Source organism: Salvia miltiorrhiza, chromosome 5 (genome assembly GCF_028751815.1).
Source record: "Salvia miltiorrhiza cultivar Shanhuang (shh) chromosome 5, IMPLAD_Smil_shh, whole genome shotgun sequence".
In the NCBI taxonomy this organism is placed as follows: Eukaryota; Viridiplantae; Streptophyta; class Magnoliopsida; order Lamiales; family Lamiaceae; genus Salvia; species Salvia miltiorrhiza.
This window is the reverse complement of record NC_080391.1, coordinates 14,391,738-14,463,548: the sequence shown is the minus strand read 5'-3', so window position 1 is coordinate 14,463,548 and position 71,811 is coordinate 14,391,738. Positions and strand designations below refer to the sequence as shown.

At 37.6% G+C, this 71,811-nt stretch overlaps 5 protein-coding genes and 1 long non-coding RNA gene across 8 annotated transcripts; 3 read left to right on the top strand and 3 right to left on the bottom strand.

Moving 5' to 3' along the window:
- The first annotated feature begins 2,596 nt into the window (after nt 1–2,596).
- LOC130986261 (GDP-L-galactose phosphorylase 2-like) lies at nt 2,597–5,497 on the top strand. Its single transcript, XM_057909615.1, has 6 exons — nt 2,597–3,551; nt 3,644–3,765; nt 3,881–3,940; nt 4,101–4,343; nt 4,438–4,872; nt 4,968–5,497. The coding sequence occupies exons 1-6, from the start codon at nt 3,443–3,445 to the stop codon at nt 5,307–5,309; spliced, it is 1,311 nt and encodes a 436-aa protein (XP_057765598.1). The 5' UTR covers nt 2,597–3,442; the 3' UTR covers nt 5,310–5,497.
- Nucleotides 5,498–19,172: 13,675 nt separating this feature from the next.
- On the bottom strand, nt 19,173–22,647 carry LOC130986260 (endoglucanase 11-like). The gene is made up of 5 exons (XM_057909614.1): nt 22,341–22,647; nt 22,051–22,263; nt 21,484–21,684; nt 20,625–20,879; nt 19,173–19,938 (listed from the first exon to the last, which is right to left on the bottom strand). Exons 1-5 carry the CDS (start codon nt 22,542–22,544, stop codon nt 19,306–19,308), a joined length of 1,506 nt encoding a protein of 501 aa, XP_057765597.1. The 5' UTR covers nt 22,545–22,647; the 3' UTR covers nt 19,173–19,305.
- Nucleotides 22,648–29,264: 6,617 nt separating this feature from the next.
- On the bottom strand, nt 29,265–30,756 carry LOC130986259 (small ubiquitin-related modifier 1-like). 2 transcript variants are annotated; one of them, XM_057909612.1, is made up of 3 exons: nt 30,428–30,756; nt 29,600–29,749; nt 29,265–29,486 (listed from the first exon to the last, which is right to left on the bottom strand). In XM_057909612.1, exons 1-3 carry the CDS (start codon nt 30,506–30,508, stop codon nt 29,421–29,423), a joined length of 297 nt encoding a protein of 98 aa, XP_057765595.1. In that variant the 5' UTR covers nt 30,509–30,756; the 3' UTR covers nt 29,265–29,420. The 2 variants fall into 2 exon arrangements, with proteins under 2 accessions (XP_057765595.1, XP_057765594.1); XM_057909611.1 differs by having other exon boundaries at nt 29,265–29,749; nt 30,428–30,688.
- A 24,020-nt stretch (nt 30,757–54,776) lies between these two features.
- On the bottom strand, nt 54,777–56,204 carry LOC130986258 (uncharacterized). 2 transcript variants are annotated; one of them, XR_009089220.1, is made up of 3 exons: nt 55,917–56,200; nt 55,096–55,239; nt 54,777–54,975 (listed from the first exon to the last, which is right to left on the bottom strand). It is a non-coding gene; the product is annotated as an uncharacterized LOC130986258 (long non-coding RNA). The 2 variants fall into 2 exon arrangements; XR_009089221.1 differs by having other exon boundaries at nt 55,096–56,204.
- Nucleotides 56,205–57,728: 1,524 nt separating this feature from the next.
- On the top strand, nt 57,729–58,406 carry LOC131025551 (uncharacterized). Its single transcript, XM_057955346.1, has one exon. It carries the CDS (start codon nt 57,729–57,731, stop codon nt 58,404–58,406), a length of 678 nt encoding a protein of 225 aa, XP_057811329.1.
- A 2,039-nt stretch (nt 58,407–60,445) lies between these two features.
- LOC131025550 (uncharacterized) lies at nt 60,446–61,318 on the top strand. The gene has a single exon (XM_057955345.1). It carries the CDS (start codon nt 60,446–60,448, stop codon nt 61,316–61,318), a length of 873 nt encoding a protein of 290 aa, XP_057811328.1.
- Nucleotides 61,319–71,811: the final 10,493 nt, after the last annotated feature.

Genomic DNA, 71,811 nt, shown 5'->3' with positions numbered 1-71,811 from the left:
CATTGATTTTAGCAACTTGTGCACCTAAAGCTAATTTCTTATGCATCTTTTCATTGGAAAATAAAATAAAATATTAGTACAAAACAAAAGTTGGTGAAGAATTTTCCAATGGGGTTGGAACTTGGCCATCGCGTGTCTGCGTTTAATTGGAATCTTCATGGACCCGTACGCATAAAAAGCTTAAAATATAGTATTATCTTAACATTTTTTAATGAAATTTCATAAGCCTTCTTGATCTAGAGTTTATATTAATATATTTTGAATTTAAAAAGATACCTATTTGTTATTTTCTAATAATTAGATTCAGATATATCTAAAAAAAATCAGATATTCTGATTATTTGATGGATAAGATGTACTGTATAGCCAAATAATGGGAAATGGCCAGTTTTATTTAGTGAAAACAAAAACAAATAATCACAAACATAATACTCCCATTCTAAAAAAACAAACAAACATAATACTCCCTTTGTATCCTAAAAATATGTGGTACTTTTTAATGGAGTAGTAAATTGCGCATATTTTCATGGATGTGTGAGTAATACACAAAAACCAATCATTTTTTGATTGATGAGACAATTTTACTTTTTCACTGATTTTTACCATTTACTTATATTTTTAAATTCATAATTTGGTAGAAAATAAATATATTACATATTTGTATATAGCAATCACGTCGTCTTCTTCTTCTAATTTGTTTAGATTGATTGAAATAGGTAATGTTCAATATATGGATAGGTGCAAATTATGAGTGTCTAATTCAATCCGAAAATTCATTATTTTTTTAAATTTTTTTAATTAAATTCGAACCATATTATCCGAAAATTCGAATCCAAAAAATTGAATTCGAAAATTCAAAAAGATTTCGAATAAATCCAATTCAAACAAAAAAAAATTGAAATGTTAAAAAATTCGAAATACTTATTAACCTTACTAATTAGATAATTACGATTGAAAATAAATCAATCATTTTAATCGACCAAGATCAAAGTGAGAGTGTAAGGTTATAATTTAAAAATATTTGACTACTACTACTGCTATTGCTACTGCTAATAATAATAATAATAATAATAATAATAATAATAATGATAATAATAATAATAATTCGAATTTCATTTTTTTTTTAAATTTTAAAAGAATCGATTTGATTCGATTCAAAAATCTAAAATTTGCGTAAAATTCAATCCGATTCGAATATATGAAAAATCTGAACCAAATTTTAAATTTTGGTTTGGTTTGGTTCGAATCATATATTTGACCTATGCCTTGAATGTTTATATTTAGTGCAAAAATACCCTTAAAGTAATTTCTGGTGCATAAATGTATAAATTTTCAAATAAATGGGAACGCATATGAATTCGCTGTGTAAATATCTGAATTGCGAAAAATATAATTTTTGCTACCTATAAAATTCGAACTTAGAAAATTTGATAGTTTTTGAAACAAACTATAAGGGCATTATTTGCACCCTTTATTTGGGAATTTGTATATTTATGCGCCATAAGTTACTTTAAGGGTATGTTTGCACTAAATTTTAAACATTAAGGTCATATTTACACTTGAAATAGTATATTCGCATGGCCATTTTGAAAAATGAAATACAATATTTTACCAATAATTAAAAAAAAACACAAAATTTGGTATTTTTTTTACATTTTAGGACTGTTTTGCCCTTAATTACGGCGGACTAGATTCGAGTTTGCGCGCGGGTTAAGCACACATGACACTATTAGTATCATATACTCAATGCTGCACGTATGTCGTATGGTACTTATGGCATATTAGTGTTATTAGTGTCATACGAATGTTACTTATGGTCATATTGGTGCCATTACGCCATATACATGTGTGCTGATATTACTTAGATGTGTACAATTATATAACCATTTTGAACATTTTCTCGTAGGATTTAGATTCCCTATTTAGGGTTTATATTCTCCATTTAGTGTGATGTACGAATGGTACTTATGACCATATTAGTGTCATTAGTGTCATATACTCTCTTATGTAGTATTGCACGGATGGTACTTATGGCCATATTAGTGCCATATACTTAATTCTTTTTTTCGGTTGGCATATATGACACTATTAGTGTCATATGTGCCTAACCCGTGCGCAAACCCAAATTCGACCCGAATTCGGTCCGCCCTAATTAAGGGAAAGCAGTTTTTACACCTAATAAATGGTTAGATTTTTTTTTTCAATTAGTGACCAAATATTATGTTTCCTTCTTCAAAATGACTATTTCAAAAACACTCTCTTTACACTTTATCCTTTTCAAAATATAATAATTTCAATCTTTACTAATTGATTTTGTTATTATTTTGGACGAGTAGGGCTGAATATCAAAATTTATCTTAATGCTTATACTTGCACGAATATATCTATTATTAATATTGTTGTAAATAAATTAAGTTGCTCGTGTATAACACAAAACTTGATTTAAAAGTATTTGTTTAAAAATTCGTGAATGAAGCCTAATTCAAATGAGAAAAATAAGACATTCAAAGATTCTCCTTTACGAAAGGTCGTGGGCATATACCTCTTATTATTAAAAAAAAAAAGGTTTATTCAAAACTCAATTTTTAAACAAACAAGTCGAGTCCAAGCTACAAATTGAGCAGAATAATTTTTGAAGCTAAGCTCGAGCATATGGTGCTCTAACTCCGTCGCTTCAGTTTCATTCTTTATTTACCGAACTGAGAATTGAAATTCTAGAATATGAAAATTATTGTTTTCATTTGTATTTGTTTGTGATTCTTGATTCTATTGCTGTTTGGGTAGTATTGTGGATTGGAGGAGCGAAGCAAACCCGTTAAATGCCATATAACCCGAAATAGCATCCAGAATCCAGATTCCGAATCAAACAAATCCATACCACACCAATTATTAGGCGTAACCACAACCACGTCTTTCTTATCACTCTCTCGCTCTATAAATATCATCTCACCACCCACAATTTGCTACTCAATCTTCTTAAAATTCCTAAAATCTTGTTGGAAGCAGCGCAGCAACCCTGGATTTCAAGTAAGAAGGCGGTGGGATCTCTCGTTCGCGTCGTTCAGAGTGGAAAGGAGGGGTAAAACCCGGGGGTAACAAGTTGTCGACAATCACGGCTTTACTAAGAGGAAACCGCCCCGTCATACATGTCCGGGCAGTACGACGCAAGGGCTGTGTGACCGAGACCAACCCTTCGCCACACGGCGGCCGCGGCGCTCTGCCCTCCGAAGGCGGCAGCCCCTCTGACCTCCTCTTCCTCGCCGGCGGCGGTTACTAGCTCCGCCCCCCCTCTATACCTACTAGATTATTTCTGTTTCTTCTGAATTTGCTGTCTATCTATTCTTATTCTTCTCTTATTATTCTTCCATCGACAATCTGCCTTCCCTTCGATAACTAGAAAGTAAAATATTAAAGATTGTGTTTTCAACAAAGATAATATAAAGATGATGCTAAGAATTAAGAGGGTCCCTACCGTTGTTTCTAACTACCAAAAGGAAGAGGCGGAGGAGGGCGGCTGTGGCCGGAACTGCCTCAGGAGTTGCTGCCTTCCTGGTAATTGCTGATCATTGCACCTTTTGATTTTTCAACTTTTTTTTTTCTTTTATTATTGATTGTGGAATTTACCTTGATCTTGGCCTGGTTAGGGGCAAAGCTGCCGTTGTATGCTTTTAAGACGGCGAGTAAAGCTGTATCTGAGCAGAGTCCTGTTGACTCTGTCAACAACGAGCTTGAAGTCGAGTTCTTGGACTCCCTTGTTCTTGGGGAGGTAAATTCTAATTTACTCCGTAAAGTTTACTCAAAAGGGTAACTTTTATTTTGTTACTGAAGTTCTGTTAAGTGGTCGTTATCTAAATTTTTTTGGTGTTTGGTGATGATGATAGTGGGAGGACCGTATGCAGAGGGGACTCTTCCGCTATGATGTCACTGCTTGCGAAACCAAGGTTTGTCTTTTGTTCTTGACAATCTTCTCTTGTACCAGAGTATGCCATCTGCCTTTGAAATCATTAATTAAAATGTTGGGGAAGTAGTGGAATCCCTCTGTAGCAATATTTCGAATTATATGTTGTCTCTGAGTTAATTATGAGTGATAATGGTTTTTAGGTAATTCCTGGGAAGTATGGGTTTATTGCACAGCTGAATGAGGGGAGGCATCTCAAGAAGAGGCCGACCGAGTTTCGTGTTGATAAGGTTCTGCAGCCCTTCGATGAGAGCAAGTTCAACTTCACCAAGGTCGGCCAAGAAGAGGTGCTCTTTCAATTTGGGGCCAGTGAGGACAATGATGTCCATTTCTTCCCATATGCACCCATCGATGTTGATAATTCGCCAAGCGTCGTTGCCATCAATGTATGTTCTCAATTGTTTGTATGTGTAGGTGGTGTTTAGTTTGAAGCATACCTATAGTTACTTATTTTGTTGAGTGTGCGTGGTGTAACAACAGGTTAGCCCAATTGAATATGGACATGTGCTGCTAATCCCTCGAATCTTCGAGTGCTTGCCTCAGAGGATTGACCGTGAGAGCTTCTTGCTCGCTCTCCACATGGCCGTGGAAGCGGGGAATCCCTACTTCCGTCTGGGTTACAACAGCTTGGGGGCGTTTGCGACCATCAATCACCTCCATTTCCAAGCCTACTACTTGGCAACACCCTTCCCCATTGAAAGGGCTCCCTCAAAGAAGATAACCACCACTAGTGGTGGAGTGAAAATCTCGCATATACTGAACTATCCCGTGAGAGGACTAGTCTTTGAAGGTGGGGATAGCCTCAAAGATCTATCTGATGTCGTCTCAGACGCCTGCATCTGCTTGCAAGAGAACAACATTCCTTACAATGTGCTCATAGCTGACTCTGGAAAACGTGTATTCCTCTTCCCTCAGGTTAGGACTCTCTTATCAATCTCTTACAGATGAGCTGTTGTCTGTTTTTGTTAATGAGGACTGCATTTAACTGATGTCTATGTGAATAAAAACAGTGCTATGCGGAGAAGCAGGCTCTCGGGGAAGTGAGTTCCGAGCTCCTCGACACTCAAGTTAATCCAGCAGTGTGGGAGATTAGTGGACATATGGTGCTGAAAAGAAAGGAGGACTACGAGGGAGCATCTGAAGAGAACGCGTGGAGGCTCCTCGCTGAGGTTTCCCTCTCGGAGGAGAGACTTGAGGAAGTGAAGGAGCTCATATTTGAAGCCATCAGCAGCTGCTGTGTGGGTGAAGTTGTTGCAATGGCTCCGGCTGAGGAGTCGGTTTCCACCGACCCTGCTCATGAAGACTCCGACGACTCCATTAAAGGTTCCCACCCTGCAATGGTGCCTGCCTAGCAGAATCCATTAAGTGAAAACGTGGAGTATTCCACTGCAGATATCCCTAAATAAATGCGAACTATGTTTGGTGTGTTGTGTTGGACTTATTTTATTATGTATGTAAGGTTTGTGTGGTTTGCTTGTCCATTTCAGCGTGTTTTAATGGATCGTTTATGATTCAGTGAAATATATTATCTTGATTGAAAGATTGATGTTCGTTTTAGACGTTACTGCTTGATAGTAATGTTGAAAGCCACCGATACAAAATCATCTGCTGGTCGACATTTTTGTTTTGCTAGAAGATTTCTGTTTTCGACGGCAGCTGCTTCATTCTGACTGTTTCACGCAAAAAGAATGTGTTTTTCTTACTTTTGGGCTGGAGTTTGTTGACTTGATGGTGTGGCCGTCATCGCCCGACCATGAAGAATCTAATAGATTCTATCGTGAATATTCTTATATGGATGGAGGAAATTAGAGGCGACGAAAGACGAGATCATAAGAATTGAAAGGGGGTGTAGTCAAATTGGAAGATGATATTTTAGGTGGAGCTTTGTATGAGTAATTACTGTGAAATTTTGGTTGGGCCGCCTTTTGTATTCCACTTGTGTGGTCCGTTTGTGTGATATGGAGACGGCTTGTTGACTAATTGGACAATTTTTAGTTTTGTGCTTCTTATATTTTCCGACAAGGTAATGCAACGCGGTTGCAGGTGGGCTCACGAAATTCTTAGTATTTTTCTCGCTTTGTTTTTTCTTTTGAAGCGAAAAGGGAACTCATATTAAGATGAATCAAAACGAGCAATATCAAGAAGCCAAGAAGGGAATTTCAACTTTCAAATTATCATTACATCAGAAAAGGAAAAAAGCAGAATGAGCCAACAAATGGGCCGCGCTATTAGCTTCACGTCTAGCGTGAAAGAACTCCAACACCACATTCTCACGGGCATGACGGAAAACATCCCATAGCTCATCACAAAGAATCGGCGCCATGCGAAGAATCTTGTAAAACATGAGTAGCCAATAAAGAATCCGTGTAAAGAACCAGTTGACCATAATCATTCTCCAAGCAAAATCCAATGGCCTCCATGGCTCCATCATTGCATGTAATTCGCCGAGCAACACTGTAGCTGTGTAACCAATCTGCTTGCAAGCTGCCGCAATGATCTTGCCCTCCGAATCCTGTAAGATAAAGCCAACACCGAGCTTCTGGCCAGCCTCCAGAAAAGCCACATCAACGTCAAGCATGAGGACCTTTGGAGGCGGGGTGTACCAGTTGCTCGCCCCCTCCTTCGGCAGCAACCCTTGAGGGATACCCGTGGTCTTTCGAGCTTTTTGAAAAGAGTCCATCCATAAAGCGCAATCAAGCAGTACCACCTTTGAATCAGCCGACATTTCCCCATGCTTTATATCACAAAAAGTTTTCCACACAGCCCATAACATGAAAAACCAAAGCTCCAGAGCCTCAAAATCCCGTTTCTCCACCACCAGCATGCTCAACTCACTCAAGGAGAGATGTAGAGAGGAGCCAATAACAGGCAAAAAATCTATGTCTTGAAGAATCCACCTTTGAAGTACCAATGCTTGAGAATCCGTCCCAAAAGAGAATCAGGTTTTTTGACAGTCACCGAACTTGTTTGACGAGGAGTGCTTGATTGAAAGAGACCAATTTCCGGAAGCCCACCCCGCCCTTAGATTTCGGTTGACACAACCTATCCCAAGAGGCCCAATGTAATCTCTTCCCGTGATCTGTTTACCCCCACCAGAAGTCGCTGCAAGCTCAATATCCCAGCAAATCCCAACGGGGATGCGGAAACATGACATTACATATGTAGGGATGGATTGAAGGACAGATTTGATCAGGACCTCCCTCTCACTTGCCGAGAAAAACTTGTGATCCTATCCTTGAAATTTTTTGAATGTCTTGTCCCGAAGATATTCAAATTGAATCTTTTTTTGTCTCAAGATAAAAGTTGGCAAACCAAGATACATGGCATGCCCGTAGTCTCCTTGACAACCAAAATTTCCGTAACTAAATCAATAGCAGCGTGCTTAGTATTCAAACTAAAAGAAATAGTAGACTTCTCAAAATTGATAACTTGGCCAAACGCATTTTCATACGTGATGAGTACCTCCTTTAAGCCCGTAGCAACATGTTCATTAGCCTTGAAGAAGATTAGGCTATCATCTGCGAAGAAGAGATTAGTAATCGATGGGCAATGGCGAGCAATGGTAATACCGTTAAAAAGACATTGGTTTTCATAGTTTCTGAGAAGAGATGAGAAACCTTGAGTGCAAATTACAAAAAGAAATGGGGAAAGAGGACACCCCTACTGGAGTCCCCGTGAAGGAATCAAAGAACCATAGACCTTGCAGTTCACCACGAAGGAGAATTCCACCATTGAAATGCATTGCATAACCAAGTGGAGGGGAAACCGCAAAATACCCATCATAGCACGGAGAAATCGCCACTCGACTCTATCATATACCTTGGTCATATCAAGTTTCACCGCAGCGAACCCTTCTTTGCCATGTATTTTGCCGCGAAGCCAGTGCATACACTCATAGCCCAAGAGAATATTGTCCGAAATAAGCCTCCCCAGAATAAACGCACTCTGGGAATCGTCAATGACAAAATCCAGATGAGCTCGCACAGGATTTGCCAATACCTACGCCACCATTTTGTAAGTTGTGTTACACAAACTGATAGGGCGAAAGTCCTTCACTTCTTTAGGCTTGTTAATCTTTGGAATAAGGACAATCAACGTCTTGTTCCATTCACGAACATTGGCTCGCCCGTTAAGCACATTAAGAACCTCCTGTGTAACCGCCCCTCCGATTTCGCCCCAGAATTTCTGAAAGAATAGCGAGGGGTAACCATCCGGCCCCAGAGCTTTATGTGGGTGCATCTGGAATATAGCCTTCCTCACTTCCTCAACCGTAAATGGAGCACTCAGATGATCTTTGGTGTTGTACTACTTGGCTTATTTGGAAAATGCGTAATGAGAGTAGATTTGAGAACAAAATATGGGAGAGTGCAAACTTGTTTGGAGAAATCAAAGCTAGAGTGTGGAGTTGGGGTAGAATTTTTGGTTTTGTTAATGATGGAGTTGGGATTCATAGGTGGATGTCGAATGAGGAATCACCGATGATTTTGTAATCTTCTTGGTACTACTGGTGCCTTTTCGTTCTTTAATATTTACTTTCCTTCTCAAAAAAAAAAAAAAACCCTTGAAATAAGATCAACATTAGGCGAGCTGGTTTGAAAAGGTTCAGCAAAGTAATCCCAGATAATGGCTGCCATCTCAGCTTCCTTTTTAACCTCTACTCCATCATTCCCTTTCAAACACACAATAGAGTTTTACCGTTTCCGTTCGCTAGCAAAAGCATGGAAGAATTTTGTGTTTCGATCCCCAAGACCGAGCCAATTCGCACGGGAATGTTGTTTCCAATGTATTTCCTCCGCCTCAATCATCTTCTCAATCTCCTTGTTGAGTCGAGTCAGCTCTTTTCGAAAACCCTTAGTTTGGGATCAAAATTTGATGAGTTCCGGCCTATTCTTCCTTAAAACAACCAAAGTTTTTTCAGGCGCCTCATACTTCTCCTTCAAGAAATCTTGGCTGGCAATAAATCTCTCATGGAACAGTTGAAAGCCCCATTTAGTCCAGTGCACGAGGAAATCTGTGGGAAATCTTTTGTAATCATTTCCCCTCTCAACCTCCATATCACGTCTAGTAAAATCCAACTGTAGCGGCGTGTGGTCCGATCGAAAAGTATCGAGGCCTCTAACCACTTTAAGCTCAAAGAAATCATCTGCAATCTGTTGCAAAGGAATCTATCCAGCCTCAACCAGCGCGCGTCCTCTCATTTTTGTTGATTGTACCACGTAAATTCCATATCGTTTGGGAGAGTCGTCAAACCACAATATTTAATAGCGCGGTCGAAGCTTTCCATTTGGCTCCATGGACGACGGCTTCTAGAGTAGCTCTCAGCCCTACAAGGAAGCTCATTAAAATCACCGCCCATAATCCATGGAAGGTCATCCAATCCAGTACACAATAACCTTCTCAAAAGTTCCCACGAGTGAATCCTCTGTTGGACGTCGGGATTACCATAAAAACTTGTAAAACGCCATTTCAAATCACTAGAAAAGATCACATAGTCATGTAGCAAGAGGAAAATTTATTGTAAAAATAAATTACAAGTGATGCATTGGTGTAGTGAAAACACCGTTCAAATTAGTATATGTGATTCTAGGTTTGAAACCCACTTTAAGCATTTTTCGTTTTATCAGTTTTTTCTTCGGCATTTTTTTCATCTCAAGAGTTTTATTTATAATTTGTTTTCTTGCGTTTTTTATACTATGTTTTTTTTCTATGTTTCATTATATTTTGACATAATTTATCTTTTCTCTTTATAAAGAAAAAATTTAAGTTCAACTCCTAGTTCAGGTGTTTTTAAATATATTTTTTATTTTTTCATAAAAACTTGTGATATATTTCATAAAATTAAATAAAACTTTGCTAAAACGTAAATAAGATATTTCATATAATCAAATAGAACTTTTATTTAGAGAAAATAAGTCTTTAAGACATTTTATTTGTAAATAAGATTGTTTGTAAAATCAAATACTTTTTTTATATAAATTTTCAATATTAAATATAGAAATTAAAAGGTTGCGCTACAGGGACTCGAACCCAAGACCTTTGGCCTTAGGCATTAACCCCTTACCGCTTGGCCAACACACGTACACAAATCAAATACTTTTCAATCACATGCATGTTGTGCATAACATTTAATGAAGATCCCACTATATTTTGTGAAAGGACAACTCAGGTACAAGGATTTCACAAAAAATCAGAACCTGCTTCGTACGGACCTGCAAAAAGTTGACATTTCCTTGGGTCAAACGAAAAGAATACAAAGCCAAAAACAACTGGTGATTCGAAGAAATTCTCCAAAAATATCCAATGAATAGACTACCAACAATGTTGCGCATTTGAATTCACAAGCACTCATGCTCTTATTATTACTATGCAAGAACTCAACATATATATTTTTGAAGAAGTAAATCATACAAGTGTTTAAGAGTTTCTTGTGGGATTTCAAGATCTGATTTTCCAGAGATTACCTACAACCATTCCCTTAGTATCACTCCACCTTCTAAATTCAAAACTGCACATCAGCCTACGTTCTCAATCATAAATACACTACAATCCCTTTCTCACATAAATATGTACAGTTTTTCAAAACTCATGCACCCACAACTTGACGTCCTAAACAAAATTGAACGTCGGGCTACATTCTCAATCATAATTACACTACAATCCCTCTCTCACATAAATACGAAGAGAAACACGGAAGTTGAACACACACTTTCAAAACTCTACAAATTTTTCAAAATCCTTGTGAAGAACGTTTCAATTCTCGGCATTCTTAAAACATCATCCTTCACTTGTGATATCTTCTTATTCTCGCAGGTTAATATGTAATGAATATGCAAAGCATGATAACCTAAAATATATATCTGTCGATTTATTCTAATTAACATAATGAGAAAAATGTGAAATCTCAAGAAGCCTTAAGTCTAATTTTTCTTATGTTGTGATCCTTCATGATGATATTATACCTCTTGAAATGTCACTGTCACTTCTAAATTCAGGAAATAACTCATATATATGAAAATATGAAACTATCTCTGAACGTCTATATTTTGTTATTCCCGTGGGAATCATCATGTCATCAAACTAAGTGAACTTTGAGAACACATTCTATAAAATAACTTTGAGGCTGCAAAAGGTTTTCAATCACAGGCTTGTTGTGCATAACATTTAATGACGATCCCACTATATCTTGAGCAAGGACAACTCAGATACGAGGATTTCACAAAAAGTTTGAACTTGCTTCATACACACCTGCGAAAATCTGACAATACCTTTCCTTGGTCAAATGGGAAGAATTCAAAGCCAAAAACAACTGGTGATTTGAAGAAGTTCTCTCCAACGAATAGACTGCCAACAATGTAGCACATTTGAATTCAGAAGCACTCAAGCTCTCATTATAACTTCGCAAGAACTCAACATATTTCGAAGAAGGGAATCATACAAGTGTTTAAGAGTTTATAAATACCCAAAAGCATCCAACGAATAGACTACCAACAATGTCGCACATTTGAATTCACAAGCACTCAAGCTCTCATTATAACTCTGCAAGAACTCAACATATTTTTGAAGAAGGGAATCATACAAGTGTTTAAGAGTTTCTTATGGGATTTCAGGACCTGATCTTCCAGAGATTACCTACAACCATTTCCTTAGTATCTAGGTGATTTTAATTATATTAAGCCTAGATATGAACACATTAAACTCCTTTTAATTATTCATTTGGGCCTTTTATTTTCGGCTTGGCAGCCCATGTGTGGAGGTTGGCGGTATTGTTTTGATTAGGGATATAAGTCCCTTGTTTTGGAGACTCCTAATAGCCGACACATTAGAGAGAGATTAGGAGGGCATATATATATATATATATATATATATATATATATATATATAGGGGAGGGCTAAAATAAAAACACTCTTAAGTGTATAAAATATAAATGATTTTCAGCCCTTAGATCATCAAGATCTACGGTTGATTCGTAACCCTGTTGGATGAATTTGTGGTCCTGAGTTCGAATCCAAAAGGTAGCAAAAAATTATTTTTCACAATTCGTAACCATGTTTGATGAATTCGTAACCCTATTGGATAAAATTCGTACATTAAAAAACGTTTATATTTATATTTTAAGAAGTGTTTTTACCGTAGCCCTCCCCTATATATATATATATATATATATATATATATATATATATATATATATATATGGGTGTGGTTCTAGAGAGAATTACATTATTTGTGAGAACGGGAGAACCATCAAATCTAATGCATCCACTGTAAAAATTAATGCATTCGCTGTTAAAATTAATGCACTAAAAAAAAAAATGCTCCCTTCAGGATTCGAACCCAGGATCTGCATTCATCCAACAAGATGATGCATCCACCGTAGATCTTGACGATCGAATGGCTGAAAATGGTTCTCCGGTCTTCTTTTATTTATGGTTCTTTCTTGAACCTCTCCCTATATATATATATATATATATATATATATATATATATTAGTTTTAGTTTTTGGGACACACGTTTTTATTTCATTAGATTAGAAGATTAGTTAGGCAATTAAATTTCTCTCTTGGAACTAGCGTTTGGTTTTGGGGAGATCAAGTGCAGTGGGCGTTTCTTCCCTTAATTCCTCAAGTGGTGACTTTTCTATTTTAATTCCAATTTCATTTATTTTATGTTTGCTTTTATTTATTTGATTATTCTAGTTTTAATTATGAATAGCTAATTTCTTAATTCGGCGAGAATAATGAAGTATTAATTTATTAATCTGTGAGATTCCTAATTGAGCATATAATTGATTCCTATTGATTTCGATTCTCCTAGGGTTTAAAGATAATTCTGATTTTATTTAAGTCTGGCCAGCTTAGGTTTAATTGGATTACAGTCAATTAGCACCTCCAATCCGTAATTGTTGGAATATGGCTGATTAGTGATAAAGCTACCATGTTCGTAGTAGGAATAAATTGGTGGATTAATTATTACTAGCGTATCTAGGATAATTGGTCTAAACTGGGTTCCTTCATCTTAATGCTATTAGAATATTAAATCTATGACTGGCGTATCCAGTTAGGTTATATTTTAATAAGGGAAATTGGCGTATCCAGCCGTCTATCGACACAGTAAGTAGGAATTGGGGTATGTCAGTGCGTATCACAGTATCCTATGACTAGTTGGTTGATAGGGATTAATTAATTTTTGCGTCGATGATCAGAGTATTAAATTGATATGGATTTATTCGAGCTGAGTTACCTTTCATTAATTGTTTTCTAGAATATTTTCGTGCTTTGTTTATTTTCTTACTTATAATTAATCATCCTCTTAATTTTAAGGCGTGGTGGCTACACCAAAAATTAGATCTTTAGGAATTTGATTGCAATTACTCGTTCTCTGTGGTTCGGCCCTGCTTGTTACTATACTCATTTAATTCTTGGTAAGATTGCAGGAATTATTTGGTGGTACACGATGTCCACCAACTATGATTGCAAATTAAAAGGATGATAGTGGCAAATGAAAGTCAAAACTCTGAAGTACTGACCTATGTGTATTTGCATAAAACTGTTTGTGAAATCTAGTGCATATGATTGCAAAAGGATGTACGGTTTAGATGATGAGCATATAGCTTTTGACTTCTTTCTATGCCTTGTTCAAGGCTTTTCTTCTTTTTCTGGCTTGTGCTTATTCAAGTAAGTAGTGCACTTATTAAAAAATTAATGGGCAAACCATTAGGTACGTGGTGGCAAATTATAGCAAGGCTGCTGTGTTTTTGGAAGTTTGTGAGTAGTAGTTGAGTAGTCAGAATGGGAGCACTATGATCACAGAGTAAAGTCACTCCACCTATCATGAATTCTAACTCTTTAATTATGTGTTAGCATTGTCTAGTATCTTCTCCTCTTCAAGTAAATGCTCAATGAATATATACTGAGCCCATCATTAATTTGATGCACAACCCATGTGTGTTTGTCCTTCGTTGCTCAAATCTTCAGTTATAATTATGATTATGCTCTGTCGGTGGAAGGATCGGTGGTTACAACTTGTAGTTGGCACGAAACAAATATATATCTACGTTGAATGCTGATGATAAATGCAAGCATGAGTTAGAGAAGAGTTAATATTGAAAATCCCCTTTCACCTAGTCCACGATTGCGTTAAAATATATCTATGTGATCTTCTCGAACCAAGAAAAGATTTAGAATATATTGTAAACCTTATATCTATTTGATTTCTCTTCAATTTGATAAATATCCTCGAAAGAGCTTTAAGTAGTCCTTGAGAATTGTTGAAGAAATATGCCTCGATGATTTTCTTGAACTTGATCCTCGTGTGTTAATGAGTCGGAATCTGAATTGGAATCGGATTCAGGATGGTCGGACGGAGCGGAGTCTATGGATCCGGCTATTGCTACCATCGGAATGATGGACGACATCGGTGTGGGAGATGGAGACATTTCGGTTCTCCAAGAATTGAACTCTTCGATTCCTTCGCAAGAAGTTTCGGTTTTACAAGAATTGAACTCTTCGATTCTTTCGCAACAAATCGTTGCAGACACCTCAGTCGAAGTTACCAATCATGAGGAGACAACGTTGGGAGGCTCGAAAATGCTTTTGAATGTGGTTGTTGCCGAAGGTTTAGGCCAGTCTTCTTGCAGGCCCGAGCAGGAGGATAGCCTCCTTTGGGCCGAAAACTCAAAGGACCAAGACAAAAGCCCAAGTGGAAACTTATTGGAGTCCCCTTGTCGTCCTGTCGAAAACTTTTGTGAGGTACCTTTTTCCTTGCTCACGGTTCCTGCTGTGAGAGAAAAGGAATCCATTCTTGTACAAGGGGGATTTGACGATCTGGAAGATAACAGTGAGAGTCTCGACGTGAATGTTATTGTAGAAGAAAACAAACATGCTGAGGAAGTAGCTAGGACCGAAAACGATGATTCTTTGGGCTCCCAAGCAGGGGAAGCGAGGCTGCCTTCCAACAACAAAAGGGTTGATCCCCGATGCACAAATGGAAAAAAAGGTAAAAGGAAAAAGAAGAATAGAGCGAGGGAGAAGGAGAATTGGGGGCGTTTCATCTCTGAAATAGAACCACTAAATGGGAGAGGGGAGGAGGCCGCAGGGGAGGAAGACGCTGGGGAGATTCAAAAAGGGTTGCTTTCGACAGAGGAGGGGGGAATTTCAGGTCAAAAAATCTGGGACTTTGGGAAGAAGTTAGGGCTTTCAAGTCAGATTGAAGAAGAGGTGACTGTCCGCCAAATTGAGATGCAAGGTAACTTCCTTTCCTTCGATAATGCTGGGTGTCAGATGAATTGTCCATGAATTTACTGTCATACAACATTAGGGGCTTGGGGAGCATTGCGAAACAACGAGATGTTTTTGAACTTGTAAGAGGGCATAAGATTGACATTTGTTGTTTACAAGAAACAAAAATGGAGACTTTTAGTGATGTTTTTTGTAATTCTTGGTGGGGGTTTAATAACACAGATAAGGCAATCAGGAACTCTGAGGGGAGAGCTGGGGGAATTGCGTGTTTATGGAATAGGGAGGTATTCGAAGCATCTAGTTCTTGGGATTTACCGGGGGCCGTGGTTGTTAACGGTAGGTACAAGGAGGGCGGTCTCTTGTGTTGCATTATCAATGTTTATGCGCCCACTGAATCAAAGGATAAGAGGATTCTCTGGGATGCAATTGGTTCTATTGTTGAACAGAATATGGATCGAAGTGTGTGTATTTTGGGAGATTTTAACTCAGTCAGGAGAAGAGAAGAGAGGGTGGGCAGCGGGGAGACGTTTCGAGCTTCGGAGGCGATGTTTTTCGAGGAATTTATTGGGGGGAACGATCTGAAGGAAATTCATACACAAGGTCGAAAGTACACTTGGTACAAGCCCAATGGCAAATGCAAGAGCAAGATCGATCGTTTCCTTGTTAACGAAACTTGGATGCTTACTTGGGAAGGAAGTTCTGCACGCGGTCTTAAGCGTTCGATCTCGGATCACTGTCCGATTGTTCTCACTACTAAAACGGAGGATTGGGGACCAAAACCTTTTAGGTTCCTAAATGCTTGGACAAATCACCCGGACTTTGAAGAAGTTGTAAAGAAAGTGTGGACGGGTACAGACTATCAGGGATGGAGCTTTTTCGTTGTTAAGGAGAAATTGAAGAAACTTCGCGAGGCTTTAAAAGTTTGGAATCGCACATCCTTTGGTGAGATTGATTCTAAAATTCACGAATTAAAGAAGGAGTTACAACAGAAAGATGAGCTTGACGAGCTGAGTTGTTTAGGCGAAGTGGATGTTATCAGAAGAAATGAGCTCCAAGCTCTCCTTTCCCTTCAGCTGAAGCATAAGCAGATGACTTTACAACAGAAGGCTAAACTGAAATGGCTTAAGGAGGGAGATGTGAATTCTGGCTTATTCCATAAAGCGATTAAAGGGAGGCGGTTGAAGAATGACATAGGCGGACTGATCTTTGATAACTCATGGATCTCCAAACCGGAAGAGGTAAAAGCTAGGGTGAGAAATCATTTTGAAACTTTTTTCAAGCGGAAAGATAGACAGATGCCTGTTATTCCCATTGACTTTGTGAGAAGGAAAATCTCTGATGAGGAGAGAAATTGGCTGATTAGAGGTTTTGAACCTGAAGAAGTTAAAGAAGCGGTCTGGAGCTGCTCAGGCGATAAGAGTCCCGGACCTGATGGCTTTAACTTTTCATTCTGGAGATCGGCTTGGCATGTTGTTAAGGAGGATATCCTCCAGGTCTTGAAGGACTTCCACGCGAACGGTAAAATTCCTAAAGGAGGTAATGCTTCTTTTATCGTTTTAATACCAAAGAAAGAAGGGGCTGATTCGTTGAATGAATTTCGCCCAATCTCGCTCATTACCAGCTTGTATAAAATCATTGCAAAGATCTTGGCGGGGAGACTGACGAAGGTGATGGGGTCGATCATCTCTGATAATCAAAGCGCTTTCGTTAAAGGGCGGTTCATTCTCGATGGGGCGGTCACTTTAAATGAAGTTGTTGTTGAGTCAAAGAAGAAGCGACGAAGCAGGATCTTCTTTAAGATTGACTTTGCCAAAGCTTTCGATTCAGTTCAATGGGACTTTTTGGATACTTTGCTTGACAGAATGAACTTCGATGGGATTTGGAGGAAATGGATTCAAGGGTGTCTACAGTCAGCCACGGCAAGTGTCCTAGTTAACGGGTCATCAACGGGTGATTTCAAAATGGAGAGAGGCTTGAGACAGGGCGACCCGATGTCTCCCTTCTTGTTCCTCATTGTCGCGGAAGGGTTGAATGCGCTCGTTGAGAGGGCAGCGGAACGACAGTTATTGTTTCCTGTTAAGATTGGTAAGGATGAAGTGCCGATTACACACCTCCAGTACGCGGATGACACTATCTTTATTTTAGAGGCTGATGACCGAAATGTGGAATCTCTGAAAAGTCTGTTGCTTCTCTTTCATTTTATCTCTGGTCTTGCTGTCAACTTCGCCAAGAGCAGCCTGATGACGGTGGGAGTGAATGTGTCTGTCGAGAGGACATGGGCTTCGTTTCTCCATTGCAAGATTGCTTCCTTCCCGTGTCTTTACTTGGGAACCAAAATTGGAGGCCGAAGCAATAGTGTTAGCGAGTGGAAGTTCTTGGTGGATAAAGTCTCAAACAAAATTGCAAGCTGGAGAAAAAGACCTCTCTCTTTGGCGGGGAGGATCACTCTTGTTAAAGCGGTGCTTCAATCGATTCCGGTATATCAACTGGCCTACGCTTTCATTCCCAAGACTGTGCTCAAGAATCTCAATTCCTTGTTCTCCAGATTTCTGTGGGGTGGAGGCTCTCAGTCGGGAAGAATCACCTGGTTTAAATGGAGCTCCTTGTGTTCCAATAAGAAAACAGGAGGTCTTGGATTTCGGGATGTGGAATGGTTTAATCATGTTCTGTTAATTAAATGGCTTTGGAGATTTTTGGTGGATGGGGGAGCTTTGTGGGCGAGAGTGATCAAATCTATTTATGGGGAACTTCTTTGGGGCGAAGAGGGGGATTGCTCGGTGGTGGGAAGAAGTGGGCAGTTGGGGTGGTGGGCGAAAATTGTGGAGAAAGGGGGAGGAAGAGATGATAGATGGTTCATTGATCACCTTCAACACCGTCTTGGGGATGGGATGAATACAATGTTCTGGGAGGACGTGTGGGCTATTAACAAACCTCTTAAGTTCTCTTTCCCGAGATTGTATAACTTGTGTTCGAATAAGAAAGGCCTCGTCGGAGAGAGTGGGTTTTGGGAAGGAGAAGAGTGGGTGTGGTCGGTGAATTGGAGGAGGGATTTGAGGGAAAGGGAGACTGGTCAGGTGGAGGAACTTTTGAGACTTGTTGCTGCTTTTGTCCCTTCTACAGGTTTAACTGATGGATGGATTTGGAGGGCAACTACGGACGGTAAATTCTCAACAAAGTCGGCTTATGATTTGGTGGCGGCTTCCAGAGAGGCGCAACAAATTCAACCGGCTGAGATGGCTATGGTTTGGGAGGCTCCAACATCACACAAAGCCAAGGTGACGGCGTGGAGATGTCTTAGAAATCGTTTGGCTACCTGTGACAACTTGAAAAAACGACAAATTCAAATTAGTTGGGAAGAGAGAGGATGCAACGCCTGCGTCGCTGGAGAGGAGTCGACGGAACATCTGTTTCTTCATTGCCCGAAAACTGCGGCGGTGTGGGACCAAATATTCCAATGGTTACACATCAAAACGGCAAATCCTAGAGGTACTCTTCATCACTACACTTCCTTCATCTCTGCTGCCAAAAAGAAGAAAGGAAGAAGATTGCTAAATGCGTTATGGGTTGGAACGGTTTGGACGCTTTGGGAAAAAAGAAACGACAGTCGCTTTCAAGGAAAGATTTGGGATATTGAGAGACTTGTTTTACAGATCAAGGGTAGACTTTGGAGTTGGAATGAGGTTTATAAAGTTTTGGAGTTGAGAATCCCTTTCACCATGTGGTGCTCAAAGGGTTTCAATCTTTCATTCTTGTTTTGATTGGCATCTCTTGTGCCTTGCTTTTTATCTCAATAAAAATTTAATTTTACTGATCAAAAAAAAAAAAAAATGCGGAGGCCAGGGCATTCGTACCTTCTAAATTCAAAACAGAAAAGAAAGATATATATTGTTACGCTAGACATCTTCGAAAAAAAGGACAAAAATATAGTCGACCGTCTTAGAAAATGCACAAGTTGCATAACGTCACAACACAGCCATTCTAAAAAAAATCACTATATCTTGAGTTGGGTAATTTAATAGAGAGAATATTTTTCGTATGGAGATACAATTTGCCTCATGGCTTTGACTATATGAAAAAGAAAAACCCTCCAAAATTCCTATACAGACTTTGGTACTACACCGAAGAAAGCAATGTGGTTGTATGCAGTTTGGCGAAGACGGCAACGAGAGGAGCCGTGTTGTAAGTGCAAGCCTCAGTTTGCACGAAGTTTCCTCTTCTATCATCGAAGTCGTCCTTGCTGTCGGGCCCACCGACGAGGGCGCCAACGAGAACGTTGGGGTTGGGGTCCGGGCGGCCGTACCAGTGATCGTAGCCCTGGGTGCAGCCGACGAAGGTCTTGGTGTCCCTGTAGGAAGCCATTGATGCACATCTGTGGTGCACCCTCTTGGGGTAGTGGTGGCCGTAGCCAACCAGGTAGCTGAGCCCCATGGGGTTGGAGCCGAGGATGTAGGCCACCTGCGATTTGACCAACGAGAGGATCTCGTGGGGCCCCACTGCGGGATTTGCGGGGCAGCTCAGAGTCTGGTTGGTGGAGCGGAGGTGGTCCGAGTAGACCGTCAGTAGGAAGACTGCGGTGGAGACGTACTGCATGTTGTTCCATTGGCGGGTGTAGAGGAGCCCGCCTGGGGTGCGCTCTACGTTGGTGGAGTTGTTCATCTTCAGACACGCGCATATGTAGTGTGATGCTTTCGAGCTGTATTCTTCCAGGATCTGCCTCTCTTCTTCGCTTTTCCCCTCCCTTCTCAACTGCACCAATTTACAAACTTAATTCTATATCCCTATTTCTTTTTATTTTTATGTTTTCGTAATTTTATAAGTAATTTGACAAGAGACAATTGCCTAGCTCATTATTCATACACGTGGCTCCGCTACTGCTGCATGTGTAGTTGTAGGAGAGAGAGAGAGAATTCCCTCTTGAGATTGACCTTTTTCCCCCTAATTATAAGTAAATAACTTGTAAAGAGAATCTTAATTTAGTTTTACTGGATCCCATTAAAGAGACAGAGCTTAGTGATTACGCCATCATGAAAGCACTTTCGCATTTTCTTGGAACCTTTTTTTTATGTTGAGAAGTTGGTTGATTGTAGTTCAAGTGAATTACTTAAATTCGTAATCAAGAAGTGTTTCATTTTATATCGTGAGGTTAGAAAAAAAGAAAAAGAAAAGACGCGTTGGAACAATAAGGTGTTGACAAATTAGAAAATAACGGAGTTGATAAATAACCAAAGAGCAAACTTGAGTGTGGAGGGGCAACTCCCATTAAATCAAAATGTGCTAAATCACGACCGACACTATCCGAGTATACATCAATATTTCTCAAACCCTTTCCTCTCTCACACCAAGCATACGCATATGCATATGCATGCATATTTATTGAATGATATTTTCAAGGTTAAAATAAACTTTGAGAGAGAGAGAGAGAGAGGAATTACCATAGAGGCGATGAGTTGGAGACCAGCATACTTAACATCCCAGCTGAATTCAGTGATGGGCCAAGTGATCCCACCAAAGGAAATGGCATTATGAATGGTATAATTGAAGAAGCGTAGATTGTCGGTGGCTTTGTATAACCACATAGCTGCCCACAACAACTCATCCATATATCCGCTCACCGACGTATAATACCCCTTCGCCCCTCCGATGCTCTTGTCGTATTTACCTCTATACTTGTCCCCAAACTCAAACAACTGCATGCCCCATACAAAATTACTATCAATTTTTCTAATTATATCAACTGCAAATTACTATTTCAACCATCAATATAATATCATTCCATTACTACATGCTACTTTGTTTTAACGATACTATATATACTTTCTTATCAATTTCATCCTAAATTGAACTTCACCATATGCCAATTACATTAAAAAGCATGCCCCACTTTCTGACAGGTTGGTGTTGTTTTGTATACAATTTCGTTATAATAATATAATTTCATTAATTATATTCTGCATACTTAAAAGCCTCTAATCCTTTTTTTTAAACAAAAAAGAGAGCCTGTACAACTCTAGACGCGACGAAAGTGAAGTATACTGTATTAGTTATAACTGTTGTGCAAGTGACACTTAACAAATCACGGTCGCTATTAATTGTTAAGAGTGAAAGTTGGACTACCTACCTAGTTTAAGAAAGCAAACTGCTTTGCAACTACTTGTGTTTTAGGAAATTTATCATCCACGTCATTCTGTTAATTAGTTTTTAATTCTATATTGGTTAGAGACTAACGACGTTTAGCAATAAAAAAAATAAAAAAAGAAAAACCTAACGTAACTACCTCATTAACTAACTTACCTGCTGTGCATGTTCCAGCAGAAGGTGGGAGTAGTGTGGATTTGTTCTCCTAAACACTATTGAAGCCGCCGCCATGGCCGCCGCCGTCTCCGCCACCACCTCGGAGCCGGGGTTGTCCTCATCCAACCTGTAGGCGCGGCGGGAAGTCGTCATGTCCTCCGGCCGCTGCCAGCAGAGGTGGTCGGTGTCGCCGTCACCCACCTGACCGACACGATTAATTAAATTAATGGTGAATTAATTAGTCATAATCAAATCAAAATGCTCCCATAATGAGCACGAGATAATTGCTGTGACACAAGACACTTTCTGTTGTCTGAAACCGACACTAGTTAAAGACTTGCTGTAGCCTGCTGACTAGAAAACAAGATTTGAAGTTCCGGACCCCACGCACAAATTTAGGGGCGTTTGTTACTGCTGATGAATTCAAAATTCAAAGATCTATCCCAAGCACTTCCATTCTCCGGCGTGATTGGGGGATTAAAGCCGCTACTTTTTCTTTAATTTCCGTAAAAAACCGTGCATGTTTATTTTAATTCTGCCTAAATAATTCAACACAAAAGTTATTACCTGTGCCCACAAAACATGCGGATGAGTGTGAGCTTTAATGAAGTAATCAGTTCCCCATTTGATGGCTTCAAGGGCGTGGCCGAGCTCGCCGGCGGCGGCAATCTCCTCCCGGAATTGGATGACTCCCCACGACAGCATTGTGACGGTGAAGGCCATCGGCAGCCCGAATTTCACATTGTCGCCGGCGTCGTAGTAGCCTCCGACCAAGTCCACCTATAATTAATTAATTTTAATGCCATTATATATATATATTAATTAATAATCAAGGGTGAAGAATAAACGAAACGGACCCCTTGCTCGAGGCCGTCGGTGAGGCCGGAGTGGTGGCGCCACGTCACTCTCTGGTTGTAAGGGAGGCGGCCGGAGCGTTGCGCCTCGAAGTAGAGGAGACTCTTGGCGAGGGCGTCGCCGTAGTCGAAGAATTGATCGGAGAGGGAAAGCGTGGGAAAGAGGAAAAGAATTTGGAGCCATAATTTGGGGTTGCTGCACCCCATTTCTGACAGTGAGAGAGAGAGGTAGCTCTCTTCTCTACACTTCCTACCGATCACTTCCTTTCTTTCCTTTTTACTTACTATTCTTTTCCTTTCATTATAGCGTGATAGCCTCCCTCTTTATATAGCATGCCAGGCACGTGACTCTCGCAAATCTTAATATCATTTCTACTACTATTTCCTTTTTTCTATTTACTACTTTAGAAAATAATTGATCAATTTTTACAGAAAATTTAGTGGAAGGTCCACCGCTTCGCTCAAATGAACTCTTCCGTCCCATAATTTAGTATGTCTCATCATGTACGTACCACTCTTAATTTGTTATAATTTTTAATTATATTTTCTTCAATTTTAATTTATTCTGCTTTAATATAATAAAAGATAACTAAAAAGAATTTGAGTGGATTTTTAAAATGACCACTTTGAAATAGTAAACTTAAAAATTGTCCACTAAAATAAAAACATAAAAAAATTGCCACTGTTACCAAAATACCCTTCCACATTAAAAATTAAAAAAATGGTCACTTTACATCACCCCTTTAAAAAATCACGCAATTCACAACCAGTGTGAATTCACAACCAAAATTTTTTGGTTGTGAATTGAGAATTCACAATCAGTCGAATTCACAACCAGAATTTTTTGTTTGTGGATTCACAACTAGTCGAATTCACAGCCAAAATTTAATTCACAACCAGTCGAATTCACAACCAAAATTTTTTGGTTGTGAATTCACAACAAACGAATTCACAACCAAAATTTAATTCACAACCAGATTTATGTTGGTTGTGAATTCACAATCAGTCGAATTCACAACTATAATTTATTTTGGTTGTTAATTCAAGTAGTTGTGAATTTGAGTTTTTAAAGTTTGAATTCACAATTAAAACTGTAATTTATTTTGATTGTGAATTTATAGATTTGATTGTAAATTCAAGAATATTAAGTTGTGAATTCATCGAGCTAGTTGTGAATTCAAGAACATTAAGTTGTGAATTTATCGACCTGGTTGTGAATTCTTAAATCTAGTTGTGAATTCATAAATGTGGTCGTGAATTCAAGAACATTAAATTGTGAATTCATAAATTTGGTTGTGAATTTAAGAACATTAAAAAAATAATTATACAGCTCAATCAATTTGCTGTACAACACCAAAATACAACAACTCAATCTACCATCAAAATACATCAATTCCTCTAAATCAACAATCAAAATACAACAAAATATTATCCGCATTCAATCTACGATCAAAATACAACAATTCCTTCGAATCAACAATCTCAGTTGTGAATTAAATTCAACATATCACCCACACGCACACTGCCAGTTCCCTCTCTCACGGAATCCGTCCATCACTCCATCTCCTCCGCCCTTCAACGTCTGTCGCCGCGAACAGTCGCCGGCTTCCGCCACCCTCGTTCCCCTTTACTTCCTCTCTTTCTACTCAACCACCTGCACACACATAAAAATGACCAAGCGGCGCGCCGGCCACCCTCTGACTCTGGCGGCGACACGACACCAGCCGCACTGCCGCATCCGCCTGACTGTGGCCGGGCAGCAACGGCACCGCCGCGTGCCTTGCCTTCCTCTGCTCTCTCTACCCTCCGCAAACACCAACACCAGGACTCCCCCCGGCGACCGCATCAGCCGATAAGGCCAATCGCCGCCTTTCACCCTTCCTTCTCCTCATAGCTCTCTCTCAGATCTACTCTCATCTCAGATCAACAGATCGGTGCAGCTTCGATCTGTCCGCCAGAGAGAGAAAATGGGAGATCTTCGCCAGCGGTGGTGCTGCGACCACCACGCCGCCGGAATCGCCAACTCTGTTGCGGACGACGATGACGACGAAGGCGGCGGGGCGCAAAGAACCCTAGTCTTCACGGAGGTGAATGGCGGTGAAGGAATGGGCGGAAATCTGGCGGTGAATCGCCTCGAGAGAGAGAGAGAGAAGAGAGAAGAGAGCGCTACAAACAGAGAAAGAGAAATTGCAAATATTTAAGGAGGGGCATTTTAGTCTTTTCACGCAAAAACTGGCTAAAATTTTATGTTTTTATCCTATAGGCTAAAATTTATTTTTACTATATGAAAGTGGCTACTTTTATATATTGACACAAAGAATTTACTCATTCAATTAGAGTTTATAATTATTTTTTATATTTATTGAATTAATAATGAATTATTGGATTAAATAATTCAAAGTTAGAATATATTTAGTGATAAATATTAATTAAAATTTATAATACAATGATTTTTATTATTATTATTATTATAATAAATAATTATAAAATAGAGAAATTAAAATAATATACGGTAAAATATACTAAATTATGAGACAAAGGGATTTTATCTACAACTAGATATGTGGACTTGAGCGAGTGTAAACATTGACTTATATAGCCCGCCTTACTTTTAACCATTATATAGCCCGCCTTATTAAATGTGCTTAAAAGATTATTTTATAGCCCGCCTTATTAAAGGTGTCATACGTCGTAAATGTTTCATTTCATGTGCGTAAAGTGAATGTAACAGTTGCTAAGTAAAATGGGAAAAGTTTGAATGTGCAAATGCCTCATCATTTATTTATATATTTGAAATGGCAGAGCTGTAGAATCCAATTAATGCATGCCCTTTTTCCTCTGTGAATGACTCCTACAAAGAAAAAGACTATATACTAGACATGAAGGTGACCTAAAGAGCTGTACTTGCACATGAAATTACTCGTTTTAATGAAATTTTAAATATGATTAATATATATTTTAATATGATAAATGCACTATGCATGCAACAAGTTTTTCCCAAATTTTAAATGAATCTTATAGAAAAACTTTATTATGACAACTACTTTTTTTTTTTGAGGTGTACTTAAAATTTTGATCATGATAAACACATGTTTTATTAGTGGGATACTAAATTAAGATATGGATTCAAGACTAAAGATTTTACCCGCCCAACAAAAACTAGAATATTTTACCTTGACGGTTTAAGCACATATCACAAGTTACTGTTTTTAATAATCAAGATTCTTTAAATTGTGAGAAACAATATACAATCACCGATTGATCATTCATGAACTGCGATGCAAATATCAAAATTAGATTTTAATACTATATTTCTAATTTAGTAGTATTTAGGTAGATGATAAAATAGAACCTCCCATAAATCATAATATATACTCCCTGTGGCCCATTAAGTATGACTTCTTATCTTTGAGAGTGATAAGAGTGATAAAGGACAATAGGTTAATCTAGTCACATTAAACTTCAATATGTATGTCCATTTCATCTAAGAATGCCGTATGTATATAAAAGATGATTGGATTATGTATGTCCATTTCATATAAGAAATTCTAAGAGTTTGTGGTTGTGGCTCTCTGATTTTCGTTGTGATTTCACTCCTTAGTCAACTTAATTTTTGCAGTGAGGATTATGTTGATTTGCAATTTGGCTAGTTCAATAGGCTTCTGTGCTTGAATTAATGTGCTTAATTGATGCTATGTATATTTGTAGGTTTCCGAATACATACTTGCTGGTTGGATGCTGCAATGATGAGGTTACACACAAGTTTAAAGGCAAGACCGTTATGACTGAATCGGAGCATCATGCATGTGCTCGAATTGTGTTCCGTTAATATGAAGTATAGGTTTTGTATAATATTTGTTTTCATTCAAAAAAATTGTATTTTTATTCGACATCTTATAGTGACATATTCACTATACTGTACATATCTATACTGTATTCGTTGTATTAGTTTATTTATTCAGTTTCTTGTTTTACTTATTCAATTAATAATAAAGTGCTATTCGATGAATTATCGATATTATTCACTATAATTTTAGGAATTATGTAGTTAGCTTATGTGTTATTCAGTATATAGTGTAGTTTATTTGTTAAATTCATATATTTATTCAGTATAACTTATAGTTGTATTTGTAAAATTTATTATAAATCATTTTGCACCTAAAAACAAATATATATCAGGATATGATTTCATTTTATAATATTAGTCCTACTGAATGGAACTGAATAAACTTTCAATATTTGAGAATAAAGTGAAAAATATATTGAATATATTCCAAAATATGAAATACAGACTCTGCCCTTAATTGATCTGAATGATTTAACATATTGCATTTGTAAACTGAATAAACTTTCAAGTTGTGCGAATAATGTGACAATCTACTGAATATGTTTCAAAACGTGAAATAATAATATAATTTACAAAAAAATGATTAAACTAAATCTTTTCGAATAAATATTATAGAATTATGAGTATTCTAGTAATGAAATCTGAATATTGAAATGATAGAGAAATGTGAAAAAAAAATTCATAAATAACGTAAAATATATTGGGAATAAAAATAAGGATGGTGTAATATTTTTTGAATTAATTACATTGCTCAAACATTAAAAAAAATGATATACAAATTAGACAAAAAAAAAGCACTAATCTATCTCTAAAGAAAAGATATATTCTCATCGTGAATACCTAACTAAAATTATGGAATGAAACATATCGTGCCATAATAAAATAATATATTATCGGTTACCTTCACAAATGTAATGACAAAGATAACCTTTTTGATATTATTGAATTCAAATATTGTGAATTACTTTGATCCGTCAGATTGCATGGAATTAACGCCCATGATGCATTCTTCATTCCTTCTACATTTAGCCTTCTTTATTGATCCCTTCCCTATATATATATATATATATATATATATATATATATATAGGGATGTGCTATAATAAAAACACATTTTTTTGTATAAACTATAAACGAATTAAAATGTATGAATTCTATGTAGAACACGTATGAATTGACTGTGTAACTGTATGAATTGCAAAAAATAAATTTTTCACTGCCTTTGGGATTCAAACTCAGGACCTAAATTCATCCAGCAAAGTGATGAATCAACCGTAGATCTTTATGATCTAAGGGCTGAAAATTGTTCCTATTTTATACAAAAAAAATGTGTTTTTATTCTAGTCTTCCCCTCTTTGACCTTATTATATAATAATTTAAACGTAAATGAGTAGAATTCAAATAGGGTATTTCGGATTATATTTGGAATTGATAACTACAAGTTTTCATATAGTTTGAATTTTCGTAATGCAACATATATAGAGGTTTCTTTGAATGACAATGAGTGGAAATCAAATGCGAAAAAAGGCCGCACTTCCTCGTTCACTTTTCTCTGAGCCGCACAGGCAAATATGAAACACCAAGACACTGTCACTCATCTTAAAACAGTTTCCCGCCGACAAACCAAAACAATAAAATACAAATGCTTCCACAAACTAACCATATCAAGATCAGAGTGTTTGACTAAGCTTGTTTTAGGAAGTTAATAAGTTTCAAAAACTTATATAAGGTGACAACTCAAAACTTAATATTTGAACAATTGAATTTAGAAGATAGAGAGAAACAAATTAAATTAGAGAGAAAAAAAAAAATCTAGTTAGAATTTTTTTGAAAGATATAAACTTGGAAAGTATAAAGTAGAAATAACAAAACAAAGAATTATTTTTATAGAATAATTGATACTTATAAGATTATGAAAAAAAAAATTAAAATTGTTGAACATGTTTTTATACTCCCTACAAGCTATTGGGACTTATTTTTACAGCTTAAAAGTTATTTAGAGATAAACCTCTGACCAGCTTACAAGCTGTTTTAAGAAACTTCCAATCTCACAGACACCCTCTTAGTCCTAACAGTTTATCAGCTTATAGTCTCTAAATAGTCTGTAAATATGGTGGAGGCCAGTTAACACATGCTATGGCTCAATTAGCAGCAGTTACTACACTACCTGAATACTACACTACCTGAATAAAATGAAGAATTATCTTTTTACTCATAAATTATGGACTTTGCTAACTAAAACAATTATCAAAATCGAGAAGATCTTTTTAGCATAAAGAAGATAGCAAGAATGGCAAACATTTTCTTATGCATTTATAACCTAAATAGACTTCAGCCAACTAAAAGTTCAGAAGGTTGCTGCTGTCAAAGCTACAATAGAGCCAATTCCTATGCGATTCTCTTGCTCTTTTCCAGGCACAATGGGTAAACATAAATTAGAAAAAGTTAATGAAACCTATTATTGTCTTCTCCCCAAACAGGATCCCTGGTGTTTAAAAGAATGTCTGCATTGGTGCTCAATAAATGTCTGATGAAAATGAGGTTGTATATGAAGAAAAAAGAAAACTTAGATAACCCTTGAAAACACAAAGAAGCGAACCAAACCAAGGGCTGAGCCTCATTAAAACCTCAAGAAGAAAAACCCTGTGGGTAAAATCTTAATGAAGAAAAAGAGTGCTCGTCTAAAGAAAGACAAAGTCCAAAAGACCAAGCCGACAAACAAAAGTGATGACATGAACATGAGCTTCGGACTAGCCATCACCCATGTCATGTCACCAGAAATAACAAGGAAAATCACAAGGAAGACCAGCCCAAAACCGGAGCTCCGGCCTGACCATTGCCCCGGCTTGAGCCCAGTATAAACACCCTAAAACTTGTCATATTATAGTGACCATAATATAATGATTGCCATACCTACAATCTTTGACTAATGCATATCTTACTCCCTAACATAATTATTACTTCCAGAACTCCTCACAACAACCACCACCTTTGAAACAGATGAGGATAGAAGTTGAACTACATTCTATAATCAATAGCTATAGAGAAATTAAACGAGGGAAAACAGATAGCAGAAAGAATTCATACAGAAAATGAATTTCACTAAATCAAACTCAATCTAGCAAGTCATACTGAATAACCAACAAGGAAAGTGAACATAGATACTGTCAGTTAAAACCTCAAGTGATTTAAAATTCAGAGTTAATTCATATTACATATCCAAGCACCATATTTCACTAAGCAAATGCACCTCCAGTCTGGTGTAACATGGCATCTATCTCATCACCATCCTCCATGTCCAGCTGCAAAAGAAAATTGATTCAAAGTGAGACTCCAAATCATTAAAGCTTAAGCAAAAATCAACATGAGCGTGAGTTTCGAAAGAAAAGGAGAACTGAATCAAGGGGGGGAAGACCTCATCAGGAGTCTGCTCTGCCCTGAGCCGACGGCCATCAAACAGAAAGGCAATGGAGCTGAGATCCACTGATTGCCGATCACAGTAAGCATTCATTAGTTTCTTCAGCTGGGTGCTTCTTTTAATTCTGAAAAAGACCTCATTTCCATCCTATACAACAAGGAACCAACTTATTAAACAAGTTACAGTCATACATTTCAAATAAATGTCTAGGGCAGCAACATGAATCACAGGGGCCGAGTTCAACAAAAACACATAACGGCCAAATAATTTTCACATATGTCCCAGAGAAAACAACAAACACCATAATCCAACAAACATGATTTCAAACTCAAGAAAACTTAATACCAGTTTTTGTCTTTCTATGGAAAAATGACCTCACTACCACAAGCAAACATATAGTAGCGAGAATCACTCTGATTTTGAAGACAGGACTCTGATCATCTCAAGTGCTTTGTTTGAAAAATTGTTTCCTTTTTCACTTAAAAGTTACAGGTCTTTTTACATAAACCGAATATATGGTAAGACAAAAACATGTGAGCCAGTTATACGCAATAAACCAAAAACAAAATATATAAATCTATGCCTTTATCAACGCAATTTCCGTGAGCATAGTTATGAATCGGTCAAAAAACAGCCAGAATGAAAAGAATCTCATCAAAAAAGTAAAAAATAATCTAAATATGGCGACCTCAAGTATCTGGGTAAAATAGTGGCGTAAAGTTCAAAACCCTAGGGCAAACAAACTAAATCAAATCAAATACATAATACTATAAACCAAAATCAAAAGAGAGAAATATAATCGAAAGCGGAGAAATAGATTAAAACCTGGCCTTTGACTTTGAGATTGATATGTCCGGATTGATCACCGCCAGGCTTCTTGTCTTCCTCTGTACCGGGAGTCGACATTCTCACTCTCCTGTTTATTGTTTGATTACTTCTTTCCTTTATGCTTTTTAAGGAGGCGGAGGGAGGCGGAGGGGTTTGGTTGGTTGGGGATATTTAATTCCGTAGAGTACTGCATCCACGGTTCATGTGCCTTCCTTCGCATCCAACGGCTGGATTGCGTCTTATACGATTCTTTTTTTTTTTTCTTTTTTTTTTCGAGTGGGTCTTGACGTATCATATTCTACTTTAGATGGAAATTCGTATTTATCCGTCCAAATAGAGTGGGACTTTTCCGCATCTCTAAATAACAGGGCGGTCCTTATAAAAATGAGGTCATGGGCTAAATTATAAAAATGAGCTCTCAATATATTAGCGCATTAATATATTAAAAAATAAAATTTTCCATTACTTATAAAAAAATGATTTCATCTAGCATTTTTACTTGCAAAATCATTTACGATATCGTTCAAATCTATGTTATCTAAAATCTCTTAATAAAGATAATAGAATTAAAATGAAGATAAAAACCATCTTATAATTGGAGGATATAAAATGAATGACCAAGATGTTGACAAAACCTTTTTAACTAACGATTATTATTATCTATTTAAAAAAATCCACCAAAATATCTAGATATTTTTCTTTCAAATTTTCTATTAATTTTGAAAGGGATTTTGGAACTTTTAATTACTTTTTACTGATTTGCATTTCATAATATTTTTTTAGGCGTTAATTGACTGTAAATCCACAAACTATTAGTGAATTTTGCTATTTTTTCAACTATATCAAGTTGCAATATAAATACATAAATTTTAGCTCATTCATGAATTTGCCCTTAATTTTAATTTCGTTCATACATGACAAAATTAAAGATGATACTCCCTCCGTCCACCAATTAAAGGCCTAGGGGAAAAAACACGGGTTTTAAGAAAAAATGTATTTTTATTAGTTGAGTGGAGAAAGGGTCCCACTTTTTTATAAAGAATCTTTGACTTTTTTGATTAAATAATGAATAAAAACTTACCAAAAATAGGTAGGCCTTGTTTTTGTGGACGTCCCAAAAAGGCAAGTAGGCCTTGAATTGGTGGACGGAGGGAGTATAATATATACACATTATATTAAAATAACTTATACAAAATTTCTACTGAAATATACACAGTACTATGTATATAATGAATATATATATATATATATATATATATATAGTTTAATTTTAAAATTTGTATTTTGATAAAATTAACAAATAGTACAACCTAGCAAATATGAAATTTAAAATTTGTCATGATCAAGAATCATAACATTTTAAAATTTGTTTATTTTATTCTGTTTTTTTTATATATTTTTTACTATATGGTATTATTTTTATATTTATATTTATATTTTTTATTATAACAATTTAATGCAGTTACTAAGATTAAACTTATATTTTTTTTCATTTTAGAACTCTTTAGCTTAAAATATAAATTTGTAGATAAATAATTATATATATATATATATATATATATCTTAAAAATAGAATTTCTAGTATAATTTACATTTATTAAATTTTTAGTATGCTTTTGTAGGATTTATTATTATTATTATTATTATTATTATTATTATTATTATTATTATTATTATATTATTATATTATTATTATTATTATTATTATCTAGAGTAGATTGATAAAAAAAATTAGAAAGAAAAAATTGTTTTCAAAAATAGTAAGGTGATTTTTGACAAGAAAACATAACTTACTATTTTTGAAAGTGATTGAGCTTTTATATATGTATATAGATATTGTCAAATCATTCAATCTCTTTAGAGACATTGACGATCTCAAATACGTTTTCAACCATTTTAAATTTGAGAAGCTCATTTTATAACAGTCTATTAGTAAATGGCATTGTCAGCATAATTTTACATTTAGATTTGAACTTTGAAGTTTTAATATAATATAAATTTGATAAAATTTATATTATATTTAAAATTTTGGGCCCTCAAAATTATGTTACAAAATTATCATCAAATTAATTTGAAATTGATTTTAAATTGAATTTTGAATTTTTGACAATAAATTATGTTATCTAATATTGTTTAGTATATATAAAGCCTATAATTAATGAGATATATTAAAAAAATTGGGCCCTCAATTTTTTGGGGCCCTGGGCCATCGCCCATGCCCGCCCGCCCTCAGGGCCGGCCCTGCTAAATAAGAGTGGTAATCTCGAACATATTATCGATCCATTTAATTGTTTGGATTGCGATGTAGAGGGTGTATTCGTTCAGGATTTTCATAGATTTCTACAGATTTTTAAAAGGGCAAAGGTGCATATTATTCCCTGAACTCGACACCCCTAGAGCGTTTACCCCCCACACTCGACCCAGGCGCAAAAACCTCCCCCATAGTCCATGAAAAATATTCAACTTAACCCACGAAGAAAACGGATTTCTAACGCCGTTTCCTTGAATTTTTTATTTTTATTTTTTTTCATTTATATTGTAGTGGGTCCCACCTTAAACAAATCAACTACTCTCCTCTCTTCCCTTTCCTCTTCCTCCTCCTCCGACCACCACCACCACCACCACCTCCATTCCTCCGCCTTCTAAGGCAGCGGCGCCGCCTGGAAGAAGCAGGTCCGCTGCTCCTCCATCCCCCGCCGCCCAAATAGTTTCTCCGTCCTGCTCCTCCACCCCCCGCCGCCCCAACAGCTTCTCTGTTAGCTAACGCTTCACGGTGTCTCCCCCCAAAACTCATCCGACCGCGCCACCACTGCCGCCTCATTCACCGCCAGGTGACCGTACAACACCGACTCCACCACCACGTTGCTCAGATTCTTCCCGTCGTTGATGATCACGTCTTTGGACCGATCCTTGACCCCTCTAGGTAGTCGTCAGGATGCATAACCCCCACATCGCCGGTGAAGAACCACCCATTTTTCAACGCCTTGACAGTGGCGACAGCTCTTTGAGGTAGTCGGCGTCACGCAGTCGCCGCTGAGCACCACCTTCCTTTTCCTCCTCCTCCGACCACCACCACCACCACCTCCATTCCGCCAACAACCTCCATTCCTCTGCGGCGCCGGCGAACCTCGGCGCGGTGGCTCCCGCACGAACCCCGCATCGCCGGCAAAGGTGACGGTGTAGAGGAGCTAGTTGTCGGAGAGAACCGCGTCTCCACGCTTCTTGGACGGTGAAGCTAATGGGGCGGCGGGGGTGGAGGAGCAGGACGGAGAAACTATTTGGGCGGCGGGGGATGGAGGAGCAGCGGACCTGCTTCTCCCAGGCGGCGCCGCTGCCTTAGAAGGCGGAGGAATGGAGGTGGTGGTGGTGGTGGTCGGAGGAGGAGGAAGAGGAAAGGGAAGAGAAGAGATGAGAGTAGTTGATTTGTTTAAGGTGGGACCCACTACAATATAAATGAAAAAAATAAAAATAAAAAATTCAAGGAAACGGCGTTAGAAGTCCGTTTTCTTCGTGGGTTAAGTTGCATATTTTCATGGACTATGAGGGAGGTTTTTGCGCCTGGGTCGAGTGTGGGGGGGTAAACGCTCTAGGGGGGTCGAGTTCAGGGACTAATCTGCACCTTTGCCCTTTTTAAAATTTAGGTGTATTCGTTCAAGATTTTTAAAAGTCTATGAAAATTTGAGTGTATTCGTTCAAGACTTTTAAAACTCTATAAAAATCTGAATGTATTCGTTCAAGACTTTGAAAATTCTATGAAAATCTGGGTGTATTTAAAAATCTATGGATTTTAACAGTGAACTGATTTCCATTGATTTCATTCAAAAAATACACATGAACAAATCCGACCTCGGACCACGAGAATTCAGAAATCTTCAAATGCCAGCCCCGGCTGGGATCCAGCGGTCGCGGCTCAAAGAAGCCAGCGATCACTGGGTATTAAAAATTTAACAAGCCAACGGTCGTTGGCTCCTAGCGATCGCTGGGCGCTGAGTCCAGCGCTCGTTCAGAGCCAACGAACGCTGCGATTTTTGGTTTGAAATCCGTAAAATTCACGTCAAACTCTTGTTAAAATCCGGGAAAAATCTAACAGACTCCTGTTTAGAATTCCAAAATAATGAAAGAATCTTTGTGAAATCCATAGATTCTAAAAATCTAGACACTTTTAAAATCTACAAAATTTCAGAATGAATACACCCCCATTTAGTCTATTCAATTTATAATCGCAAGGAATCTATGATCTATAATTTATAATCTATTAAAAAAAGTAATTTTAAAATTAAATACTAGTAATTTTATAATTATAATAAAATTAAAGATTTATTTATAAATTATATTTTTCTCTTTTTATTTTATTTTTCTTTTCTTCTTATTTTTCTATTTCTTTTTTCTTTCTACAATTTTGAAATTCGACTAATTATAAAATATTAATATGCATATCAAATTATAGATCACAATAAGAGCTTTAATTTGATATATTTTACGTCAATATTTAATTTAAATGTAAAAATTATAGTATTTGTCTAAAAAATAAATTTTAAAATATTCTCTCGCCTCTCTCATCTTTTTTTTAATAAATTTACTTTTGAATTATTTTTGTTTTTATTTTTTAAACTTTTTTTTGCCTTTTCATAATATCAATTTTTATTATTGTAAAATCTTCTTTATTTTTATCAATATTCAATTCAAATATATTCTGTTAAAAATATTTTTTATTATATTTATAAATATGATAATTGAGGGTAAATCAATAAAAGTGGCAAGTCAATATCGATTATCTAATTAAATAAATTACTAATATTTATGAATTAATTATGATTTGAGATGATCATATGAATTAATTTATTTAAGGCCCATCTTTATTCCTTATATTTTGATTCCTAGACTGACCCAAAATCTCCTAAGCCCAGTAGAAAAAAAAATAGTCCAACTCGTAAGTTTGGCCCATATTTAATTTAAAACATTAATATACATATCAAATTATATATCACAATAAGAGCTTTAATTTAATATATTTTATGTAAATATTTAATTTAAATGTAAAATTTATAGTACTTCCTTCGTCCCACTTCAAATGTCTTGTTTTCTTTTTTGGGTTCTCCCACTTCAAATGTCTTGTTTCCTTTTATAGAAAAAATTATGGGTTAAGGTACAAATCCACCCCTAGAGCGTATACCCCCTCATTCTCGATCTTGGCCCAAATACACCCTCAAAGTCTATAAAAAGAGTGCATTTAAACCCAGCAAGTTAACGGTCGTTTCGTTAACTTGCTGGGTTTAAATGCACTCTTTTTATAGACTTTGGTGGTGTATTTGGGCCAAGGTCGAGAATGGGGGGTATACACGCAAGTTAACTTAAATTTCTTTTTTTTTAATTTCTAAGTGGCGTCGACGTGATTTCGATCCCAATCGACGGCAGAGAAGGGATCTCCTTCTCTTCACCTTACTACCTCGATCCCATCGCAATCGGTGCATACGGCACTATTTCGAGGGGGGTTTCCATTGGCGCCGATACAATCGACCACGATTTCTCTGCCGACGTCATCTTCAGCGATGACAGAAAATTCTCTGGCATGTCCCTCTACTATGGCGCCCCCCTCAACGGCAAAATGCACAATTTAATTTATCCGAGAGACAGCGACGATGACACAAGAGTGGGGGAAAGCTGTCGGTGTCGGCACTGGGGGTGAGCTTATTGGTACTAGTGCCGATGGAGCGGTCACGACGAGAGGTGAAGCTGGAGGAGTTGAGATCGGAGCTGCAGCCACGAGTTTTTCTTATGGCGGTGAAGGCTGTGGTTCCGGCGAAGGTTTACCGAAAAAGTTTTAAGGGGCGAAATTCATAATTTAAATATAAAAAAAAAGTTAACAGAGAGATAACGGCCGTTAACTCGCTGGGTTTAAATGCACCCTTTTTTATAGATTTTGAGGGTGTATTTGGGCCAAGGTCGAAAATGGGGAGTAATATGTTGTAGGGGTGTCTAGTTTAGGGGTAGATTTGTACCTTAACCTAAAAATTATTGACAAAAAATAGAATTCTTGGGACCCACATCACATTTTCAACTCTACACAACATCACCTAATAATATAAGAGCATCCACAGTAGGCTTACTTGATAGCCTACTTGATAGCTTACTTGATAGTAGGGGACCATATTGAGTAAAGGAGGCCACAGTGGGGTTACTTGATAGCCTACTTGATTTTTTTAGTTTTGTTTTTTATGGTTTTCATTTAAATTTAATTGCTTAAATTTAAATAACAAAATTTAATTCAAATTTAAATTGCATTAATTTAAAATCCTACAACATACCAAAAAAAAACATACTCTAGGTAAGTTCACGACGCTTGAGCACCTCTTGGACCATGTAGTTGTGCAATGTCTTTTGTGCATCCGTCATGTGCGTAGTATCTGTGTTGAGGAGCTTCATATCGAGCTCTTCCCTCTTGAGCTCGTTCTTCTTGGCGTACTCGGCGGTGATTGCTTTCAAGTTCTGGTCGGACCAGTTCAACCTCTCCACGAATTCGGATGGAGGCTCCGAGCTCTGTGACGCCTTCCTCTTCCCCTTCACCGCTCTCGCCGCCGCCTTATTTCCAACTGGCCGGGAAGACGATATCTCCTCGCCTGACACCGAGGTGGTGAATTCGCTCGTCGCCGTAACCTTCATCTTTTTCGAGAAATACACGTCTCCTTCGAGGTACATCGACTTGAACTTGTGGTTGTTTCAAAGAATTTTCCACGCGTTCCAATAGTTGAACACGCTCTTATTTGGGCTCCTACCTTTGAAGAGGATTTGGGCCTTGTCCCGGAGCATGTCGTCCGAATGGCCGGAAGGCCACCAAGTGCGCGTCTCTGTCCAAATACTTTCTCAGAGCCGCACATCCACGTTCACTCGGGCCCAGTGCCCTTGAATTTGGCGGTGGCGCCGATGAGGGGGTTGACACAGTCGAGAATCCGTGTCCAATACGCCTCCCTCTTTTGATCGACACCACGGATGGCGTCGTTTGTCTCCTCCGTCCAAATTTGGACGATGAGGTCCGTCTTCTCGAGGGTGTAGGTATGACGGACAGTCCTTCTTTCCGCCGGCGCCTTCTTGTCATGCTTGATCTTGTAGACGATTTCCTTCCTCCGGCCTCCTTTCTTCGGTTTGAAGGAACTATGGGCCGCCGGTGACTCTTCCTCGTCGATTGGAGGGTCATCCCCCAAGTTGCATCCCGCTAAATCGGGATGATAATAGGCGGAGAGATCGGGGCACCAATTTGGATCATATATGTTTGGGTTGTGTGGATCCATGGAGGTTGATAGATAGAAGAAAAAGATTGGAAATGGTGGAAGAAGATTGAAGATGGTGGAGAGGTTGGAAGAATGAGTATTTAAAGAAGAGAAAAAAAAAAAAAAAAAAAGCACAAACGGTCCAATCAACCGAAAACCAAACAAAAAAAATTTGAATTCTGCCCAAAAGAGCCGTTTTTTAAATTTCAAAATTTGATTTTTTTTTTTATTTTAATAAAGGCACGTGTACAACACGCGCCATATTCACCGCCCATCGAGTGATACTCGAGCGGTCGAGTAGCCCTCGAGTAGGGGTCGGCTCGTCCTTACTCGAGTAGGGGAGATCGAGTAGAGCGTTGCGAGTGCTCTAATTAACATTTTTTTAAATTACCATGTCAAAAAGAAACAAGACATTTGAAGTGGGACGGAGGGAATACTATTTATTTAAAAATTAAAATTTTAAAATATTCTCTCTCCTCTCTCATCTTCTTTTAATAAATCTACTTTTGAATTTCTTTTTATTTTTATTTTTGTTTTTAGTTTTTAAACTTTTTTTTGCCTTTTCATAATATCAATTTTTATTATTGTAAATTCTTTTTTATTTTTTATCAATATTCAATTCAAATATGTTATGTTAAAAATATTTTTTATTATATTTATAAATATGATAATTGAGTTGGTAAGTCAATATTGATTATCTAATGAAATAAATTAATATTTATGAATTAATTATGATTTGGGTTGGTCATACGAATTAGTTTATTTAAGGCTCATCTTTATTCCTTGTATTTGATTCCTAGACTGACCCAAAATCTCCTAAGTCCAGTTGGAACAAAAAAAATAGTCCAACTCATAAGTCACGCCCATACCATGTATTTATAATTATAAATATTGATCAGCTTTCATAACAGAAAATACGTAATGCATAATTTCAGAGATTGAGCGGGATAACAGTCCAGAAGATTAGAGTTGGAGTCAGATTTTTCGCATGAAATCAACTTTTGAAACTCTCTGTAGAACAACCATAACTTCTTCTACATAACTCTGATTGACGCGAAACTGGAGGCCATCGAATTGTTTTCAAACATAAAAAAGTTGTATTTGTGGACAGAATGTAAAAGGAGATCTTTTGAAGGGTTAACGGAGCGTCAAAGTTTGTTGATCTATTTATCGATTCATTGATGAATTCCTGCAAATTCCAGGTTTTTCTAACTCTTCTGTTCAGTATTCAAACTAATAGATGAATGTTAGGTTTAATCGATGTATGGTGAATTTAGATAATCCAATAGATGATTCTCGTGGCAAATTGAATGTTAATAAGATACTTGTGTACACAACCGTGTAAATAAGAACATTCAAACCAAATTCACATATTCTCAACTTTGTACCCCATGTAAATGCAATTAATAAGATGCTCCTAAACATGAATTATTACTTTTGTTATACATACATATATATATATATATATATATATATATATACACATATATAGGGTTGCATTATACAGAAACACAATATTAGATGGAGAATGGAGTCGCAATATGGTTCGTCACATCAATCTTGATCAAAGGCTGAGATTAGAAGTTAATATAATTAAAATTGGTAAGATTCATAATATCTCTTAATTTACTCTCTTCTCTCTCCTCTCTCCTCTCTCCTCTCACGTCACCCCTCACATCTCTCCTCCATCTCTCTCGTCCCCTCTCTCCTCTCTCCTCTCTCCTCTCTCTCTCTCTCTCTTAAAATCAAAATACATAATTAAGTTCATGACAAGTTCAACACAAGTTCAGAAGTTCAACAAATTCAGAAGTTCAGAAGTTCAAGACAAGTTCAACACAAGTTCAACACAAGTTCAACAACACAAGTTCAGAAGTTCAACAAATTCAGAAGTTTAGAAGTTCAAGACAAGTTCAAGACAAGTTCAACACAAGTTCGAACCCCTAAAGTGACGTTCTGTGTGTGTGTGTGTGTGTGTTCTGTGTGAGAGACGAGAGAGAGAGAGAGAGGGAAAAAGGGAAGGGAGAGAGAGAGAAATGAAAGAGGAGAGAGGAGAGAGGAGAGAGGGAAAAAGTGACGGAAGAGAGAGAGAGGAGAGAGGAGAGAGGGATGTGAGTAATTTAAGGGATACTAATATTAGCTTTTAATCTCAGCCCTTGATTAAAATCGATCTAACGAACGAGATTATGACTCTAGACTTTGCAAATATTTATGTTCTTGTTGAACTCTTCCCTATATATATATATATATATATATATATATATATATATATATATATATAATCATGTAGAGATCAAAATAGGGCAACCGTGTTCTACATTTTGTGATCAATTGTATAAGAGAGAAATTTCAAGTCATTTCTAACCATGTAACATGAAAATGACATTATTTAGATTATGTGATCCAAAATGCTCCTAAACATGAATAAGACTTTCATTATACAAATATATAAAATAATCATGTAGTGATCGAAATAGGGCAACTATGTGATCAACTGCATCAAAGAGAACTTTTAAGTCATTTCCAACCGTGTAACCATGAAAATGACATTATCTAGACTATGTGATCCGTAAAATGTTGTTAAACATGAATTAAGGCTTCTATAGAACTTAGAATAAACACATTATCATGTTAAAATCAAAGTATGACAATTGTGTAGAAAAGAAAGTTAAAGTCATATTGTTGGGAATTTAGTGAAATATCATTGCCGTAGTTTTGAAGATACCAAAATCGTTAGGTTTTCTTTGTAATAGACTAGAACTTTTCGAACTCAAGTGTTGGAGTTCTTTTTCTAGTTTAGCTAGTGTTTTGAAGACTGAAGGCTGAAGACCGGAGGACTGAAGACTGCTGACTAAAGAACTCAACTGATGTTGCGTTTAAAGGCAGAGCCAAACACTGATGTTTGACTGATCGAGTTTCTCAACTAAAGGATCAGTTACGACTGATTCATTAATGCAGGCCACATAGATTTAGCGGACTGATACTAAAGTCAAGTATCAGTTAACATTCTTCCTTGGACTGAACCTCCATAGTTAAAAGGAAGCCACGCACTCCCAAGTACAACCGCATTAAATGCAGAGATTTTGAGGATCGTCCTTTCTTTGTAGAGCATTCATTTTTGGTGATTACCTTTTCAGAGACGTCCTACCTCTTGTACCTGAGTAGCCATTTCTCACCAAACAAGGAACCTCGAAGATTGAAGCCTCAACAAAGTTCGAATTTCTCTCCAACAGATTAATTCTTGAAGACCATATCCGCCAACGGATCTATTCAAGACCTCTCCTATAAATAGAGCTCGAGGAACACTTCGATCTTCGCCGATTCAAATACACAAGTTGAAACGCTGCCAAAATTGCAACCCAACAAATCAAAGCCTTCCAAAGTTTGAATCGAAGAAGAGAATTCTAAAGCCAAGATCAGTCTACTACTGATTACAAACATTCTCTTAGAACCGTAGGCAAATATTGTATATCCAAAGCCTAAGTTACTGATTACAGAGAGCCGGTTCTCTGTGATCTAGTTGGCAAGTTTTCGAACCTCCTTTCAACTAACCGAAAAGAGTGTTTGAGCCGAGAGGAGTTCAGACCAGTGTTCTGACTTCAAGAGATCTTAGCAGTCGCATGGTAGACATAGTTTTATCTCAGCGAAGCTAAGAGTGAGTGAGAAATCCAATCCAGTGTGTTGGTACTGAAGATTAGATTTTCAGTTGTTAAGGTTTGTTGTGCACCCGTAAGCACAAGCCCAGAGTGTTTGTCAGTGTGATCAACTGACCGTGGATGTAGGAATTGGATTTCGAACCACGTAAAAATCCATTTATCGTTTATCGTTTTTAGTCTTTACTTTCTTATCTGTGCGCAAACTCTTTCTTAACTGAAATTGATTAACTGCGAAGTGAAACTAAATCATCACAACATGGTTGTTGGGGATGAATTCAACAACTACGGATAAGGACATCGGGGTCGTCCAGTACGATGGGTACTAGCAACCAGAAATACGAACAACGTTAGAGCCCTTCTTGGAGCACCGGTGGGGGTGTCGATGGAAGAGCCTCCGATGCTCAAGTCAGTAAACAATATTAAGAAAAATCATATTGAGAGCAATTGAAAGTAAATGAAAGAGTAAATCAGGTCGATCTGGTCAATGGAGTTGAAGGGCGATTGAGCTATAAACGGGAGCCGTCGGGTTGTCCCGATCGATCTTGTCACTAGAAAACCTAAGGCTGAGAGCGCGGAGGCAGAATAGTGCTAATGGGGAGAGAAAGTGGAGAGAACGTGTTGGAGTGCGAATGATTGTCTGCATCTATTGACCTAATTGGTCTTTATTTATACTGTGATGGCCTGACGGCTAGGGTTTTGTTGACACGTCTCCCTCAACCCTAGTTGTTCCGATATTTGTTGTGTCGATATCCCTGATTAGTTTCTGCCTTCTTCCCTACGTCGCTGCCCTCTCTAGGGTTTGGGCCGATGAGCCTTAATGACCTTGCATTCGGGATTGACCCTCATGACCTAACATTTGGGTCAAATTAATTGAAATTAATTTGACCTTTTTAATTGGACCAACCAATGGGCCACATATATTTATTCAAATGGGTTATACGAAATTTGCCCACTACAGTGTTTAATCACAAAGGCTATTTCAAAAGAAAAGTTTTTCGCTGCCAGTGTTATTAGTCTAACTGATAAATCTTCGGATAGTCAGTAAGATTTATAACACTCCTTTGTTTTACAAACCTGACTGAAGCCTAATGCATATCAGTTAAAGTCTTGGACTTAACTGATATCTCTTTACTGAAGAGAAATTCAGTATCAGTTATTAACCGAAGTTTTTCTTAACTCTTTTACTGTTAAAAGGTTGTGTTGGTTTGTTTTTGATACTGCTGAAATAGAAAGTTTATTAAAAAAGAAAAAAGGCAAAAGGAGTTCAAGTGAAAAAATAAGAAAAAGCACCCGCGAAAAGTCACGAAAAATCGAAAAACAACCAAGACTAAGAGAACATTAAATCATCCTCGTTAAAAGATTCTTCGTCATCCAACATATCTCCCCATCTTTTAGAAACCACAGCCGACATAGCACGAGCGGCGTCTGAAGAAGAAGAATGGACCACAAAATTGTGCATAAGCGCACCTCCAGACTTAGCATTGTGCACTTTATTCAAGAACTCCACCGGCGACGGAGTGTCAAGAACATCGCCCTTATTCATAACCCGCATGCTTGGATCCTCTGCATTCCTGAGCCGACTTTTTATACTGTCAATCGGGTTCAGCGGAGTTTGAGGACGTTCCATGCCCTTTTTAGGTCGACCCGGTCGACGCTTAGGATTGTCAACGAGCATTTGCATCCCCTGACTAACCTGCTCCTATAACCTGCTAATACGACTAGCCAACTCCTCCTGAGCAGAATGTGTGGGCTCAATGACCAACCGAGATGCCGAATCATCAGCCATGTCTGTGGACGGAACCACAACAGTAATGACCTCAGACCCGGCAACGGCCTCGCAAATGATCTCCTCATCCACTGGGCTGTCGGGGGCCTCCATAACAGCCGTGTCCTCCTGGCTATCATGAGCATCAATGGGCCGATCGAGTACAGAATCAGGTCCCAAAATCGAGTCATCTCTGCGCGCTGCCGTATCTCCATTCTCTAGCTCCCTACCCTCCAGCACCTCAAACCGATTGCTTTTTCCCACAGAACGTTCGGGCGAAGACTTCGCATCATTATCCAGCCCAGTCGAACAAGGCACCTCATTCGCACGCTGTCGGTTCGCAACAGAACGACTCCTAGTCTTCTTCCATTGTCGAGATTTATTGCAATGCTTCCTGCCCCGCAAACTATTATCCTGTTCTGTCTGCTTAGTCGGAGAAGCAGACTCTTTGCCCGAAGAATGTTTTCTGCAGTCATCAGTGGCATGGCCAATCGCAGAACAAAGACAACAAAAGTATGGCAAATTCTCATAACCAAACTCAATTTCATAAGTATCATCATCACATTTAACATCAAGAAACTGAGGGATATCCAAGGCCACATTCATCTCAACTAACACCCTAGCAAAATAACCAACCGAAGCCCTAGCAGACATGCCATCAACGAGAATAGGAGTTCCAACATGCCTAGCTATACCAGAGAGGACTTCAGGATGCCAAAACTCATGCGGGAGATTAAAGATTCGGACCCAAACCTGAGCAGTAGAAGAAACAATCTTGTTCGGATTGAAGTTTGGAGTCCATGCCTGAAGGAAAATAATCCCCACCCGAAGACGCCAAGTAGATTTCGCGAAAGCCAAAGCATAATCTTCCGGTGACGAGAACTTCAACGTGAAATATCCCTTGCCCAGAGGGATAATCTGCCACGGGGACGACGTTTTCCAGAGGATAGATAGCTCAGTAAAAAGATCCGCCGCAAATCTTGGGGAATCGCCTTTGCGAAGGAAAACCCTCCCATGAATAGCATGCTGAAAAGATTTGATTTGCCGTTGACGGAAAGCCGAGGAAATAGAAAGGCACGGCCTGTCGTCCACCATTTTGGGTTTCAGAACCGCAAAATCATGAGCCGGGACGTCTGCGGGACGTCCCAAAGATTGCCTAAGAGACTCGGCAAACGACTTCACGGGAGGAGTACCGGACGGAACATCCCCTCCCCGGCCTAACTCCAAAAGCAAAGGCTGCTGCTCCGGCTGCCCCGATCGAAGAACACCCGACTGAACAACGTCACTGCAGGAAGAGAAATCCCGCGAAAACGAGGTAATAACGGAGTCCGCGAACCGCGACAGAGAGCTGCCCGCAGACGAAGGAAGAATCGCCCTGCTGCTGTCAAGACGCTGATCTGCACCATTTATCATCCCAACTTTGGGAACCTTGGACTCCAAAACTGGTGTCGAGGCACTTGCTGCGACAGACACGGAATGAGGGAGCACTGGAACCCTAGTCTCCACCGAGGGCGCTGAAGCCACTGGGAGTGGCGCTGCCAGGCCCACGGAAGAAACCCTAGTTGCTGCCATGAAGATATCGGACTCGGGAACTTCCGGGAACAGAGAGCAATCCCGGGAGAAGTTGAAGCCAAACGGCAAAGCGCCGCCGGAAGAGGGAACCGCTAGAGAAGACGGGATCAGCGGCTGGAGGGAAACCCTAGGTAGAACGTTGGTGTGTAAAGGAGGAAAATCAGAGGAAGTGAGGGTCGTCATGACGCCGGCCGGAAAAAACCAGCCGGTCGGCCAGAACCACCTGCGGAAGAACCTCCTAGGCGGCGGCGGCGGTTAGGTCATCGTTGGTGTGATGATGTGTTCCAAACCAACATATAAAGATAAAAGGATCAAGACCTTCCGGTACCTAACACATATTTTTCGAATTCTCAATTATGTGCTCATGTAAATGTGCATACGATTCATAAATACTCCTAAAAATGAATTAAAGCTTCTATAACACATAATATAAATACATAATCATTGCATAAATACATAATCCCTTTTGGATATTTCAACAATTTTGTAAATAAGATTAATTTTCCTACTCACAATACACTCCATTATTTTCATGAATGCGTCTAGGAGTGCAATCGGGTCAGGTTCGGGTACCCAAACCCGAATAAGGAGGAAACCACTATACCGGTACCGGTACCAATTGTAAAATGGAGTACCATAATACCCGAGTCGTGTATCTGAGTCGAGTATTCGGGTACCCTAAATTACCCAGTTATTTTTTAATTTCCAAATGTCATACTGCTGATTCGGGTAAGTAGGGTATTCGAATACCCGATTTACCCGATTTGCCTTAATAGAGTATTCGGGTACCCTAATACCTTGAGGTGCTTAAAGAAAGATATGAGTAGCTTACCCTGTCCTTTAGGTCCCAATTGTTGCAAAACATCACATATTTCTTTGTCCCTAAATACAAGTACTAGTCATAGAATGAACCAGGGATAAAATCTAGAAGTCAACACAGACTATAGAGCTGAAGCTCTAGTGTTTTAAAGTGTTGTGGCCTCAGCATGGTGCTGATGATAGTAATATTCAAGGTCATACAATCTCTTAGTACGTTAAAAGATTGGACAAAACAAATTGGTGTCAAATGCATTTCCTGGAGCCGAGCTAAATCTTTGCTTTAGAAAAAATTCATTCCTGACCATCCAAATATTAGATACCTCTCATAGGAGTTGTTTATTGTTCAGATTCTTGAATTATAAATCTTTTGAATTTCATTCTTCAGCAAGATGCAATGGGGGATACTTATTTTCACTTAAATGATAATTCAAATTGCTCTGGTGTTTTATATGCAATGTATTTGCAAACTTGTCGTTGCTATCTTTCCTATGTAATGGTTTTTCAGATTCTTTAACTTTGACACAGTTAGGTAGTTAACATTAATAAATCAATCATCATGGTTTGGTTTCACGTCCATATTGTTAATCATGTTTTCTTTGTACTATCGGATGTGGAATTAGTAATTTATATGGATCATTTAATTTGATTTCTATTATTAATTATTTTATTAAATTTAATTAAATAATTTAAAAATATATATTAATTTTATTCGGGGATTCAAGTAAACCCAATACCCAATTTTGAGACCACTCTAATACCCGCTACCGACCCGATCCCTTAATTTCTCGAATATCAGGTATTTAATATTTGATCGAGTTCGAATTAGTATCAGGTAACATCCGGTACCCTGAACCCTATCTTCTCACCCCCTGAATGCGTCATCCTTTTCTAAGATTGTTGTTCGTGAACGTAGGGAGTAAATCTAAAAAAATTCGAATCTAATAAAGGCCCGTTGCAAGCAAACAGCAATCCGTACACTTGGGCCCACCAAGTCTACCAAATGTGTCATTATTACATATAAACAAGCTTAAGAGGCAACTCTCAACGTTCCAATTTCTTATTTAAGTCATGGTCTGGGCAAATTCATTCCGAACTTTTGCTGCTTCATCATTCCCGATTTGACTCCGAAACTATGCAATTCTTTGTCTTCTCGTTTTAATACTGATTTTTAAACCCTTGTCACTTCCCACCAATTTACATGATTAGATACATGTAATTTTCTTTTTCATAAAAGTAAATAAATGTAAAATTAGCAAAATACCTTCAAATTATTTAGGTTACTGAAAATAAAAAATGCCCGTTTTAATTTTTTTATAATTAATAATTTTAATTTGAGATTTTAATATATTACTCTCCGTCCCTTTACAAATATCTCATTTTTCATAATGAGATAGTATCTCATTACAAATGTCTCATTCCTTTTTTGCCAACATATTCTCTCTCTATACTTAATATTTAAATAATTTTCATCAACTCACTTTATCTACTAATTACATATTTTTTTAATATTCGTGCCAAAAAATAATGAGACATTTGTAATGGGACGGATGGAGTATTTAATAAAGAAAAATAAAATAAAAATCTCAAATGTCACTTTGAATTGACTACATTAGCATTCATAGTCAGTAAATGCATAAATTTCTTATACTTTTCTTATATAATAATTGTAATGGGTAAAATTCGGATAGCCTAATTTTAAATATATATATATATATATATATATATATCTAAATTCGATTAAGCTGGCCAAAATGTCAGGTCATCAGGGTCAATCGAATCAAACCCTAGAAAGGGCAATGATTTATGGAAGAAGGCAAATTTTTTTTTTTTTGATCGGTAAAATTAAAATTTTATTAAAATAAAAAGCAAGGCACCAGGGATGCCAATCAAAACAAGAAGGAAAGATTGAAACCCTTTGAGCACCACATGGTGAAAGGGATTCTCAACTCCAAAACTTTATAGACCTCATTCCAACTCCAAAGTCATGGTTATCAATTCCATGAAAATCGGAGCGATTAGGGCTTCAAGGCACGCACTGGTAAAACCCTAAGGGCTCTTCTGCTATGAGATAAATATCGATCAATTAGGTTAATAGATTCATCCAATCATTTGCACTTGAACACGTTCTCTCCACCTTTTCTCTCCATTCGCACTACTCTGTCTCCACGCTCTCAGCATTAGGTTTTTTGGTGACCAGATCAGCTGGAGGCCCGGAACAACCCCATGGCCCCCGCTCATTGATCAATTGCCTTCAACTCCGTCGACCATATCGACCCGATTTAATCTTGTCTTTACTATATTTCAATTACTTTCAATACGATTTTTCTTAATATTGTTTACTGACTTGAGCGTTGGAGGCCCTTCCATCAACACTTCCACCGATGCTCTAAGAATGGCTCTAACGTTGTTCGTGTTTCAGGTTGCTAGAGCCCATCGTACCAGACGTATCTGAGTCCCCCTTCCATAGGTGTTGGATCTATCCCCAAAAGTAATGGTACATGTATAAGAAAAGTGTAAGACTTTACACAAAAATAATGTAAAATCATCAATATTCAAGAGCAATTTAGATCATTCACTTTAACTTGGGTATAAGATCAAACTTTTTTGTAAAAATTGACATTTTTAATTATAAATTATTAATATGGGTATTTTTACCTATTAAAACTTTTAAAAATATCTTATAATATTAGTGATATCCCAACGATCTATATTTTTCCGGAGAAAAAGATTTTATACGTTAATTGTGTTGACTTAGCGAATGGGTCAAACACGCCTCTATGTGGATAAATGAAATATTAATCAAAATACTTCAAAAGTTATGTGATTAATACAATTAAGATAAGTAATATAGAAAAATAAAATTAATTATTTATTACTTTTTTTTATTTGGGGACTTAGGGAGAGGAAGCAGTGGGGTTTGAACTCGGGACCTCACTGTTCACACAAAGGAGGTCACACAGAAAAATAAAATTAATTATTTATTACTTATTAAAGTAATATCAGACTCTCTTTTTTACGGAAAAAAAGAGATTTTATTCATCGCACGAACATGGGACATGGAGATGACCCACCACAAACAACGGTGGTTCATTCCAAACATGAAACGTAGAAATGTCTCTCGCAGCTTTAGCTAAGCAATGAGCAATAGCGTTTCTAGTACGACGAACATTACATAAATGAATCCCAGGATTCGAAGCCAATTCACGACGACAAAAATTAGCAAGAACGCCTCTTTCATTAATAATCCCCAAATTCTTTGAGATGGCACGCTACCTTACTATCACACTCCACTCAGCCCTGCAGATATCCCAAGCTCTTCAGCCAAGACAACGCCTCTTTCACCCCCATAAGCTCACCTTCTGCCACATCCCTTCGGCCCACCACCTTCAATTTGTTAACAATTTTGACTTATATTATATCAAACACTCGATTTTCATCCTAATACGACCTATGTTCATTTTAAGTGACTCAAGATATTATAGCATCCATTGATTAAATTAAACTAATTCAATAATTAAAATGGTACTCCCTCCGTCCCAGCTTTTAGTATCCAATTTTCCTTTTCTGGTCGTCCCACATTTTGGTATCCATTTCTATTTTTTGTAAAAGTAGGTGGGGCCCTTACTCCACTTGAATTATTTTAACTCTCACATAAAATATGAGACTCTTATTCCACTCACAACACATCAATCACTTTATTAAAATCCGTGCCGTTCTCAACTGGATACCAAAAGTCAGGACGGAGGGAGTATCATTTTTAACTTTAATAACTTTTATCACAATATGTGTATTATTATATTAATATTTTATAATTATAGAGGTGATCTCATGTACATCAGTCCGTATAGTACAGACGGATCAATCCTGATCCAACCCGATTTGCGCCTATTTCTTTTAGACAAATGAAAATAATATTTTTATTAATAATAAATGATACTTTTATTAAATACAAATGATATTTCGAAAATGATATTTTTTATAAAAGTAAATCATACATTACAAATGACATTTTTAATAGCATAAAATGACACATCACATTGATCACTTTATATACATATTTAATTTAAAATTTAAAAGTTATATTTATTTAAAGATTAAATTTTAAAAAAATTCTCACTCCTCTCTCATCTTTTTCGAATAAATCTATTTTTTATTTTTATTTTTTTTAACTTATTATTTTTGCCTTTTCATAATATCTATTTTTTAATATTCAGCTTAAATTTAACTTAGTTTGATATATTTTATGTAAATATTTGATTTAAAATGCAAAAGACTAAAAGTTATATTTATTTAAAGATTAAAATTAAAAAATTCTATAATCTCTCTCATCTTTTTTTAAATAAATCTGTTTATCAAATATTTTTTATTTTTAGTTTCTTTTTTGCTTTTTCATAATATCAAATTTTGTTTTTGTGAAGTCTTCTTTATTTTATTTTTTTCAATATTAGCTCAAATACATTCAGTTAAAATTAATTTTTTATTATATTTTATATAAATATAAAAACATGAAAAGCTTTTAATGTGTATTGCACGAGGTGCAAATGCTAGTTTATATATTAAAAGGCAATTTTTAATTTAAAATTAGTCACAAAATTGAGCAACAATTTTGTAATTATATTAAAATTAAAGATTTATTTGTATATTGATGTGGACAGTTTCACGCATCCCCTTTTATTGGGCTCAACTCCACGAAAAATAATTATGAAATAGAGGCTTACAAGACTAATATCATGTCTATGATTAAACTTAACAAATAAAATACATGTAAGCTATCTCGAGTATGGTTGCAGGTTAAAACAGAAGATCAATATACATTGGAGTTGAGCAAATAACGAAGTTAAGTTTGAATGGAGTCAGCCCTAGGAAGGCTAAGAAATCAGCCCCAAATAAAATAAAAGTTAAACTTTAAGAAGACAATTAGTAGACCTGAAGACACATGTCAATGCCCTGAGTCAGACTCGACAGCCCTGAATCGTCAACTTTGAAAGGAAAGAAATATATGCAATTGAACTCTAGTATTTAAACCAATACTCCTTTTCATTTACTATTGTTTTTTACCACTGAATTTTCACCAGAAAGGTTTTAACGAGGTTTGGGCCAAGGGATCTTTTTTAATGGACCAGTGGTATTAAGTTTTAGTTTGAGGTTTAGTTGATAAGCTATAAAATAGGGAACCTAATGCTAAAAAATCACAATTGTTTCCTAACTCTTTACACATTCGATCAACCATTCTTTAATTCTTAGTTCAATTTCATGTGTTTCTTTACAAATTGTTGTTGAGATTTAAATCCGACTCGACAATATATTACTCCCTCTGTCCCACGAATCTTGACACGTTTTTCTTTTTGGGCCGTCCCACGAATCTTGACACGTTTCCATTTTGGGTAATACTTATTACCTCTATCTCCTACTTTATCACCTTTATTATATTCTCTCTTCTACTTTATTACTTTTATTAATTTTTCTCTCCTACTTTATCACTTTTATACTTTATTAATTACACACTTAAAACACTAATCTACAACTCCTTAATTCCCGTGCCGAAACCAAACGTGTCAAGATTCGTGGGACGGAGGGAGTATTTTTTTATTTATCTTTTTATTTTTCTAGTTTATTTATTTTTTTAAATTATAAAATTCGGCTAATTATAAAATATTTGATATTCATATCAAATGAAAGATCACGACAGATGTTTTAATTTGATACTCCATCAGTCCAATAAGATATGTTCAATTTGTTCGACACACATTTTAATAGATTTTAGATGAGTTTGTTGTGAGTGGAGATTACGGTTTACTTTGTTAGTAGAGTGGATAATAACGATGGATTATATCGGTAAAGTGATAAATAAATTATTAAAGGGAGGATAAAACATAAGAGGTTACTCGTGATGTCATGTTAAAAAATGGACTAGTACACTTGTGGGATAAACGGAAAAATAAAGTGAACATACTCTTATGGGACGATGGGAGTATATAATAAAGATTAAAATTTTAAAAAAATCTCTCTCTGCTCTCCTGTTTTTTTTTTTTTTTTGAAAAAGTTCATTTTTGAATTATTTTTTATTTTTTATTTTCATTTTTTTCTTTTAACTTTTGTTTATTATTTTTTATTTTCCATAATATTTTTTTTTATTATTATGAATTTCTTTTTTTCTCTATATTCAACTTAAATATATTCAGCTTAATTTATATTTTTTATTGTATTTATAATTTGTTATATGATAATTGAGTTAATATTTATTATATATATATATATAAATATTTCTCGTGCATTGCACGGTTGCAAATGCTAGTAATATACTATTAAAATGGCAACTTTCAATTAGAAATTAATTTTAGATTTATTGGAATGGCAATTTTGTATTTTCTTTCAAAATAATGGCTTAATATGTGTATCCAAAGATTAACTTGAATTATTATGTGAAGTAGAAAATTGCTCTTTTTATCTTCATTTATTTAGATACAAGATACACGTATATTACACTTAAATTAATCAAATAACAATCATGTTATTACAAATTAAATTAAATATCGAAAAAATTCAAATAACAATCATGTTATTACAAACTAAACTAACTAGCGAAACAAATACAAGTACAACCCAACATTCATACAAAATACAATCCACAATCTGTTGGTGAAACTTGAACCAATGACTTATTGGAAAAGAGTTATATGCAATATGCATCTTGAAATGAAGATTGCACCACAAACTTTAATTTGATATTGACAAACATGGTTTTCGTACCTCAATATCGCATGAATTGTTGTCATTTTCCCCCATGAATTGATTGCTAATATGTGTTTGTATCCCAATTTTGAGTTTTGTTAAGTTTTGATTCCTTGGTGTAGTTTTGGAGTGATTTCAGGGAAAATCAAGGATTAATTGGAGGATTTTGAAGACATGAGATCGAAGTACGTCTCGATAGGAATTCGTGAGCGCAAACGGTGACCAAATCCGAGTCCGGACGAGGGAGAACGGAGCCGAACAAGCGGACTGCGCATAAAGCCCAGGTACCCGCGGTCCGGGCCGCGGCCACGGGCCCGACCGCGGGCCTCTGCTCCAAAATTGCCCAGTAACCCGCGGTCCGGGCTGCGGCTACGGGCCCGACCGCGGGCCTTTGCTCCAGAGCAGTCCAGAACGTTTTTGACGGTCACCCGCGGTCCGAGCCGCGGCCGCGGCCTCCCCTGCTTCCAGCCGCGTTTTCAACCGCGGTTCATGCCGTGACCGCGGGGAAGAGGCGGGGATCTGCCTTTTGGTGGGCCCAGACGTGATTTTTAGCCCAAAACTCCATTTTTCCCCTCTTTTCTCATATGATTCACCATTCACACCCAATTTCATCTTCCCCAACACTCAAATTCCAAACCCTAGCCTCCATTCTCTACCATTTTTTCTCTCTTCCACACACAAGAACAACACCAAAATCAAAGTAAGAAGGGGAAGACTTGGAAAGGAGCTCATCAAGACTACATGATTGAAGATCAAGATTATAGGATTTGTCTACGAATCTCTATCTCTCTATATCTTTATTTATGTTTTCTTATGACTTGAGATTTGCTTTTATTATGAATATGCTTGGCTAAAATCTCTTATCTTAGGGATTAGATTAGATGGATTTGTAATGGATTGATTTCTTTGTTTAATATATATCTTGATTGTGCTTATTGTTATCTTTTCAAGCCCTAGATTTATCTATTGTATGATTGGTTGGCCACCTTTTGTGCATTTCTAATTTGTGATTTGAATCGGGAGAGGATAATTACAATAGATTAGGAGCTTGAAACATATCATCTCAATAAACCGGGAGGTTGAGAGTTGGGTGAGGGCTTGTTGATCTTTTGTGCTCTTGGGAGTTATAGGTTAGAAATTGACCGGGGACGGCAATTATGACCCGTAATCAACTGTTTTAGTCGTCCGGGAGGGCGCTAAAACTAGTGGGGAGATCGCCCTAGATAAGTAGGCCATATCAAGATTAATATTGCTTTAGATTGAAGTTCATTACGATCCATCGAAATCTAGTCCCTAGGATAACTTTCCTTCGAGTCATTCCCCAATTTATTAACTAAGTTTATTTTCTTGTTATTTTATTTACTTGCTTTATTTAGCTTTGTTTTAGTTCTCAATATCTCTTCATCTTTGGTTTGTCTAAATAGATTGAAAACAACTTATTAATAATATTTAGTAGTTTAAATTCACCAATCCTTGTGGAATACGACCTTGCTTCCCTATATTGCAACTACACCGTATACTTGCGGCGTGGTGAAAATAATTAGCGAACAGATATATGACAGTATTAAAAACTCAACTTAAAATTAACATGTTGTAAACATTTCAAACTTTGAATATATATATATAGGGAGAAGTTCAATTGAGAAGACTATATATTGTGAGAATTGAGAAGAAATCTTAGGCGCTCATTTGCATTGATCTCACGGTCCATCTTTTTTTTTCCCTTTGTTTTAGCCGAAAAGGATACAAAGGTAATTCCTCTTTATATGATAACGTGTAACGCCTATGAATATGCGCAACGAAATCTCTATTTATTTGGTAGAAAATAACGGCTGTCATCAGATCTTTAATTAACCTATTTAGACATGTATAAAGTATTATGCATATTCAAAACAAGATTTATCAATAGTTTTATTTCTTGTACGATTAAATATAATATGCAATTCAACACTATTTTAGAAGCAAACAATTTTTTATGTTTATATAATTCTTTTAAAACTTTAGTTACATCTTCTCCAAAATTAATGTTTAATTACTTTTGAACAAAATAATTAAAATTAATGTTTATATATATGAACTTATTGGAACTTATCAATCTCCATAACATATTTTTCCGCATTGGAATTTCACAATTTGAATGAACTTATTATATATTTCTAATTAACTTATTGGAACTTACCAATCTCCATAACATTTTCCTGCATTGGAGTTTCACAATTTGGGATGAACTTATTATATATTTTTAATGAACTTATCAATCTCCAAAACACTTTCGTGCATTGGAATTTCACAATTTGAATGAACTTATTAGTTATTTCTAATGAACTTATCAATCTCCATAACATTTTCATGCATTGGAATTTCACAATTTGAATGAACTTATTAGTTATTTCTAATGAACTTATTGAACTTATCAATCTCCATAACATTTTCGTGCATTGGAATTTTACAATTTGAATGAACTTATTAGTTATTTCTAATGAACTTATAACCAAATGGAGATTTATATTGTTAGTTTTCAAGTTGTCATTTATAAAAAATAACAAAAATGGAGAGTACAATTTATTAGAATATTTGGAGTAAAAAAAACTTGTATCAAAAATCCAATTAGAATACACAGACAATTCAACAATTCTCTGAACATAATCGAGCTTCGACACCTTCTCGAAAGGCTCGGCTGGAAAACCTTTTGCCGCCACTACTCCAATCAGGTTCCTCAGCCATGTCGCAGCTTCGTATCTTTTTATAAACATAAGAAAAAAAAATACAAGTCATAAAAACTCACATCAAATAATAACACAATTGTTTAATGCACATAAGACTATATTTCAATTAACAATATATAATTCTTTAATGTACATGCCAATTTCCTTCTCCTGCTTTGAAAGCGGCTTCCTAGTGCAAATTTCCAGTTGAATGTCGATCGGTAGTTCGGAATTTTGAGATTTTCAGCATCTGAATCTTTGAATGGTTTCTACGAACTTGGACACCTTCTCGAACAACCTTAAATGTTATAAAAAAACATTAGTAGAATGCTCAAACAACCACAAACTCCAAATATGTAAAATACAATATGAACATATAAAACATTCAATATAGAGTCATTGACATATGTTCTAGTCTAATGTGCTTAATGCCCCGTGCTCACCCTGTCCTTGTATTTGCACCTGTTCATAAATAAATAAATTCATATAAAACCCAAAATTTTTAATTTTTAATATCATACAAGCTAAATTAATTACAATACGAAACAATATAAACCATATTGTTGCATTATCAAACATAACAACTAACACACACACAATAAGTTTCTCAACTATTAAAATCTTGTAGACTGAAATCTTAAAAACCCATATCCCTAGAGCAAAGAATTCATACCAATAAACACATGGAAACTCAGGTTCACTAAACTAGGAGTTATGTTCATAAACGAACAGATAATAGTTCATCATCAACAACACAATAGACTTTTTAACAATTATTACAAAGAAAATACACACAATCTGAAGAACAATATACCAAATCTTTAAATATGCATATACCTAAGAAAAAAAAACCGTTCAAAGAAACACCACTTACAAATCAACGACTACTAATTATTTGCACGCTATAAGGTAAAGTCATTAAAACACTAAAAGAATTTAAAGAACAATTTACAGGAAAAGTTGGACGAATTTTACCAGATGAAAGTAAAACACAACAGCTGACGAATTGGTGAATAACAAGATTAACAAATTGAACCCAAAACAATCGAAAGGAAAAAACAATCAACGAACCCCAAATCCCAAAACCAGTATAGTGCCAAGCGAGATAAGATATTGTGTGCAGAATATGGAAAAATTTACTAAATCGAATCGCCATTTGTTGTGGAAAGCTCGAAATCTAAGGGATTTGATTGTTAATCTAGTTTCTCTCTGCAAACAAAATGACGAACGAGCCCTTATCGCATGTAAATTAGAGAGAAAATCAGAATATGTCATTTTGAAAGAGGATTTCCTTTGGGACGAGATCAAGGAAGAAATTAATGGTGAATGTTTTGGAAAACTGAGAGTTACTTCGTTAGGAGGGAGTTTGGTGCTCATTCGTAGTATTTGCGAGACGCCTACTGAAGAAGTTCTCAAAGAGATGGATGAATGGCTCGCGTTTTGGTTTTTGTGGTGTCGGAAAAGGCAGCACGTCGACGTTTTTCAGCAAAGAGTGATCTGGACCAAATGGATCGGCGTGCCTCTTCAAGCGTGGATTCCTCGTTTTTTCGACGTTGCAAGTGCTAGTTTTGGCTTAGTCCTTAAGTTACATGAAGAGACCAAGTCGAGAGAAAAACTCGACGTTGCTTTCGTTCAAGTTTCGACGGGCCTTTGTTCTCTCGATAGGGTGCTGGAGTGTAGCATCGAGGGGGCTTGCTTCAAAATCCGCATTGAGGAGATCCATGAACCTTTCAATCCTTTGTTGGATATCCAGAGGGAGGACGACGAGGAGTCGGAATCCGGTTGGTCGTGGGAGGAAGATTCTTTGGCGCCGGCGGACGCAATTATCGAGGACAAGGCGAAGCAAAGTGATGATGAATTTGACGATTCAGTTTTTCAAGACTTCAACCCTTCGATTTCTGGCAAGGTTTCCATTGGGGACACGGTGGCTATGATTCCATTGGTGAGGGAGGCGGTGGATATCGTTTCAAATTCTCTTCCCCTCTCTGGAAGTAAGCTGGGGGCTGAGGCGGCTGAGTGTCTCGAAAAAAATCAAGAAAAGGGGCCTGTTTTGAGCCCAAATCAAGCCCAGACTTTGGAAGTGGAGATGGCCCAGTCTAGTCAAGCTTTGGGCCCGTTGGTGAATTCATTTACTTTGGCCCAACATTTTCAGGTTACAAACGGTCTGGTTTGCAGAAACGACTTAACAGATGGGCTGAGGTCGCCTCTTTCAGAAGAAGAACAAATTTTGAAGGGAAGGGGAAAAGAAACCGAGACCGAAATGGAGGAAGAGAGAATCTTGCCTGCGGCTTCGTCCAACATTGAGCTTCTTCCCGCTGGTCCTGACCCTCAGTCCGACCACGTCATTGACGACAAAGTCTCGAGTCCGGAAACAGGGGAGACTCTCGCCTCCTTTAAGGATGCGATCGGGAAGGTTCAAACAGGTTTCAAGGCCGGTAAGAGCACTAAGAAAAATCTTAAGAAGTTGAAGAAGGCTCGGGAAAGAGAGGAAGAAAAGGAAAAATGGGGAAGCTTTATTGCTAATCTGGATTCTGAGAGTTCGAACATTTGGCAATTGGGGAAAGATTTAGGGTTTTCGAGCTCTCTTTCAGATCATCAAATGGCAGAGCAAATTGTTTTCCAAGAGAAAAGGTTTTTGAAGAATGCAGCTGGGAGCCATCAAAGTAAGTTCTCATGAATATCTTATCTTATAATATTCGGGGTCTGGGGAGTTTGGCAAAACAGAAAGATGTGAATGATATTATACGTTTGCAAAAAATAGACTTTTGTTGTCTTCAAGAAACAAAAATGAATGAGTTCAATCCTTCGATCTGTAACTCTTGGTGGGGAAAAGATTATTTTGGCTTTGCTGTTAGAAACTCTGAAGGAAGGTCAGGTGGTTTGGTCTGTGCGTGGAATGAGGAGGTTTTCCAAGTTTCCAGCAAGTGGGAGATCAATGGGGCGGTTATCGTGAATGGAAAGTGGATTAAAGAAGATATTGGGTGTTGTTTGATCAATGTTTACGCACCTGCTGGTGCCGGGGAGAAAGCTATTCTCTGGGATCTTATCAAAACAATTGTGGAACAAAATGAGGATCGATGTGTGTGTGTAATGGGTGACTTCAATGCCGTTCGGAAACAGGAAGAAAGAGCAGGAGAGGGGGACTCGTTTGGGGCAGCGGAGGCTAGAAATTTCGACCGTTTTATCCGTGATAGTGGCCTCTCGGAAATCAGATCTCAAGGACGCAAGTTCACCTGGTTCAAACCGAATGGTAAGTGCAAAAGTAAACTGGACAGATTTCTGGTCAACGAATCTTGGTTACGGCAATGGGAGGGGACGTTTGGACGTGGTCTTCAACGAACCATTTCCGATCACTGCCCCATTCTTCTGATGTCAAAAACGGAAGATTGGGGACCACGTCCGTTCCGCTTTCTCAACGTGTGGATGTCTCACCCGGAGTTTGAACAAAAGGTCAAAGAAGTGTAGACAGAGAACAGACCGACGGGATGGAGATGCTTCGTGGTCAGTGAAAAAATGAAGAAATTGAAAACGGAGTTGAAAGCTTGGAATAATTCAATCTTTGGGAATATTGATGAGAGAATCAAAGATCTTAAGGCTGAACTGTTAAGCCTTGATCAGAAAGATGAAAGAAACGAGATGGGGGAGTCTGAGATTATCCGAAGAAATGAGATTCAAGCAAATCTCACCCTTCAATTGAAGGACAAGCTTAGGGTCTTGCATCAGAAAGCTAAGGTCCGATGGCTCAAGAACGGCGATCTCAACACGGGGTTTTTCCATCGGGCAATTCGGGGAAGGAGAAAAAGGAACGAAATTGCTGGATTATTCTTCGAGAATCAATGGGTGTCTGATCCTCGTGTGGTCAAAAACAAAGTTCGGGAACACTTTGAAGGCTTTTTCAAAAGGAAGGAGAGACACTTGCCAAACCTTCCCAATGACTTCCTTAAGAAAAAACTTTCTGATGTTGAACGGCAATGGTTGAGCAGGGGATTCGAGATGGAAGAGATTAAAGAGGCAGTGTGGAAGTGCAGTGGAGACAAGAGTCCGGGACCCGATGGGTTCAACTTTTCGTTCTGGAAAAACTCATGGTCGACGGTCAAAGATGATCTCCTTCAAGTCCTGGAGGAATTCCATGAGAATGGGAGAATCCCAAAGGGGAGCAACACCTCTTTCATTGTTCTTATTCCGAAGAAAGAAGGGGCTGAGAAACTTGATGACTTTCGACCGATTTCATTGATTAATAGCTTATACAAGATCATTGCAAAGACCCTCGCGGAGAGGATGAAGAGGGTGATGGGCTCAATTATTTCGGATAAGCAGAGTGCTTTTGTTAAAGGTCGGTACATCCTCGATGGACCGGTTATTCTCAACGAAGCAGTTGCGGAAGCAAAGAAAAAGAAAATCGGTAGGATTTTTTTCAAAATCGACTTTGCAAAAGCGTATGATTCTGTTCAATGGGATTTCTTAGATGCTCTTCTTGATCTTTTGAACTTTGATCACAAATGGAGGCTATGGATTAGGGGATGTCTTTCTTCGGCGTCAAGTAGTGTGTTGGTGAATGGCTCTTCTACGGGGGTTTTCAGTTTGCAGCGTGGCCTTCGACAGGGAGATCCGATCTCCCCTTTCCTCTTCTTGGTGATCGCAGAAGGGCTCAATGCTTTGATGGAGAGAGCAATTGAACGACAAATGCTGGTTCCGGCAGAGTTGGGGAAGGATAAAGTCCCGGTTTCTCATCTGCAATATGCAGATGATACAATTTTTTTTATGACAGCTGAAGAACGGAATGTGGTTGGTATTAAGAGGATTCTTCGGTTTTTCCAGTTCGTGTCAGGGTTGAAAATTAACTTTGATAAGAGCAATTTGATGGGGGTCGGAGTTGAAAACGCCTTACTTACAAGATGGGCAGAATCACTTAACTGTAAAGTGGGCGCTTTCCCCTTCAATTACCTCGGGATTAAGGTTGGGGGACGAATTAATTGTTGTGTGGATTGGAAATTCCTAGTGGACAAAGTTTTGAAGAAAATTCGGGGATGGAAGAAGAATTCTTTGTCTCTAGCAGGTCGCATCGTCCTCGTGAAGTCGGTTCTGCAAGCCATTCCTGTGTTCCAGCTTTCCTTTACCGTCATCCCTAAATCAGTTTTGAACGAGCTCAAGTCAGTCTTTGGGAGATTTTTGTGGGGAGGGAGCGGGGTGTCTAAATCCATCGCGTGGTTTAAATGGGATACTCTTTGCCAGGATAAAAATCAGGGGGGTTTGGGGTTCAGAAATATCGAATGGTTTAATAAGGTTCTTGTCTTTAAATGGTTGTGGAGGTTCTTGGTGGAGGAGAAGGCGTTGTGGGTGAGAGTGATCCAATCCTTGTATGGGGAATTGTCAAGAGGAGAGGGGGGGGGAATGGAGGCTGGATCCGAGGGGAGGGATTAAGGGGTGGTGGTCAAAAATTGTGGGGAAAACGGGAGAGGGAGGAGAAGAGTGGTTTTCTGGGAACATTCAGAGGGTGTTGGGGAATGGAAGAGATGTCAGTTTTCTGGAGTGAGGTATGGGTCGGGAGAAGTCCACTCAAGGTTTTATTTCCTAGACTTTTTCAGTTGAGCTTTGATAAAAAAATCAGTGTGGAGGGAATGGGGAAGAGGGAGGGGGAAGGTTGGGAGTGGGATCTCAAATGGCGAAGGGAATTGCGTGAGAGGGAGAAGGTGATGGTGAATGACTTGATGTCTGTGATTGGTTGTATTTCTCCATGCTTTGATTACAGGGACAGCTGGAAATGGTGTGGCACAGCAGATGGTGTGTTCTCAACAAAAGCAGCTTATGCGGAATGTGCTAAAGCTAAAGGTGTCCAATCGGGAGAGTGCGCAGAGGAGATTGCTCAAATTTGGTCGGCTTTGGCACCACATAAGGCAAGAGTGACGACATGGAGAGTTGTTTGTAACAGATTACCAACTTGTCATAACCTGATCAAAAGAAGAGTCCCGATCGGAGAGGAAGAGAAAGGGTGTAATGCGTGTATGACGAGGGAGGAAACTACTGATCATATTTTTCTCCATTGTCCGAAGACCGATCTGGTTTGGGATCAGATTCAACAATGGATCAAAATCGAGACGGCAAAGCCAAAAAGTATTGTTGATCATTTCAAATCGTTCATCGGAGTGGGTAAAGGTAAGAATACCAGGAAGTTTCTTCTTGCTCTTTGGATTGGAACTATTTGGTTGTTGTGGAAATATAGGAACGATAGTAGATGGGAGAACAAACATTGGGGAGTGCTCTCTCTTGTTAATGATATCAAAAGTAGGATGTGGAGTTGGAATAAGTTGTATCACTTTGTGGAGGCAAATGTTCCTTTTTCCATGTGGTGCTCCAATGAGTATTCACCTCTGGCTTGATGTTGTATGGTACTTCTGGTACCAGGTTTATTTTCTTGAATAAAACTTTGATTGATCAAAAAAAAAAAATAAACCCATATCTCCAATTGGTCTTGGCCGTTCAGCGTATTCAAATCAATGGAGGTGATTTGTTCTTACTTCTTAATCTAAGAGGGTTTTTTCTATAGAATTGGACCATATATATATATATATATATATATATATATATATATATATATATATATGTGTAGGGGGGGTTATAATAGAAACCCCCCTTAAGATGAGAACTAGGAACCACATCTAAACCACTGATTTTAATAAAATCAAGGGTTGAGATTAAATTAGAGATGCACATTAAAATATATACTGTAAATGTAATTTTTAATTAAAAGGGTAGAAATGTAAAGAATGAAATCAAAAATTACACCCATCGTGATTTACATTTTTTCACTTTCACTTTCACTTTCATCTAGGGCTTGACAGTAAAAAAAACCGCAGTCGACGGAGGACCCATCTGTGCAGTCGACGGAGGACCCATCTGCACGCCGGCGACGAAGGACCCATCTGCACGCCGGCGCCGATCTGTGTTCTCCGGCGGCGGTTTCACAGATCTGTGCAAGTGCTGTACAAGTGTCGAAAGTTCAAGGTTCGAAATTTTATTTCACCGATCTGCACGCCGGCGGTTTTTGCGATCTGAAAAAATTGGTCTTCTCCGGCATTCAGGAGGCGGCGGTGGAGGAATTCCGATAAATCCAGGAGGCGGCGGCGTTGAGGAAGCGGCGACGGCTGAGGCGTCCGATTATTCCAAGGAGGAGGAGACGGAACCTTTGGGCATTTCGAAATTTAGGTATTTTAAGTGCATAGATATTTTATGTAATTGCATAGATGTTTGTTTGATTTGGTTTTATTTGATTCGAAATTGAGATATGCTCGATTTGGCTTCCATCGATTCTGTCTGATTTTGTTAATTTTTGTAGAATTTAGTAGATGATGGGTGTTGTTGATTTGCATAGATGAAAGATGGTGATGCATAGATATTTGGTGTGTTTCATATTTATTATTTTTGGGCGATTATTTATTAGGTTTTGTTTGATTTGCATAGGTGAATGATTATGATGCATAGATGTTGGATATGTGTGCATAATTGGCAAAAATTAGTACGTTTTTTTTTGTTTTTTAGTCGAGTTACATATTCTATGGTTGTGATGCATAGATGATGGAACGTGATGCATAGATTGACAATTGAAACGTGCGTAGTTCTATTTTTGTTACTACTTTTTTTGACGTTGTTAGAGCATAGATGTTGGATTCAGTTGCATAGTTATAATTTCCTCAGATTCTTTGATAGGTTTTGTTTGATTTTTATAGATGAAGCACTGTGATGCAAAGATGTTGGATATTTGTGTATAAATAGAAAAAATTGAAGCATTGAGGTTGTGATGCATATATGTTGGGTATTGATGTATAGACAGCCAAATTGAAACGTTTTTGTTCTGTTTTTCGTTACTGGGGTTACATATTTATAAGTTGTCAGTGCATAGATGTTGGATTAGGTTGCATAGTTACCATTTCTTGCGATTCTTTGATAGGTTGTGTTTGATATGTATTGTGATGAAGCATTGTGATGCATAAATGTTGGATATGCATGTATGAAATAAGTATAATACGTCTACGCAAGTAAAGTTCATTCTCTGCAATGGTTGGTTATTCATCTGTGCATATATGATTTGGTTAATTTTTGGCCGGCGGTTGTGTGCTCCGATCTGTGCATTCCCGCAGGTCTGTGGAAGTCGACGGCCAACTCGACATCGCCGGAGATATTACTGAAGTATGTGAAAATCTTGCTTAAAATGTGCTAAAAAATCGCTTATTCCATTCTTTGATTAAGAGATGTGCATCTATGCAATTTAAACTATGAATATATGCATGATGGTATTCAGATTTGGCACTAAAGGGCTTGCAATTACGTTTGTATCATCGGCATCAGATTCTGATGTTCTGAATCAGGTAAAATACCACCATGTTGTTCTCTATTTTCCATGGGCTCCTAGAGTTTTCTGGGTTTACAATGTGCCCTTTTCCTGGAACAGGTTCAAGAGAGGTTTGAAGTTGATATAAAGGAGCTACCTGAACAAATTGATACTGCTACATACAATATGCTTTTGTCTTGTTTTACTCTTTATATTTGAAACTGCAATCTTCAATAAAGTAGAGTAAAGTCAACTTCATAAGCTATTCTTTTGCTGTGCATTATGTTTTAATGTATATTAATTATATCATGATTAAATGCAATATTTTCACTAACTGGATTGGTGAAAAAAAAATCGATCATTAGTTGATGCGATGTTAAACTCTTTGAACAAATGCTACATGAGTTTGTGACTTTGAAGTTATTTTTATATTATTTTCTAGCTGGTGAATGAAGATATTAGATCGAAATTACTTTATTCTTAAAAATGTGCATCTATGCTCTTGCAAATATGCATCTATGCAATTCACTAAAGTTCATTCGCTGCATGATTTGATTCGAAGCTGTGCATCTATGCAATTAATTAAAGTTAAATTATATCAAAATTAAGAAGTTTCAAACTTTCATAATACAAGTTTCAAACTTCTATAATAATTAATTTAACTTTAATTAATTAGGTAGAAATCTATACAATTTTTTATCTATGATTCGGTAGAATTCTATACAATTTTAAAAAATATCTGAGCAATTATATGCAATACAATCTGTGCAACATCATCAGAAATCTAAGCAATTGTAAAACATATATTTACAATTATATGCAATACAATGCAACAAATTTACAGAAACAAATTCAAAATTAAATACAATGATTCTTGCAAATTCAAACTCAAATATGCAACACACTATTTTATCTATGCAGGAAAAAAATAAATAAATAAATGAACATTTAAAATACTAACTATGCAATTAAATTTAATACTTATTTACGTATACAATCTTTATTAGAAAACTGTTTCAATCACAAAAGTTTAAAACACAATAATTAAATTTAATACACGTATACGAATGCAATTAAAAACCCAATTATTTCAATCAAAACCCTTTATTTCAATAATTCAATAAAAATATATATGCAATAAATTATTTGATGAATGCAACAAATCATTTAACTATGCAATTGACAATTGGAATACAAACTTTACATCAAACATGAAAAGGTCGAAGTTTTACTACTAAATTATATAAATTCACATTTAAAAAGGGAAAAAAGAATAAGAAAAAGAAGCGAAAAAAATGAAATTAAAACAAAACATCTATCATTAATTAAGAAAACCTTAAAAGACAAATATAACCTTCTCCTAATTAAAAACCAAAAAAAACGGCAAAGTCAAACAAATTCCATCATTTTAGGCGCATTATTAATCAAATTAATCCTAACCACTAGATCTTCAAATTTAAAGGCTAAGATTAGGTTCCTAGTTCTCATTTTAAAAGAGGTTTTTATTAGAACCTCTTCCTATATATATATATATATATATAGAGGTTCAAATAAAAACCACTAAATAAAATAAGAACGGAGAACCATTTTCAGCCATTCGATCATCAAGATCTACGGTGGATGCATCATCTGGGTTGAAATCCTAGAGGGAACAATTTTTTTTTAGTGCATTAATTTTAACAGCAAATGCATTAATTTTTATAATGGATGCATTAGTTTTAATGATTCTCACGTTCTCACAAATAATGTAGTTCTCACTAGAACCACACACACACACACACACATATATATATATATATAGGATTATACTATGTATTTCCTCAATTTTGTCGTTCTTCAAATGTGAAATTATTGATATTATTGGGATATTATTAATACTAGTATATAATATCTTAGAATACGTGAAATAACTTTTTTTTTAAGAATTGCAAGAGGTATCTATTATATAATCAAATAAACAATTCGCACGTAGATGAGTCCTCTACACCACAGAAAGTGGGAAAACTACCCGCACGCAGACGAGATTATTTGGACATGCATATTTTTCACAGATAAATAATATTTGATGCAAATTCTTTTTTACTTTCTCATTTGTAGATTTGAGCGACGGTTTAAGTTTATGATGACAAGAATTCATTAAGTTTGTTTTGGGAAATATGATACTCCCTCCGTCCCAATACTAGCGTCCCATAACTTTTGGACACAAAGTGATGAGGAGTAATATATGCGGAGCAGATGAATGAACTCGGACAGAGGAATCACTAGGGTCAGAGAAATGGACTTCGCCAGAGGAATGGATTCCACCAGTGGATTGGGCTCAGTCAGTAGAATCACCAAAGACAGAGGAATGACCTATCACGCAAGATAGGCAGCGGTAAGAGCGACCGGTTTACCCGGGGAGCGCCAAAGCAGCGGAATCGCCCGTCTGCGGGCAAAATTACCACTATGCCCTTGACCACGCGGGGAGCATGTTTTCGGAGATGAAATTACTATTTTACCCTCAGAATGTACTCTATAAATACCCCATGCATTCCTCCTATGTAAACTACGTGCTCTTCACTTAATACAACAGTAACTCAATTCTTTCTCGGCAATTCAACTTTTTCTCTCAACTTTTACGCTCAAACACTAGGTAAAACTCGTAAATTAGAATTAGGTGTTGATAAGATACATTATCACAAAGATTAAGAAATGTATAAAAAGTATAAATTATTTAAATATTAAGTATAGATGGAGAATATATTGCCAAAAAAGAAATGAGACATTTGTATTGGAACGTCTCAAAAAGGAAAGTGAGACATTAATATTGGGACGGCGGGAGTACTTATTAAGTTATTACTCCCTCCGTCCTATAATAATATGTATAGTTTTTCTTTTACGTCCGTCCCATGAAAACATGCATTCATTTACATTAATAATTCTCCAATTAAACATCACAATCAATATGGACAATTTCTCAACTCACACTACACTTTACATGATTTTTTAAAACTCGTATCGTTCTATGCATGTATTTATGGGACGGGGTGAGCATTTTTTTAATAGACAAATACTTGATCGTTTATTTTGACTTTTTTGAGTGCTTAAAATGCTAACTTAATGCAAATAATTTAAGAAAAGTATTTCTTCTATCGTAAACCTTACTATATGTATGTCAATAAATATGATCATCCTCAAGAACGACTCTCTCTCTCTCTCTCTCTCTCTCTCTCTCTCTCAGGTCCGATATGTATGATATATCGTTCGTAGGGATGTAAATGAGGGATTGACAATCTTGAAGCACGAGGGACAAGTAGCCGCCCTCGCCTCCAGTCGCGACACCACTCGGGCCTCTGCCTCAGCCGCCGTCAACGGCCGCCTCACAGTCACTGCGTCAGCCTCCACCGGTCGCCCCGCAGCGCGCCTCCTTCAGTCGCCACCAACGCCTCAGCATCAGCTGACAGCCGCCGTCCCTGCTTCAATTTTCAGGTAGGTGGTTAGGTCAAATTTTTGGGGATCTGTGGAAATTGGAATTGCAGTTGTATTTGTAGAATTGGTGCATTTGTATTTGGTGATGTTTTTTTTTCCTTAGAATATGGAGATGCTGCTGTGTTTGCGATTTGGAGTGGGTATTGTGGTAGTAATATAGTTATATATAAATGGAAGGAGAGTGGAGAGAGGTGAGGAGGAGAGGGGTAGGTCAGACCCGTCACAAGAGGAATCCGGTAAGGCACTCAAACTATCTCAACCATAGGTACAACCCAAAAACACAGAAAGACGGTAAACAAGATGAGAATGGAAAGGACGATGTCGGAATTACTTTCTTCTTCAATAATTTTCCGATGGGAACGTGGATTGAAACGTTGGAAAAAAGCTTCAGCAAGATTGGTAAAGTCATAGATGTCTTTTGCCCAAGGAAAAGAGATCTGAAAGGTAAGCCTTTCGGATTCGTCAGGTATGCGAAGGAGTCGGATTCTGGTAAACTCCTAGCAGAACTCAACAACATCTGGCTGGGAAGTTATAAACTTAGAGCGTATCACCCGAAGTATGAGAGACCAAAGGGTGAAAACCGAAAGTTGGATCATGCAAGGGGTAGTATAGTTGGGAAAGTACCGATGAAGACTATGAATAAAGAAAAAGTTCTTACTATCGTTACACCGAAAAGCTTGAGGAAATCGGGAGTTTCTTTTGTTGAAGCTCTGGCTGGTCGGAAAGAAACTGGAGATCCCCCAGCAGACGAGATAATTGGTTTTCAATCAACAGAGGAGGAAACAGATTGGTTGCGAAATTCTTACACAGGTTTTGTTAAATCAGAATTTCTTATGGAGGAGTTTGAAGACGAAATCAACAGTGAATGCGCTACGTTGCTAAAGGTGACACTTTTGGGTGGAAATCTGGTGCTTATTCAAAGTCGGGATCAGAGATCGGTTCAAGGGTTACTCGAAGAAATGGACGAATGGAAGAAATTTTGGTTTGAATGGACGAGGCCGTGGTCATACGTGGATGTCCACACGCATAGAACAGTATGGACAAAATGGAGTGGTGTACCACTCCAAGCTTGGAACTCTAGATTCTTTCATACTGCAGGCGCACGTTTGGGAATGATTTTGAAAATCCATGAAGATACAAAGGATAAAAGTAGACTCGACTCGGCAATGATTCAGTTCTCCACAGGATTAATGTCGATCAACAATATCTTAGAATGTAAGATTGATGGAGCTTTATTCAAGATTAAAGTGGAAGAAATCAAAGATCAATGGAGTCCGGACTTATCAAGGCCTTCGTTTGTGGATTCAGAATGCGACGACGAATCGCTCAGTTACAAGAAGGAAGAAACGCTGTTGCTGTCAAGTTCGCCGGCGAAGGCAGAGATTGCCGATGGTGGTCAGATTGAAGACCAGGAAGAGGAAGAGGTGGGCCCTAAGACGGCGCATGCAGACTTCTCGCCTCACGCATTTACAGTAGCCGCCTTTTCGACGTTCAATGAAGATTGTGAGTATGCGGGAATCACACATTTATTTGAGAGAGAAAAAGAGTACGGGATACAAAAACAAATTTTCAGGGGAGACTCGGTCAGTACTACTGAAAGTCTTTTGACGAGCCCAGTAGGTGAGAGCCCAATGTTAGATCAGAGGCCCATTAACTTGAGCCCAGAAAGGAGCATACATTCTATTGATGGGCCAGACAAACAACAAGAGCCACCAAACTTAATTGTAGCAGCTACTGAAGAGGGTCCAAGTTTGGAAGAGGTATCAAACACGCAAAACACAAAATCCACAGAAGGAAATAAGGAGGTCGAAAATGCGGTGGTTTCTCAGAGAGAGGGAGGCGACAAAAGAATAATTCATAAGAAGAAAAGTGGGGGAGATACAATCCTTAAGCTAGGGTTGAATCGATTCTTAAATCAAAAACCCAAAAAACACTTCTTGTCCCAAAATCGGAAGAAATCGGAAGGAAGCAGAGCTCACAAAGATTCAGATTTTTGTGATGAGGGAGGAGTCACTACGGAAAAGGCGGAACAGCCTAACAAAGTTCCCATGGAAGACAATGGCAAGAACCTCGAAGAAGGACAGAAAATTTGGGAGTTTGGGAAGGAGATCGGTCTTTCGAGTAACGCCACTGATTTGGAAATGGCTCAACAGATTGCGGGTTGCACAGGGAAGTCAGGTAGCGAGGAGTTTAACACAAATCGTTCCAAATGAAAGTTCTTTCATATAATATCAGAGGAATTGGGAGTTCTGTCAAGAAAAGAGAAGTTAGGGAGTTGATCCACAAACAAGGTATAGATTTTTGTTTTATTCAAGAAACAAAAACAACGACGTTGGGGGAAACGGACCTGAAATTAATTTGGGGTGGTGAAGATTTCGGGTTTGCTGAAAGTCAAGCTGAAGGACGATCAGGGGGAATTCTCACCATTTGGAACAAGAAGAAATTTTCGATGTCTAGTCAATGGGATTTACCGGGAGCACTGATAGTAAATGGATTCTGGAATTCGGGTAACAGCAGATGTTGTTTCATTAACATCTATGCCCCGCAAAATATCCGGGAGAGGGAAATTCTTTGGGATCAAGTGGGGATTGTGATTGGACAGAACAGGGATACCTGCATTTGTATTGCAGGTGATTTTAATTCAATTAGAAACACCTCTGAAAGATGCGGCAGAGGAACACAATTTTCGGCTACAGACATTCGGATGTTCGACAACTTCATCAGAGAAAACGATTTGGAGGAGATTCGGTTGCAGGGGAGATCATTCACTTGGTATCAACCTCAAGGTATGTGTAAAACAAAACTCGATCGTTTCTTGGTTAATGAACAATGGTTGATGAATTGGGGGCAAACAAGAGTGAGAGGATTACAGAGAACAGTATCAGATCATGTTCCAATTATTCTGCAGACTAAAGTGGTGGATTGGGGTCCGAAGCCCTTTCGGTTTGTGAATGCGTGGATTAATCATCCCGATTTTGAGAAAGTGGTTAAAGAATCTTGGCAAAAGAGTGAGATCAGGGGATGGGGCAGTTTCGTGTTCAAAGAGAAGCTCAAAAGGTTGAAGGAGGATTTGAAGTGCTGGAATAGGAACTCATTCGGAATGATCAATGAGAAAGTCTCCAAGTTGAGAGATGAAATTCAACAGTGGGATGTCATCGACGACACTTTGGGACTCAATGAGGATGAAGTCATTAAAAGAAGTGAGGCAGAAGCCTCTCTGAAGCTTCAGCTCAAAGACAGAGACAGCATGCTAGCTCAAAAAGCGAGAAGTAGGTGGGTTAAAGATGGAGACATCAACAGCAAATTCTTTCACAAAGTTATCAAAGGAAGAAGAATCTTCAACGAAATCTCGGGACTCATGGTTGAAGATGTCTGGTACGAAGAACCGTTAGAGGTGAAACGAATAATCAAAGATCATTTTCAAACTCAGTTTCAGGAAAGAAGAACAAGAAGGCCGAATATTCCAGAAGACTTTGTTCAAAAGCAACTTCCGGATGTAACCAGAGACGAGCTCGATGCCCTTTTTTCCGAAGAAGAGATCAAAACAGCGGTGTGGCAATGTGACAGTGACAAAAGTCCGGGCCCAGACGGATTCAACTTCCATTTCATGAAGAAAAGTTGGGAGATCATTAAAGTAGATCTATTAACCATGATGAATGAATTCCATTCGCATGGAAAATTGGTGAAAGGATGCAATACGTCTTTTGTGGTATTGATTCCAAAGAAGGAAGGGGCAACTGAACTCAAGGATTTTAGACCGATTTCCCTAATCAATTGTTGTTACAAAGTCATCGCGAAGGTCTTGGCGGCAAGGTTGAAAAAGGTTTTGAATCATATTATTTCGGAATGTCAGAGTGCTTTTATTGAAGGACGCTTTATACTTGATGGAGTGGTCATCCTTAATGAAGTGATTGATGAAAGCAAGAGGATAAAGAAAGGAACAATACTCTTTAAAGCGGACTTTGCTAAGGCTTACGACACTGTGGATTGGGTTTTTCTGGACACAATGCTCGAGAAGATGAATTTCAGCGACAAGTGGAGATCATGGATTAAAGAGTGTCTTAGGTCGGCAACAACCAACATTCTAGTCAATGGAAGTCCATCTGGAGAGTTTCAGCTAGGAAGGGGATTGAGGCAAGGGGATCCACTCTCTCCATTCCTCTTCTTGGTCGTGGCCGAAGGTTTGAACCTTCTTGCGGAAAGAGCTATTCAGAAGGATCTGCTCGAAACAGTTAAGATAGGTAAAGACGACATCAGGATCTCACATCTTCAGTATGCGGACGACACGATGTTCGTTCTTCCAGACAAGGAATCAAACGTCTCTGCTCTTAAGTCCATTCTTAAGTTGTTTGAAATTCTATCGGGATTGAAAGTGAACTTTGACAAGAGCTGTCTCATGGGAGTGAAAGTTCCAGTTGGAAGATGCGAGGAGATGGCAGATATTCTCAAATGCAAAGTGGGGCTGCTGCCTACTAAATATTTGGGCATCAAAATCGGAATGCAACTGTCAAGGCTCAAAGATTGGAGTTATTTGGTGGATAAGATAAAGAGCAAAATCAAGGGGTGGAATAATCGTAAGTTCTCTTTTGCTGGCAGAATGGTGTTGATTCGATCTGTCTTGTTCTCAATTCCTGTTTACCAATTTTCATTTTCTGTCATTCCCAAACGTGTGTTAATAGAGATTCGTTCTTGCTTGAGTAATTTTCTCTGGGGGGGAGAGGAGTGGTGGAAAGGAAGATCCACTGGGTTAAATGGGAAGATCTCTGTGTTAGTCACGAGTGTGGGGGCCTTGGTTTTAAAGACTTACGCTGGTTCAATATGGCTTTAATGGCCAAATGGATTTGGCGTTTTCTTTTTGATAAAAATCTTCTGTGGGTTAAGGTGGTTAAATCTTGCCAAGGGGAGTTGTGGTGGGATGGGGAAGGATTCAATGCAGAGGGAAAAAGATCAATTAAATCAGGGTGGTGGAAGAAAGTAGTGGGTCTTAGCAGAGGGGAGGAAGGGAAAGGTTTGAGGGATAACTTAGAGTTAGAAATCGGGGAAGGAAGTTCAGTGAGATTTTGGCAACACAGATGG

What these genes read in the sequence shown, in the direction of transcription:
- LOC130986259 (XM_057909611.1), bottom strand. Translation starts at nt 30,508, where the DNA reads ATGTCGACTCCCGGTACAGAGGAAGACAAGAAGCCTGGCGGTGATCAA. An exon ending in ATCTCAAAGTCAAAGGCCAG is followed by an intron (nt 29,750 to 30,427) that starts GTTTTAATCTAT and finishes CTTGTTGTATAG; the next exon opens with GATGGAAATGAGGTCTTTTT.
- LOC130986261 (XM_057909615.1), top strand. Translation starts at nt 3,443, where the DNA reads ATGATGCTAAGAATTAAGAGGGTCCCTACCGTTGTTTCTAACTACCAA. An exon ending in CAGGAGTTGCTGCCTTCCTG is followed by an intron (nt 3,552 to 3,643) that starts GTAATTGCTGAT and finishes TGGCCTGGTTAG; the next exon opens with GGGCAAAGCTGCCGTTGTAT. An exon ending in TCACTGCTTGCGAAACCAAG is followed by an intron (nt 3,941 to 4,100) that starts GTTTGTCTTTTG and finishes AATGGTTTTTAG; the next exon opens with GTAATTCCTGGGAAGTATGG.
- LOC131025551 (XM_057955346.1), top strand. Translation starts at nt 57,729, where the DNA reads ATGAATGAGTTCAATCCTTCGATCTGTAACTCTTGGTGGGGAAAAGAT.
- LOC131025550 (XM_057955345.1), top strand. Translation starts at nt 60,446, where the DNA reads ATGGAAGAGATGTCAGTTTTCTGGAGTGAGGTATGGGTCGGGAGAAGT.
- LOC130986260 (XM_057909614.1), bottom strand. Translation starts at nt 22,544, where the DNA reads ATGGGGTGCAGCAACCCCAAATTATGGCTCCAAATTCTTTTCCTCTTT. An exon ending in CGCATGTTTTGTGGGCACAG is followed by an intron (nt 21,685 to 22,050) that starts GTAATAACTTTT and finishes CGTGTCGGTCAG; the next exon opens with GTGGGTGACGGCGACACCGA. An exon ending in TCCAACTCATCGCCTCTATG is followed by an intron (nt 19,939 to 20,624) that starts GTAATTCCTCTC and finishes AAATTGGTGCAG; the next exon opens with TTGAGAAGGGAGGGGAAAAG.